Source organism: Gopherus evgoodei, chromosome 1 (assembly GCF_007399415.2).
Source record: "Gopherus evgoodei ecotype Sinaloan lineage chromosome 1, rGopEvg1_v1.p, whole genome shotgun sequence".
NCBI classification, from domain to species: domain Eukaryota; kingdom Metazoa; phylum Chordata; order Testudines; family Testudinidae; genus Gopherus; species Gopherus evgoodei.
Genome location: NC_044322.1, coordinates 79830217 through 79902305, shown reverse-complemented (window position 1 = coordinate 79902305; position 72089 = coordinate 79830217). Strand labels below are relative to the sequence as shown.

Below are 72089 nucleotides of genomic sequence, written 5' to 3'. Positions count from 1 at the left end.
TTGCAAGGAAAAACCACTTACCTCTGGCCCTATTGGCATTCTGTGGTGGTTCTAAGGTCATCAGGATAATATATGGCATGACATGTCCTGGAGCAGGAACTGGCAATATGTGACTGGAGATTTGAAATGGAAAAAAATGTCACAATCAATTGTGATAGGTACCAAATACCTTTCCCCTTGCTATTTAGGATCTCGCTAACCTGTTAATTATCTTTAAAAAAATTTCTAATCACCTTAAGTTAATACTTTTGATAGGATTATTACAATTTCTTATCAAATACTTAAAATTCACTCCTATACTTCACAAGCTTCAAACAAAGTTATGCTTATTTAAAACAATGTTGTTATGAACTTGACAAGACAGTGATGTTTAAAACCCACGTTATTACAGAGTCATACTGTACTCGGGGGGTGTGCACTATTTGGCAGCTGGGTGCACTCTGCTTTGTCTATTGTATTCTCTCTTGCCCTCAGACTATGAAAGCACATGCTGAGAGCTTGCCTGCAGATTCCACTTTTGTTCAATTATAGAGTGCACTCCAAGGTACACAACAGAATGCAGCTGGAGGCAATCGCCTGGAACAAAGTGGAAGTAAAAACACTAATCCTTGCTGCACATATTGTGTCAGCTTAACTGCATCCAGGCAAAACAGTACTCTGAATGGTCAAATCCAGTCTTCTGCTATGTGGATGCACTAGTGGAGAAGAATATGTAAAGAATTGTTTCTTGTCCTTGCTCCTGCCCATCCTAGGCAACAGAATGATAGATTGCAACTTAGGGTTTGTCTACACTGTAATTAGACACCCACAGCTGGCCCGTGTCAGCTGACTTGGGCTTGCAGGGCTCAGGCTGCCTGCTGTTTAACTGCAGTGTAGACTTACGGGTTCGAACTGCATCTTACAAGATCCTAGACCCTGGGCTCCAGTCCAAGTCCAGAAGTCTACACTGCAGTTAAACAGCTCCTTAGCCCAAGTTCTGCAAGCCTGAGTCAGCTGGCACAGACCATGGATGTCTAACTGCAGTGTAAACATATCCTTAGGGTTCCTAGATAGCTAGGCAAGGGAACCAGGTGTTGCACTCTGCTGGGAGTATTTTCCAGGCAGGCTGCATGGATGCTTTGTGTCCACTTTGCACCAACATAGCTGGCATAAAGTGACCCAGTACTCATGGCAGTAATGAACTGGCCACTTAAGTACCACATTGGGCCTGATTCACTGCTGCTTTGCATCTTTGCTAGTCATTCACACCTGTGTAAAGTCATACACAGCTGTGTGTAAATAGTCACCAAATCAGTATGTAATTGACCTTTTGCACAGCTGTGGAGAATCAGGCCCATTGCATCATCTATAGTGTCAAATGTAATAGTTTCAAGGGAGTGCCCTCTCTGATTGCAAGACAACTGCAGGTGGACTGAGACTAGCTAAGCAAGATAAAAGACATGGACTCACTAGTGCTACACGTAGAAATACATGTTCAGGATGATGAGAGGATAATGATTTCTGAGTGACATGCCAAGTCTGTGTACTTACAACCGGACTTCAAAGTTTTGGGAGTGGGATTACAACACAAACACGTCAGTTGGATGAAATCTCTGGGAAAAGGAGCAGAGAGAAGGTCACATTAAGAAGTTCAACAAAAAAAGCTCTCTTTTGCTCCATCTTTAGAAGTGAGTGGATATTTGGTGAACTTTGCTGCTGCTTGCACTGTTAATCCACCTTCACTCAGTATGGTAATGAGCAATATGTGCACTAGGCTAAATCATGAAAATCTTATCACAGTTTTTCCTCAATTCTCATGCAGGAAAATTCCATCAACTCTTCCTAGGAGCTTTGTTTGAGCCAGAATTGTGTAAAAACTGAACAAAGGCCTCGTGATTTGGACTATTCTTAATCTAAATGGACTAAGAAAGAATACGCTGTATCTGTGTCCTTAATTGTCTTTTGTCAGTTAAATAGCCCATGCCAGAAATCAAAGTCCTTCTTGACTGCTTGGAAACCAGGACAGTATCTACATAGAAAGAAAGCAATAATCTAGCCCGTTACAGGGAATAACGCTTGAAACAAAGAAATCAAACTGAAATACAATAAGTATAATAATATATCAGTTACACCATTGCTTGCCTAACACAATACAACTGGCTCAAGCTGAGTTATGTAATCTAACAGAGTTTTGCTTTATTTCCTGTCCTAGTTCTTGAGTTTTGAAGTGCTCTTAATTCCCATTAAAGCCAATCGGAGTTGAGGGTGCTCAGGACATGATCAGACCATTAGTTGGTGAATAGTTCTTTTGTTTGTCTGTCCACCTATTGGCTGAGACAGGATAACATAACTATGTGTCCACGGCAAGCATCAGCACAAGGCTTAATCAAGGGTTCGAACCTGCAAGGTGTTGAACACTCTGACCCCAACCCAACAAAACACTCAGGTGCTCCAACTGAAGTACATACTTAAAAATGGGATAAAGGCCAAAGCGCTCAGCAAAGGCAGGATAAGCCCTAAAAATGCAGTACATTTCCAGAGGGAAAACTTTATGTGGCACCCGTAAACCTACTCCAGGCTTACTGAAGTATTTGGGATACATCTTGCTTTCAGGATTCTCAGACGTGCTGTCGGCAAAACAAAAATTGAGAGAAAAGTAACATAAAAATGAAAGCTCAATAAAATAAAATACTTTTAAACATTCCCAGAAACAGAAGGTGTCATGGCCAAACAAGGTTAGGCATAATTACTTTTTTTGCCTGTGTTGTTGTATAAATAATCTGGAAGGTGAGCATTAGCTGAAAAAAAAATAATTAAAAAAATTCCTTTAGATAAAAGTAAGTATCCTATATCTATCTGTCTAGGCAGTTATACTGTATTCTTTGGCATGATATCATAGCACTGTATCTAATGGCTACTAAAATTATTGGTAGAACTGTGCTGTTAGCAGAAAGGGGTGCATGATCCATTGGCTAAAATGGAAGTCTCAGCAGATATGGAAAAAACCTAGTAGGTCATCTAAGTTACTCCCCTGCCGTTGTAAGATTTTCCCCCTACATCACATTTATTAGTACTACATACTTTTTTGTGGATTGGTCAACATCCCTTTGGTGCATTATTTGTGAACTATGAAGTAAACTGAGAACTATTAAACTGATTTTAATGTAGATGTGTGGCTTTCTCACCTGCACTCTGCCCACACATCTAAACTTGCTGAGAGGCTAATTCTAACTCCAGTCCTGGCAGCAGATTACATATCACCATCATCACAAAAAATAACCTTTCAGAGTTGTTTTCCATCTCCTTTCTCTGTCGCAGCCTGGATTCAAGAAGATCCATTTATAGCCAAGACCCAGGAGAATTGTGAAGCCAAGGAGGATATGGGTTGCTTCAGCCCAACCTACGCCTCTCTCGAGCTTCCTTCAAACTAGTTGGAGAGATAGCTAAACTCATGCTATTCCCCAAATCTCTTAAACCAAGAGATGAAACAGGGCCTGTTGAGATAATGCACTTGGAAAGAAAGGTAATGAGGAACTCGGGGAGAGAGGAGATAAAAAGGTTGGGATGAACAGTAAGTGATTTTAGTGGGCTCCTCATCTCATACTTTAAAGAACAGACACAACATTTTATAGAACATTTTAAGTAGTCCAATTTACTCTCTGTTATGCCAAAAGACTCCAAAAAAAATGAGTTACTAGCCTTTCTCCCTGTTCCTGACCATTTTGAATATAGAAGAAGAGAGAAGACAACCCAACTGGTCTTTCTTTAGGTCAGAAAAGAAAAATCTCGTGCGTATACAGCACACGTAGGCGAGGGAAAGAGAATGACTTCCTGCCTCAGTTCATTGTGGGGAGGCTGAAGAGATGGACCCAAAGGAGGGGAAAAGAATCCAGACCATTAGCACTCACATAGATCCGAATTAAAAACCAAATGCAACCCAAACTCAAGTGTGAAAGAGTGATCACACTTATAAAATATCTGCCTGCCAAAGATGTCACTTGTATTGCCTGTTGGATGTACTGGAAATCTCCCTCAAATCAGTGATAACTTTCAAACCAAAAGATTTCAGGTGTGACCACTTTAGGTCCCTTTAGTGGTGTGATTGACCTCTCACTGTCAAGTACAGCTGCTGCCTCAGTTTCTCTCTTCTTGCTAGGGTAGCTTAGGATTCCGCCCAAATCAAAGTTACTCCCTCCCCTTCCCAGGTAAATAAAGTTTAAAAACAGAGTTCAACAAAAATATGAAGCCTTCCTCTCAGTGAAGGGCTCACTCTTTTGGTCCAGGATCAACAAGAAGTTTTTATTTCTGCGCTTCTTTCATGGTGCTTTGGAGGAGAATGATGAGCAGTTCCTGTTCCCCCCAGGTTCCTCCCCCAAGCCAAGTCTCTGTCTTTCTTGCCCAAAATACCATTCTTGTGGTACTTTCTTGAGCCCTTTGGCTAGTCTTCTAGGCCTCTTCCCAGGCTTTTCTAAACCCCTTCCTGTGGAGAGGAAGAGCGATGCAACAACACATCAGAATTCTCACTGTTCTGAGGCAAGGCTGCCTTTTATAGCCCCTTGGCAACCTTCCCACAATACCTTGCTGCATCTACAGTGCCCAGGGTCCCTCTGGAGTACAACCCCTAGAATCCCTCTAATCTGGGCACAGTCCAGTAACAGGAATGTGCTGATGGACCTGGGACAGGCCTTAAGGCACCAGCAGACTCTGATAGAGTCCCAAATCCAAATTTATTTGACCAAATGCCAACTGTTGCAATACAGACACATTGCTGGTTTGTTGTTAGTTGGTTAGATATTTAAAATTTCACGTTATGATGATCTGTAATAGACTTGCCAGTCACATTAAACCCTCTAACCTCAAACATGGGTCAACGCTGTTGCATATTTTGAGAAGTGTTTTCATAGCAAGTGCTTGGCAAACCTCAAAAAGTTCAGACAAACTACCAGAAGTTTGAATGATTATCCAAGGCTGAACTTGTCCAAAGCTCTTTGTGCTTGACAACTTTGTGACATTAGTCTCTTTCACGAACTTCCTAGGTTTGGCCAGCCGAAAAACATTGTGAGAATCACAATTTCTTGCAATATTTTGCTATACCCATTTTTAGTCCCAGGTGAAAGCAATGGCCTGCAACAAATTTTTAAAGCAAATAAACAGATTTGTTTGCTTAACCTTAAAAAAGGTTTGAACTCACTTCCATCTGAGTTTTGAGCAAAGATTCTGGTTGGTTCTTATGTGATCCCATCTCTTAGTTATATAATAAAGATGACTATAAGGAGATGAATCTAAAAAGCAGTTGGGAGCCAAGAATACACGTGCTTCATACAAGGGTATGTGTTCTAAGGAATTTATACTATTGCTACATTGAACATGCGTCTTTCTGCATTCCATAGCTAAACAAATCAAGAAAAAAAGAAGAAGAAGGGGGATGAACAGAAAGGAATGAGAAGAGAAAAGACAAAGACACACAAAGAGGGCATAAAAGAGAGGTCTGAGCACTAGGGTTCGGTAGTTTGAGCTGTAATCTCCACTCTTAAGTTATTAACATCTCTGTCTCAGTATCCATGCTTACAAAGAGGAAGAGAAAATAATACCAACTTTCAACACAGGGGGCGATGTTAGCATTAAGTAGCAATTTGTAAGATGGAAAGTAATATTGAGCATTTTATATCTTTGAAAGGCTATGCAAATATTAACTAGTTTGTGTAATTAAACTAATTTCAAAGTACTATGTAGTACGATGATTATTTTAATAGACCACAAGCTGCCAATAAAAACGTTTCCCCCCACATGTAGAACATGTCATTTGTATAAAACAGAAACTGCCTGCTGTGCTCTTTATGAAAACAAGAGCAGACAATACAGCTGAGGGTGGGACTATCAACAGTTATAAATACAACGTTAACAATGTCACTGTATTTCCCTTGACTTCCACACTAGTATCTCTGGGGAAATAAAGGCCCTGTTACTTACTAACTTGAATTCCTGTCATTGTACTTTGGGAATCAATTGCTCTAGACTAAAACCTATTACATATGCCTGAGGTTATCATCTTTGGGGTCATTCACAAGCACTGATGTTTAGCTGAAATAAGTGGATTTTTTCCTCAAGAGTTTTGTAATAAATCAGGGTGAACAACAAACTGAGTGGTGGCAGAAATCATAGTGGGAATGGGAGAGAATTCCCACAGGAATTTGTATTAAATATAAAAATTTCACTGTACTTTGATCATTGTAATTGTTTTCTTAAATTTCTCAACTAATCCAAAGTGATGACATGTCAAGCTTTACAAAAGTTCCAGCTCTATCATTTCCTTCCCCCTTCCCCACCCACCTATTTAAAAAAAAAAAAAGCTGATGAGAGCAAAACCAACAAACTTATACACTAAACCTCCAGTCTGGCTAATACCCGTTGGTGTTTAAGTCTTAGCATTTACTAAAAAGTTACTCTTTATAGACATAGGTATATTATTGGTATAATTCTGATCTTTTTTCTTCTAGCCTGCCCCTTATTTTGCAAATACCTATTTTTGTTAAGAGAAGATTTAACTAAATGTTGAATCACGTTACTTTTTTTTGGTTGGGTGGATTTTTGTTGCCCATGAAAATCTATGATTGAAAGCACTACCAACACCCAGACATTCTGTGAGTAAACAAGAGATGGGCAAATCAGTTCAGACAAAATAACTTCACAATACAGCCAAACAATCTTTGAGAATCCTTTCTGGAATTTCAAAGTTGTCTCAAGCAGGGACTGTTTCTTCCTCATGATTGTCATTCAAAACATTCTAGCAAACATGCACAAACAGGCTGTGATGCTGGCAGACCAGGTGCCAGCTCATGCCAAGGGCCCTAATCCTCATTAAACACTTACAAACGCGCAGCTGGAAACCAGTCTTGCTTACCTGCATGGTAGTATTATCGAAATAGATATTAGAGTTATAACAATTATGGTATGCTTGTAGGATGTACATGTATTAGTCCTACTTATAATATCTGTATCCCATGGCATAAAGCAATGTTCAAATGTTTGCTCCGTAAGTATAAAAATCTTTAAGACTAAATTCCCCCCCAGTCAGGGGATAAGCATTACCAAGAGTGAAATATTAGTTCACTCCATCACTACTCATCAGGAAGGACTATTGAATCCAAATGGGCCAAGCAAACACTTTGTCACTAGCTCCCCCATCCGAGGAAGAGGTCCAATCAGCTGGGAATTTGGGATGAGGGGGATAAAAATCCCTGACAAGGAGAAACTGTATCTTTTATGCTGTTAGGCCTTTGACGGGCAAAGATACCTAAACATAAACAGGAGAACCCCATCTAGGTTGGCATGAGTCAGCCCTAAACATATAGAGCTGCTTATTATAGAAGCCCCAGAAAGTGGAGAAAAGGCTGCCCAATTTATAGAGACTGGTCATGTAGAAGAGTTCCTGTCCACCTTTCAGAGGTTCTGTGGGATCCATAAAATCCCAGAGGATAAGTAGGATGCCTGTCCTCTTGACCAATTTAACTGAGAAGATAAGACAAGCTGTAAATGATATGGAGGAGGGTGATGCGATGGTATATACCAAATGTAAAGAAAGTGTACTGAAAAGGTTTAAAATCACCCCTGAGTCCTATCAACTGAAGTATAGAAATCTTAAAATGATTGATAGTATCACTCATTTTGAATATGTGCCTAACGTGTAATTTTATGAGAAGATGGATAATGGAGACAGGGACTGAAGAGGATTATGAAAAACTGTTAATCTGATGGACAAGAAGAAATTGTCATGAGTAGTTACAGATGAGGTGATGGCGGTCATCTATGACAAAAAAATACCTTCCAAAGTTTTTGAGGCTGAAATTGCTGATGAATATGTTGAGTCAAGGGCTCGTGGTGGGTGTAAATCCCAGGAAAAGGGAAATCCTTCTGGCCCCCAGGGTAAGTGGGAGGAGGAGTCTGACAATAAACCTACCCCCAACTTTGATAAAAACACCCAAGGGAGCCCAGGTGAGGCGGGCCAAGAGAGTGCGAATGGTTACACGTAGCCAAACCAGGCAAGCTTTCAGACCCATTCCTGTTCCTGAGCCGTCCACAGACGCCCCGTCTGTGTTACCAGAGACCCAGACAGAGGTAGTGGACCCGGATTCCATGCCTATCACTGAAACAGCCACAGCATCTCCAGTCCCAGGCCCGGAACTGGAACAGCAACCAGCACCAGCAAGTGCAACCACATCTTCAAACTCAACGCCAGAGGGCGACAGCGAGCCAAAACTGGCAGAAGCAACAGACAGCCATACCCAAAAGGCTCAGCCAGAGCCTGAAATAACCTCAGGTGCACCAGCGGAGAGCGGTTCACCAGCAACGGAAACAACCCCATCACCTACATCGCTTCCAGAGGGACCAAGCCCAAGTCCACAGTCTGAGGAATTTCTATTGGCCTCTTGTCTGAGACAGTAAAAAATCACTATCAGAGTTTTGTCTTGTCAGAAGGGTAAGAGATTAAAGGGACCCTGCAAGGCACCTTTGCAGTCCTTGTACATCATCAAAGAGGTGTTTGCAAAATTGTCTATAGATATCGTAAAACCTCTCACTGGACCTTCCAGGAATGAAAGGAAATATATACAGTACTTGTGGTGGATTCTGCTAGCTGGTACCCTGAAGCACAGCTCTATCTCATATAGAAGCTGAGATTGTGGCTACTGCCTTATTCACCATTTTTAGCAGAGTAGATTTTCCCAGGGAAATCTTGTTGGACCACGGTGCAAAGTTCATGTCTGTAGTTTTCAAAAAGTTATGGGAGTTGTGTGGAGTGAGGCATGCAAAGGCTGCCCCTATCATCCAGAAACTAATGATCTGATGGAAAGATTAAATGGTACATTGAAAGCTATGCTGCAGAGGTATGTTATCAGGTGAGAGAATGAGTGGGATGTGTTGCTCCTTATTTGTTATTAACGTGTAGCAGTGTTCCCCAAGAATATACTGGCATTGACACCATTTGATTTTCTTTATGGGAGACATGTGAAGGGACCCCTACATTTGACTGGAGGCTCTTGGAAGGGTAATACAGAGGAGACAGGACAGCCTGTAGGCAAGTATGACACTAATTTTAAAGAGAATTTAAAGGCTATGATGTATTTAGGACAGCAAAACAATGAAAGGAGTGAAGTGATCCAAAAGGTTTGGTATGACAGGCATGCTGAAGAAAGATCTTTTGACATAGGTGATTTGACATTAGTGTTTATTCCAGTGCAGAAGAACAAAATGCAAGATTGTTGTGAGAAGGACCTTTAGAGATGATAGAAAGAGTGAATGACGTCACATATGATGTAAGGAAGCTCCACGGTGGGGGAGCTCTGCAAACAGTACCTGTCAACAGATTGAAAGCTTACCATGAAGGAGAGATGGGAGTGAATATGATTTGTTGTGCTTATGAGGGAACTCGAACTGTCTCCTTAATTGATTTGGTCAGCGAGAGTAAGGAAGAAATTTCTCTGGAGAGCATTGAGATATGAGAGGGTTTAAAGCCCATCCAAAAGCAGATGTTAGCCTTCATGCAGCACCACGGACATGAATTTTTCAGCCAGCAAGGTTTAACTGACAAGACTGTACATCCCATTGAAACCTCAGGGCCCCTCCCTACTCCTAGCAAAGCATATTGTACTATAGGAGAAATGCAGAAACAAATTCAGGAGAAAGTAGAAAGCATGCTGGACATGGGGTGATTACTAAATAAAAAATCCCCTGGGCATCTCCTATTTTATCCCTAAAAGGGACAAAACCATGAGGTTTTGTGTAGACTTTAGGAAGTTAAATGCTATCAACCAACCTGACCCATACTCCACACCCCAAATAGATGACTTGCTGAATATATTGGGGGTGCAAAATTCATAAGCACCTTGGATTTGACTCAAGGGTGTTGGCAAATTCCCTTATATACTCATGTACAGGAAAAATCAGCATTTGCAGTAGAATCTGGCTTATACGAATTTAAGAATATGCCTTTTTGGATTGATTAATTAATTCAGGGGCTACTTTTCAGAGGCCTGTCAATGAAGTGTTGCAGGGGTTACATACCTTTACCAGGGCTTATGTAGATGATTTGGCTATCTTTTTGGCCTCTGGTAAGACCACTTAAGCCATGTGGGAATTGTGTTACAGAGGCTTAGAGAATCCAACCTCACTGTCAGGTGTCCATGTGCAAGATGAGGGCCGGAGAGGCATCTTATCTAGGACATAGCATGGGCAGTGGATTTGTTCACCCTCACCCTTTAAAAGTAGAAGCTATTCAGGGTTGGGTTGCCCCGAGGATGAACAGACAGTAAATGTGAAAAATCGGGACAGGGTGTGGGGGATAATAGGAGCCTATAAAAGAAAAAGACCCCAAAATTGGGACTGTTCCTATAAAATTGGGACATCTGATCACCTTAGTTGCCCCACAAACCAGGAAGCAGGTCCAATCCTTTATTGGTCTAGCCAATTATTACTAAAGGCTTGCAAAGGGGTTTAGTGATATTGTGGCATTCCAGTCTATCTTACCACCAGACAAGCTGGGCTATTTCAGAGATGGTCACTTTACACCAAAAATCACAAGAATATTCAGGTTACTCCCAGTCTCAAAGGAGTCAGGCAAAGGACCAGTCACTTACCCGACATCAATTGTACTCAGATCTCAAACCAAAGACAATCCTGTAATAAATTAACTAAGGTTTTATTAACTAAGAAAAAATATATATTTATAAGGTTAAAACACAAATGAGTTACAGTTTTAGATTTTAAAAGGTAATATAATCTTCTATAATAAGCAGCTGTACATGCCCTTTTGGACTGACCCATGCAAAGTGTGACAAAGTTCTTCCTCTACCTTGGTGGGTCCTGCGCTTATAGGGGGATTTGATCACCTCAGTGATCTTCCCCTCTGGTGGAACCCACAGTCCAGGTCAACTCCTCCTGTGTCTGATGAGGAGTTAGGACATTTGGGGGGAACCCGGGCCTGCCCTCTACTCCGGGTTCCAGACCAGGGCCCTGTGGATTGCAGCTGTCTATAGTGCCTCCTATAACAGCTGCATGCCAGCTACAACTCCCTGGGCTACTTCCCCATGGCCTCCTCCAAACACCTTCTTTATCCTCATCACAGGACCTTCCTCCTGGTGTCTGATAATGCTTGTACTCCTCAGTCCTCCAGCAGCACACCCTCTCACTCTCAACTCCTTGCGCCTCTTGCTCCCAGCTCCTCACACACGCACCACAAACTGAAGTGAGCTCCTTTTTAAACCCAGGTGCCCTGATTAGCCTGCCTTGATTGATTCTAGCTGCTTTTTGGTTGGCTGCAGGTGTTCTAATCAGCCTGTCTGCCTTGTTTCCAGAAAGTTCCTGATTGTTCTGGAACCTTCCCTGTTACCTTACCCAGGGACAGGGGACCTACTTAACCTGGGGCTAATATATCTGCCTTCGATCACTCTCCTGTAGCCATCTGGCATGATTCTGTCACATGGGCCTGGGCTCCCTCTCCTGTGCCCCTCACCCTATGCCTAAAAAGAGAACAGGCTTCTCTACCACCACTCCTCAGGCCCAGCCAGACCACAGTAGCCCTCAACCTTCTTGGACTCATGGTCAAGAGGAAGTGGAAAGTATATAAGGGTGCCTGCATGGGTCATTATGCCAATAGTAACCCCACATGGTTTACTCTCTGGGTAGGCATATGGAGTGCACATCTGGTGGAGGAGGAATGTCTGACTGTAGAAGGGAAATAAACATACTGGGTAGGAGCAGCAACAAGCACAAAGCAATCAAAGGACTCCTCCCATGGAAGCCTGTTCCAGAACTCAGCTACCCTAATAGATAGAAAGATTTTCCTAATATCTAACCTAAATCTCCCTTGCTGCATATTAAGCTGATTACTTCTTGTCCTACTTTCAATGGACATGGAGAACAATTGATCACTATCCTCTTTATAACAGCCCTTAACATATTTGAAAACTGTTATCAGGTCCCCCTCAGTCTTTTTTTCTCAAGACTAAACATATCCAGGTTTTTTTTTTAAATCTTTCCTGACAGGTCAGGCTTTTAAAACTTTTTATCACTTGTGTTGTTGTCCATACTGTCTCCAATTTGTCCACATCTATCCTAAATTGGAGAGAGTCCAGAGGAAAGCAACAAAAAAATGGCCCTGCTGCACCATCTTATTCTGGACCCTGTAAACGTAGCTGGGGCCCTATATTTTCTTGCCCAGCCAGATCCAGGAAATGGAAATTTCACCACAGACTGTGTTCATATAAAAGATTTGTAACTTAAATTGTATCCCAAGAGAGGTACAGATGCATACCCAAACCAAATCCTTGACATTTGTTCATCAGTAGGATAGTAATTGGCTCTCACTTGTGTTTAGGCATCTCAATCCTGTCCGATAAACACCCCTATTATTTCACACTGAACTTCTAAACCAAGAATGCTCCATAAGTTAAATTCAGCCAAACTGTAATGTGGATTTGTTATCTTGACCAATGTCCAGTACACTCTAAATTGGTGCCAACAATGAATTTCACTTGGGATCTAATCCAGGTCACAGCTTAGCTTTCCAGAGTGTATCAGATGTACCCATTTCACTAGATAGGACTCAAACATTTATCCAGAAATCTTCTACCACAATTTTCCAACCTAGGTGTCTAAAAATAGGCACCTAAACCATATTTAGGCACCAGAATAAAAACAGGCTGAGTTTTACAGGTGTTGAGCACCCACAGCTCCTTGTACAGTCAAAGGGAATTCACAACATTAACTCTGAAAAATCAGAACATTTATTTAAGAAACAATGGCCTTGATTCTCTGATCTCTCTTGGGGTGAGAAGGTAGGAAGCTGGTTGCAGCTAAATAATTCAGGGCCACCTAGCCCTTATATAACGTAGGGCACATCTACACTTGCCATTTAAAGCGGAAAAAGTCCCTTTTTTGTGCAAAAACCATGGGAGCATCTACACTTGCCAAAGACTTTTTCCAGTGAAACAAAGAATTTTCACTGCAAAAAGAAAACCACCGCCACGAGAGGCATACAGCTCTTACTGGTGACACTTTTGCGGTGATGTGCAAGTGAAGACACGTCCTTCCTGTTTACACAGCTTTCAGCCTCCGGAGGATATCCCGCAGTGCCTAGGTGACCATTCTAGCCAGCAGCTCTGCTGCTCTGTTGCCAGGTAAACGGACACCCATCCTTCCCCCTATAAAGCCCCGGGAACTTTGAAACTCCCCTTCCTGTTTTCTTGGCAAGTGCTCACTTATCTGGCCAGGTGACAAGGCCTGTTCCAGAGAGCAAACGATCCTCTGCTTGGAGCAATGCTGAGCTACTGGAGCTGATCAGTGTTTGGGGAGAGGAGGCTGTGCAGGGACCCAGGATGCTCCGCGATCCCCCCTGGCCTTCCCACAAGACCTATCATCAAATGGAGAGAGCTGCACTGTGGGATAGCTGCCCTAGAGCACTGCTCTCATCCACTGCTAATGTAAACACTCTCTGACACCTGAGGAGATAAGTGAGTACACAAACCAGTGCTTTACTTTCACCGGTTCCCTATCACCAGAGAAACTTACAGCACAAAAACTCTGCATGTGTAGATATAGCCTTAGTAATGCACAGGAGTGAGGACTGAGAGTAATGGAACTCTGTTTCCCCACCCCAAAATATCTTCCTGGCCCTTAAAAAGAAGGGGAAGAGGACTGCTGATGCAGAAGGCAATGGAACCACCTTTGCCAGCTTTCTACCGGTGGAAAGTTTCTCTGTGCAGGGGGAATTCTCCACAAGCTCTCTCTGATTGCTTTATTCCCATTTAGTGGAGTTCAAAGTGGCCTTAGTGGAACCCTATGTATGAATTTAGATGCCTAATTTTAGGCACCCACATGTGAAGTGTTTGGCATATAGTTTTTACATTACTTGACCAAATCCATTCCTGAGTAACTGCAGTGAAGCCAACAGGGTTAAGCTAAGTAAGGCTTTGGCCCACTACATCTCATTTGTGGACAAGAGACAAACTCAGCCGCTGGTGTCAGTTGAAGCCAATAGGAATTGCATATCCGTACACAAGGGTGGAATTTTGGCAAGTATTACAATTAGCCTGGATAAGAGAAAAAGCAAATACAAACCAAACTGAAACAAGTTCCAACATTGACACTGAAATGAAGATCAATGAGAAGTTCATGAACTAGATCTGAAACTTCATTCAACACCGGCAATGGTATTGTTTGTATTTCCAATTCACTAAGTCAGCAGTTTTGAGTCAAAACTTGCATTCTTTGATCATAGGACCAGCAGAGACTATGGACAATTTCTCAGGGAGTAAAGTCAGTTCCCTGTGCTGGGATTACTCTTGCTGGCATACCAGAGTCACAACAGTGAACAAACCTATAAAGACTATTAAATATCTGCTTTAGAAAAGGAAAAAGAAAGAAAGAAGTTACTGAACAATTGCTCTCGGGAGGGAGATCAATGCAAATGAAGATAGATTTTATCGTGGAAGGGATGGGAGCTCAGCACATTTCCTCTATGAATCTGCTCTGCATAAAATAATAATGATCATTCAGAATGAGCTAGATTTCTCTCAGCAGCCTGATTGGTCCAATTTTTTCATTTTTTTACACAGGTGCAACCCCAGTGCTTTCAAAGGGATTTCACCAGTGCATCTGAGAGCAAAATTTGACCAATTGCCTCCAAAACTGATGTAGATTGTCATGTTTTATCTCATTAACTATGGACCAAACTGTGACTAGGCACCCTAAGGCAGCTGTGCAAAGGAATAGGAAGAAGTAAGGATTCCCCTCACCGCCTCGTGCAGCCATATTAGACCCACACTTTAGCTCTATGTATGGGATGCAGTGCTCCAAATGCTCCCTCTAGAGAGCATGTGGGTGGGGAGTGGTCAAAAGTAGGCTACACAATGGCTCCATCCCACTCCCCACAAGCTGACCAGCAGAACTAGTTGGCCATGCAGTGGGAGACCAAGCTACATACTGAAAACAGATGGCTGCAAAATACACTCTTCCAGTGCAACAAGGGAGCAGCTGACACTGTGTAGCAGGTTAGCTCTGAGTGACACTGTCTCCTTTTGATCCATCCAGGGTAGCATGCCTACGCACTGCCCCATACTCAGGGCTGAGCCTATAGGTTCAATTAGCATTAACTTTTTTGATCCATTCACATGAATGTAAAGTTCTTAGGTCAAATCCTGCCCTCGATGCCATTTGTGCATTCCCAATGAAGGCAGTTTAATAAAGGTCGGCAAATTCATTCAACTTCCCTTCAATGCCAGAGCCAGAACTTGTCTGGATTTAGTGATGTCGGTGGGTTAGCACAGGTGAAATGGTGGGTGGAACTTTCCCCCATGTGTATAGTATAAATATGTCATACATTTGTTACCAGACAAAAGCCTATACACCAAATGTTGGGCTCAAATGTTTCCAGCCTTTGGAGAAGTCCAAATCTGGATCCAAATTTATGGCTTAGGCCAGGGGTCAGCAACCTCTGGCAAACAACTCGCCAGGGTAAGCTCCCTGGTGGGACAGGCCAGTTTGTTTACCTGCCGTGTTGGCAGGTTTGGCCAACCGTGGCTCCCACTGGCTGAAGTTCACTGTCCCAGGCCAATGGGGGTGGCAGCAAGCAGCGCGGATGAGGGATGTGCTGGCCGCAGCTTCCGGCCACCCCCATTGGCCTGGGATGGTGAACCGTGGCCAGTGGGAGCCATGGTCCACCGAACTTGCTGACGCGGCAGGCAAACAAACTGGCCCGGCCCACCAGGGTGCCTACCCTGGCAAGCCGTGTGCCAGAGGTTGCCGACCCCTAGCTTAGGCCCATCTCTAATTATATATTTTCCCATAATTGTACCAAATAGCCAGAATTATATTTGGGATTTTTGACATATTATAAAGAAACACGGCTATTAGTACACAAGGGCAAGTGCTACTCATATGAAAACAAAAGAAGGGAAAAACTCCCCCAAAGTCCCATTCAAATCAATCAGGCTTCCTTTGGGTCAAAGTGCATTTTTAATTTTGTAACTGCTTTGCAAACAAACAAAAATATCAGATGTTTGACTTAGTTTCAATATTTTTACATTTCTCAATCTCTGAAGGTTTTTTATTATATGTTTTGGTGTTCAAAATAAAACTGATGTCATCAGCATTACTTAAACAACCAAGTCTAGCAAAAGATAACATTGCAATTTTTTTAAAGTATTAAAGTCTGGCAAAACATCAAAGTTTGTTTCCTTAATCTAGAGAATCCTTTACTCATGAGTTATTTATTATACCTGGCTTTTCTCCAGAAGTTATGTATCCTACACTGATTTATTTCTTTTAGCGTCTCTGTTTTTAACTGTAAGAGAACGGAACTCGGCAAAGCCATTTCATGATTAAGGACCCTATTCCGTTCCTCAGGAAGTCAATGTGATGTTCCCCTTGACTTCTGGGGGAGCAGAATTGGTCCCTAAATAACCTGAAATCAGAACCAAAAAAGAGTGGGTTGTTACCACACACTCACACATACAGACACACAAAATGGAGATCAGAGAAATGTTTCATCTTGGTCATGAAGTGGGAATATTAACCCACTTGAATAAAGATATCTGTTATATTCTGCATCTGATTGAGGAGATGGAACTCGAATTTGAATGTTTAAGGCAGACAAGCAGCCATGGTCTGCAGTCAGTGATCTGAATTCACTGGTGGCTTAAATAGTGGTGCAAGATACATATTGGGTGTTGATTAGAAGACAGATATAGGTGGATGAAAGTGATAAAATAATGTAACTTGGATGTATCTGGCATCCCATGGGGACAGAAGAAGGTGGTGAGTATCAGGAAAAACAGCTAACTAATGTAAAAAAAAACAGCTGGCTCCTTCTTTAAACTTATGCATGCACAATCCCAAACACTTTTAAGGGAAATTCAGTCACAGAGTCCCCTCCATGTATACATGTGTTGCTACTGCAGCCCTTGCCCTGCCCTCCAGCACCCCACAAATGTCCTTCAGCAGGTGTTCCATGACCAAAGAGCTCTGCAGAGTTCTAGCAGCAGAGCCAGGAACAAGGGACAGGAACCTGAGAATGGACATTGCCCCCTACTCAGAGCTATACTAATGTGTCCTGGGTCCCACTAGGTACATGGAAACCCAATCATTGGCAGCATGGGTACTGTCAAAGTTAGAATCAGGACTCACAATTTGTCAGACCACTCTGTTTTATTAGCACAGCGCTCCGCCAATAACACCCAGATAATGTGAGGGGCCATACAAGACCCAAACAGTCTTATTTATACAGATAAAAGAGCAGGAATTAGACAAAGGGACAAAGAAAGCAAAACAGTAAAATTCACCAGGGGCATAGCATGCATATCCTATTTCCTTACTAACTCTTATCGATCTAAGGCTAATACTTCACCAATTGCCCTTAAATGGTGCAATTGTTCTATGTGAATGTCTGTATTCCTGACACCTGGATTGCAGCATTCCAACATTTTTACTTAAAGGTACAGACAGCATTTCTTTAATCCTTTCTATTTTCACAATATAATTCATTCTACTTTCACAGTACTATAGGAGCTCCTATAGACTCATGCTGCCAGAGGGAGAAGGGCTATTGGAGCTGCAGTGAGACATCCACCCATGTGGACAGCTCCAACCCTTGTGAATCTGAAGGTCCCCAAGATCTAAAGGGTGGAGGTGCCTTGCTTCTTCCCCACTCCACAGTCCCTGAATCTCTCCTACTTAAGAAGGTAACATACAGGAAATTCCTCAAGTTTCTTGTCCATCTGGCCCTCTCCGGTGAGTTTCCTCTATATGAGGGGGTAAAAAATAGTACAAACTTGTTTTTATCACTAAGTCAAGCAGCTATGACTCAAAATACACACAGGGAGCAGATCTGCTGGCAAATATGTGCCAATGCTACACAGTCACTCTTCAGAGTAAAACCGCACTTTAAATGTGTCTGGCAAATGGACAGAGATACAGCAAGTGGTGTTCATTTTGGAGAAGCAACCAAAGAACAGGGTACTTTTCTGAGACACCTTGAACCACTGGAAATGTAGAAGTTCATGCCATGGCATAAGCAGATGCAACTCCTACTGAAGTTGATGAGAGCTGCAACCCAGGTTGAACTGATGCTCACAGTGGTAAACTACACTAATTTAGGGAAATTCAATCCTGTGCAGAGGACGAGCACAAGCCTATCCACCACTGAAACCCTATTCTCAAGGCTTAAGTGGAACTCAAGCGGTACATGGAAGTTGGTTTGGCCCTCTGAACAGAGGTGAATTTAACCAGTTTTGCACTGAATAAGGAACACACAGCAATCTTGCAAATATAATTTTGTTCTGCTTACAAAATCTTACATCTGCATAGCAGTATTATTTAGAGATGTAGGTGTGCATGATGCTTAGTTTCCTTCCATGCTACTGAAAATAACCACCTGTCATGGGGGAAGAGGGAATTAGGACATAAAAATTATGCTTAACCCTATCTACAGGAAATCTTCTTAAGAAAACATACTGTACTCAACAATATGTACGTGATGGAAACCAGACATTTATGCTCCTACTGAGCGAAGGAAAAAGAGAGGGAATTTGGTTTCCCAGCTGCATTGTTCCTATCTGTTCTAAAGGCAAAAAATGTGTGTATAGGTTTTACCTTTGGATAATTGCATTTGCAAGTCCAAAATCTGAGACAAGATGAAAGCATCATAATTCTTGGAATAGCCACTGGGTAAGTAATGACATTAAAGAACTAGAATATTTTTCTTAAGAGTAAAAGCAAGCACTGGAATAAAATGCTGAGATCAGAATTAGGCCCAGTTACACCGGCATACATTTAGGAATGACTTCACTGAAGTTAATGGGCCAGATTCATTGGTATGTTCTGGTGACACTGAGCAGCCATAAACCCACCTTAACTGCTTTGCACCACTGGAATACACTGATGCATCTGGCCCTACAAATTTATGACACTATTGGGCCCAATGTCTTTAGGCATACATCGACCCTGAGATATTTTGGCAAATTAGCTGTTATTATACAAACAATCACACAGGAGAGAAACTTAGAACTACGCCCTTAAATATTATGGGATCACCACTTATCTTCCTTGGCCTAATTCTCATGGTTTTTATGCCCTTTGGCATAATGCAAGTATGAAAGATATGCGCATCCCAGACTGCATTCAAGATATTCACAGGAAGGGTCGCATCAATCTGAAGGCACCAGGGATCATGTCAGAAAGGCTATAACTTGCAAACTCCTTCATCTTATTAATTTATTTAAAATGTTTACCCAGGAAATTCCCATTGAAAAAAGCATTTTGTTTCCATTCTGTAGCCAAGAAAGAGGAAACAGCAATACACGCTCACGTCATTACAGAAGTCAAACAAACTAATTCATAGGAAGAGAACATGGGTTAATGGGTTATCATTCTTTCTCTTTATTTTTAACATATTAGTGACCAGTTAGTTCATACAGGAGATTAATCAGTATGAATGGGGAAGTGTCTCAGATAAAATAAGATCCTCTCTGACTCTTCACCTCTATTTGAACTAAATCCACATGGAACCTTTTGATTTCAAACTAGTTACACTTAATAATAATAAATTATTATTATTATTATTTTTCTGTACTGTTTCCAACAGAAATGATCAAAGGCTACTATTGTGGCATTTCTATCCTGGCCAAAAGCAGAGTACTGGACATTTAACAAAACAGCAGCTAATTTTCATGAGCTTCTACATTTTCAATGGGTTCAAGGTGTTTCAGAAAAGTTTCCTAAGCTTTGGTTGCTTACCCAAAATGAACACAACTTATTAATGTGATTTTACTCTGAAAAGTGACTGTGTAATACTGGCACATATCCCCCAGCATATCTGCCCCCTGTGTGTATTCTGAATCATACCTGCTTGACTTGGGAACAAAAACAAGTTTGTACTGCTTTTTATTTATGTGAACTCTGCAGAGCCAATTTAGCTTACATAAAATGAGTTGGATTCTATTCCTTCCTGTTCCTGTTCATCTTTCCCAGAATTGTATGCAGTGTAGTTGTAGCCATGTCAATCTCAGGATATTAGAGAGAAAAGGTGGGTGGGGTAATATATTTGCAGCTTCTGTTGGTAAGAGAGACAGGTCTGAACAAGGTCTGTGGCGCTCGAAAGCTAGTCTCTGTCACCAACAGAAGTTTTCCAGTAAAAAATATTACCTCACCCACCTTGTTTCACCAGAACTGATTAATTAAGCTCCAATCAGCTACATTTGGTGCCAGCCTGAGTTCACATCAGGCTCTTGGCTCTGGGCACACTTTATTATTTAAACTACACTTCAGACATAGAAATGTGACTTTACAGCTTTCTCTGTTGCAAAGATTGCAGAAGAACTGGATGCTGGTAAATTGAGGCACACCCAGTTTTTTGGGACTTCAGGAAGATTGGGAAATTGGCAAATGGAAGCTGGATGCGCAGAACTGGACACAGACTTGGAGTGACAGCAGTGATGGAAGATGCGGAACCCTAAACTAAAGGTCTTTTCTACTTGCAGAGTTTCTGGATCCTGTAAGATGACCTGCTCCTTTAAGAACATGGGAAACTCTAGGTACCTTTACGTGGAAAGTCCTCGGGAACTGGGGAAATTAATTCACTGAGTGGAGACTCTGTGGCATGAGGAACTCAATTGGAAGGGACCCAGGGTTTAGGACTCTGAGATTTTCAGAGTCTTTTGGATGTTGGAAGTTCCATCTCTGGAATTAAAGACACAGGCCTTACGCAGGACAGTGCCCTTGGCTACAGAAGTACAGCCTATCCCGTACACAGTGACTGAATCCAAGCAAAGCTCTAGTGAGACCTCACATTTGGCAGGGGGCGCAAAAGGGGCCTGGCATAATGCAACAGGAAAGACAGGGGGAAGGAAGGGAAAGTTCCCAGGGTAGTAGGAGGTTGGGCTTGTTTGTTTTTTTGGGAGGGGGGGCGGAGACAGAACCCATTAAAAATCACTGCCCTAGGAAGAGCCTAGACTCTGGGAAAAAATGAACAAGGTGAAGTCTAGGGCCCCAGAAATAAGCAAATCAGGAAGCAGTCCCTATGGTCTAGAATTAAAAGTGAGAAAATAACAGCAAATTTTGAACTCCCATTTGTCTGGAGTAGACATCCCAAATCTGCTCTCATCCTAGGAACCTACGAACATGAGGGACTTGTATAGCCTGGTAACAGATTCCTGTCAGATCCAGAAGCCTGGTTAGGGAGCATATTTCTGAGCTGATAAATCAAGTGTATTTGGAGCAGCAGGTAGCAGAGATAAAAGGGAAATTGGAGGAAATTGAGGCCAGCAAGCTCCAGAGACTCATTGGAGAGACAGCAATGCCACACAATCTGGCAGTGAAAACTAATAGATGGCAACTAAAGGCATCTAAAGGCCCCAGTGCCAAGAATTCTGGCCCAGAACTGAGAAAAGGTATGTGATCAGAGCATGGAGCATTTGTGGAGCTGTGCAATATGGCTGTGAAATCAAGACACAAGCAATTCTGAGATTGGGGTCAGGAGAACCTAGAGACCAACAGGGTCACTGTGTAGGTATGAAAAGAACTGGAAGGCTACCAGTGGAGTGGTTATCAGAAAAACAAACACAGATGTTGTGTGCAGGATAAATGTGGGAGTGATGACAGTAGCCCCTACGGTCACCCAACTAATCTCTCCAGTTCTTCACTTGGTTGATCTACAAGAGAAGGTTCCCAAGGCCAATAGAAACTGGGCTGAAGTCCCTCATAACTTAAGAATTTACAGAGTCGGTTGACACAGTGCTTCCAAGAGCTGGAAGAAATACATTCCTCAAGGGATTAGGTTTTGGCACAAGCCATGCAGACAGAGTAAGAACTGTCCTGCTTCAGAGTAAAGAGAGAGAGACTTTATTCTGAAGTTGCTGCTGGCACATGAGCTGATTAAGCATCTTTCAGAGATCCTCTTGAGCTCTTTACAGAAAAAAATGTGAAGTTGGAGACCCTGGAGGATGAGGCAGCTATCTTAAGAAAAACAGCTAAGCACTGGGGTACTTCAGAAGACAGGGCCTGTGGTGATAGGTAGACTGACCAACCAAATAAAAGAACCATTGAGTGCCTAATAGAGATGCACGGGATGATGCACAGAAGAGTTGTGAAGGGAAGAAGCAAGGACCCCATCTGTAAGCAGGAGTGGGGAGGATGCAAAGTAAAGCCATCTAGGACACATTTAAGACAGAGATATACAGAAAGGAAAATGGGTCTGCCTGAGGAGTGGGGTTGGTTCAGAATGATTATTCAGGAAGTTGCATGGGTGGAAGAGGAACAGAAGTGGGGTTTGTTAAGGCTTCAGTGGAAATTGCAAGGACAGGGCTGTGAATCTTAGTGTTTGGGGAATCCAGGGAATGGAATCGACCTTATAAGGGATATTCTATACCTTAAATGCTGCAGATGCATCAGTATCTGAGCAAACTGTGCTCCTGAGGTGAAGGAGATAGCACTCCACTAATTTCATTCTGGTGAAAACCCAGTCTTGATGACTGTAGTGTAAATGAATTGGCCACCCCCATGCCTCGTGGCTGAGATCCTTCTGCACTGCCTTGCTCTTTAGTCTCCCTCTTCTGGACCCTTCTCAGACAGACTCCATACCACCGTTACTGGAGAGGGTTTTTTGACACTACACCCCATATTCTTCATAGTGATATTACTATGATATGGTTATAGCATAATTATGATGCATTTTATGCAAGATAAGTCATGTGAGGTGTCATTGGAAAAATTATTTGCTGAATATGATTGTCCTATTTGTATAATTTTTTTGTCTGAAGTTATGAATATTGACTATATTTCAAATGTAGTTTCACCTGGGTAACACTCACTAGACAAGGTGCTTTCAGTCTAGATAGCTGGTGACGAAGGGCCTATTCAGGGCAATGGGTCTTTAGAGAGAACAACAGGCCTTGAAGAAGCTCATCTCCCACCTAGTGAGCCTTCCTGAGAACATTACAGACAGCCTGTGAGTGATGGCTGCTATGACTCTACAAGGACATGTGACCAGGCCACATGATACTAGACTCCATCTTGGGATGTCAGTATTTTTCCACAAACTGATCTGGGAACCAAGCTTTGGAACAAAGGGTTCCTGCCATATCAAAAGCTATATAAGGGAGGGAGTGACATCATCTAGTGCTGTTCATTCCCCACACAAGAAGACTCCTGGAAACATCTGAGGAACAAAGACTGAATTGAGGGAAGTGCTGGATCCAGGCTACGGGGATTTCTAGCCTGTGAATGAAACACCTAGGGATTTCAAGCTATAAAGCAAGAGCATTTTGCCCCTTAAGAATCTGAAGCCTGCTTGTGTCATCTCTTAGGGTGAGAATCTGCTAATTGATATCCAGTCAATCTAGTATGCTAAGCTTAGTCTGTATTTTTTATTTATTTGCTAGGTAGTCTGCTTTGATCTTTTGCTATCACTTAATATCTATCTTTTGTAGTTAATAAACTAGTTTTTATTTTAATTAAACCAGTGAGCTTTGACTGGAGTGCTTGGGGAAAATCTCTGCTTGGTTATGCATTGTTCTCTTCACATTGAGGGAGAGGCAAACCACGTATTAAACCCATATACTGGCCAGATTTGACCAGGGCAGGATGGCACTGTTCTGAGGGTCCCAGGCTGGGAAGTTGGTGGTTAGAGAGCCTGTGTGTAACTGCAGCTGGGCGTGTCCCTACCTGTATGAATGCTGGTGAAAGTGCAGGCTGGAAGGCTTTGCAGTTTATCACAGCAGTACAGTATGAGAGGGAGCCCAAGCTGATAGGTCAGGGGGCTCAGTGGCACTTTGGGGGGGAACTCATCACAGGGCTGATTCAAACAAAATGAACTGAAAAGTAAAACAATGTCCCAGAAGTCTGTCCCGGGGCCTGGCTCTTACCTCAGAGCCCAGAGGAGCAAAAGGTTCCTTCACAGGGTCTTTTTATTAGTTCTTAGGAGGTGCCCAATTCTGGAGTTCTGCTTTCAGCTGCCCTGCTCAAAGCTGACTCCTTTGCAGACTTCCCAGAGTCAGATCCCTTCAAGAACTGCTTCAGCTCTCTTATAGAGAGCCAGCTGCTTGGCTCCTTTAGCAAGCCTGCTCCAGGCTTCAAGTCTCCTACAGGCAGATCCCTCCCTCCGCTTTCTCACAAGTAGACATTCCTGATGCAGAGCATGTCATTGAGGACTATTAAAGCCTAAATATGGCATGAGTCCAGGACTGAAGATTGGCACCTTCCCTTGGATTTTGATTACCCCAAAGGAGGTTTAGCCAGAGCACCAAATCACTTTATATCGTCCTATGGTTAAAATGGAGAGAATGCAGTTTATACGTGACTCCCAGATAGATGGCCAGAAGAGAGTTCATCCTTTAGAGAGATGCCAGGAAGGAGGGCTGAGAGCACTGAAGGGGAAAGGCAGATGTTTAAACAACATCATGTGTCCTGAGCTTAGGGCCTGAGAAGGACTTGAGAGATTCATTACCGAATCTTGCTGAGCCAGTGAGAAAACCAGTAGCTCACATTTGTACAAATTGCTTTGAAGGTAATGGTGTTGCACAGATGTACCTAAAGCCTACTTTTGCCTGCAGAATCATTTTTACTGATGCACATCAGCAAAAGTGCCCAGCTCGGCTGTAGGATCAGATCCTCAGGCATGCCAAAGCAATGCTGGGCACACATGGCAGAGAAAGTATCAGACAAGATGGCTTTGACCTATCTTTGTGCTCCCTGGATCCTGTTTGCAGCTCAGGGGCAGTTCTGGCCCCTAATAAAAGTTAGAGCATCCTCAGGGCTGCTCTAGCTTGTGCTAGCCCAGGGGTTCTCCAACTAGGGGTCGGGACCCTCAGGGAGTCGCAAGGTTATTACATGGGAGGAGTCACAAGCTGTCAACCTCCACCCCAAATCCCGCTTTATATCCAGCATTTATAATAGTGTTAAATAAATTAAAATTTTAATGTGTAAGGGGGGGTCGCACTTATAGGCTTGCTGTGTGAAAGGGGTCACCAGTACAAAAGTTTGAGAGCCACTGTGCTAGCCTATAATAGCCCCCTACTGCTGGACTTCGCTCACATCCCTCACTTGCCCTCAGCATGCCTCCCTGGGTTTAGAGACAACTACATTGGTTTTACACCACCCTGGGGATCCCCCACACAGAGGGGAACTCACAGCTGCCTTTAAAGGGTATCTAGTGGAGTAAGGAGCTGCTCCTCAGACTGTATGTTGATTGCAGGGCTAGCAATTAGAGAAAACATCTTTTCACTTGCCTGCTGAGAACATTTGCAGTGGAATCAGTGAGACCCAATAAACATCCCTCCGCCCCCGACCTAGTCTTAAAATCACATTTCAGAGAGGACCCACACTTCTATCATTACAAGGAAAACATTTATCATGTGCCTACTAAATAAATGACAATCATAATAGATTAGGGAACAAAGTAACACGTTTTAAAAAAAAAATGACAAAATCCTATCACTTCCTAACCAAGTGTAAACAATATTTAATCTATACAAAATATGTTCTGGTAGAAGTGTTATGTATTTGCAACACAAGCTAGTTTTAGAAAAATAATGGAATTCAATATTTTGAAGCCAGAATCATCTTAGTACTGTCAAAAACAAAGTCATGATTTTGAGCCTCTCTCCAGAGGCCATTGGCTATAAAAAGAGCATCTGGAGACAGAATTCCTGTTTCTTTTTGGCTGATAGTATGTATTCCTCTGGTACTAAATATAGATGTGTGTACAATTCATACATGGAGTTGGAGCCTTTACCATATAAGGGGAGAAGTAGGTGTTACTCTATGACCACTTTTTTTTTTTAACCGGTGGAGACTACGTTGTGTTATAAATCTGTCCAACACCAATAAACAGTACATAATATTGAAAGGGCCAAGTACTGGCCACTGTGTTCCCCCTGATGAGCTCCTTAGAAGATCTGCAGTGACAATAACTCCAGAATGTCTATGCAGAAGTACAAACGTTCAGAGTCTGATCTTTTAGCAGTATCTTAAGAGATGTTGGCTTTTTAGTTCAAGTAACACTCTCAACAAGGAGCTAAATAAATGCACCGAGTTTGACAAAGAACAAAAGTTAGAGCTCAGTGCTGATCTTATACCTCCACATACACAGCATCAAAAAAGTGGGATAGGTCGATGGCCCTGATTCAGCAGAAATATGGGGGGCTCCAGAGAGGCGCTGAGCAACCTCAACTCCCACTGAAATTGGAGCTCAGGAGGTGCTCAGCACTACATGGGAATGGGTCCTAAAGAGGTGACAGACTATCAGGAGTCCCGTTTCCCCCCTCCCACCCCCCAGAATACTGCCACCTTCCAATGAGTGCATTAGGATAGATACCAAATACATGTATATTGCTAGTATGCTCCAAGACAACTACTGACGTGGTTTCAGCATTATACACAGGTTATCTACATACTCCTGACTGAGACTAATATATCAGGAGTGCATTTTTTAGTGCAATTTATCTGCTGGAATATACATTGCAGAGGAGCCTTCTCAGATGTCTGATTAATAGGAAACTGACTGCCCACATGGAATTTTTACATATTTTAGAGCCCTAACAAAAAAAATTGAGCACACAGGGACAACATGCAGGTTTGGGACTCTTTCTGAGGTTTAGTGATTCTAATCATCCATGTGGGTAAAAACATGGTGAGTGAGGTTATTGGACCAACTTTTGTTGGTAGATGAGACAAGCTTTCCTGTTTCACACATAGCTCTTCTTCAAGTTTGGAAAAGGTAACCAGAGTGTCACAGCTAAATACAAAGTGGGACAGATTGTTATTTTGCTCTGACTGTCTGGTTACCTTTTCCAGACCTGAAGAAGAGCTCTGTGAAGCTGCAGAGCTTCTTTCTTCCTCCAACACAAATTGGTCCAATAAAAGATTACCTCACCCATTCTGTTTCTCTCATATCCTGGGACCAATACAGCTACAACAACACTGAAAACATCCATATAGGTAGCATTGTAAACCATTAAAGTACATAGTGGGCAATACCCATTAGAAAGTCCTGTGCAATCCTTTTAATTTAAGGTTAAATCCTGCTAATTTACTTGGGTAAGTAATCCCTCTAATTATGCAGATCATGGAGAGGAAAGGCACCTCTATGAATCTATAAGTATGATTGCAGCCCTGAGTCTTGAGAAGAGGAGGATATTCTCCATCCATCCCCAACAGACATCCCTAGCAAATAGTCTGGCTACTTGGGATTTGTGCTGCATTCCAGGTTTTGTGTGATTTCTGATTCCATGTGGTGCAATTTTTCAGGAGAATCATTTCAGCTTTATACACTCACATCTGTGCTTTCATCTATATGACAGTTCTATTCATGTTAGAGTAAGCTTTCTACAACACTTGAGAAAAACAAGAATAAGTGAATCATGATAGCTCAGACATAGAATGTCCACTAGATTTCCCCATTACTTGGTAGGCTCTCCTAAAGTGATTTGTAGGTAGCAAAATAAACAACAGATGGTTGGTGATCACATCCCTTGAGCCAGCTCATACTTTTCTCAGCCACAGATACATTCCCAGTGGTTCTTATGGTTCTTTATGACTGACCTTATCTAGCCTTCCAGGAAGAAGAAGATCCAATCTCATGCTGCATCTGGAATTCAAAAGTAAACATGGTCACCTTCATTTTTGAAACAAAAACAGATTGCATTTCAGGTTTTTCAATTACTTCCCATCAAAGATACAAGTGTGTACATCTTCATCCATGTTGTAAATGCAATATTTTAGACAAGTCAACTTAAAATTAAAATACATAAAAGCGTGCTGGCTGCATTGATTTTAAATATCAGGGAGAAAAGAAAAATAAACTTTGTATTGACATATTGAAGGAGGATTGTTCCTCCAGGACCCAGGCACAAGCTTGGCTGTCCATCTTCTAACATGGAAATGGGGTGGGGAGGATTAGTCTCTGCCGCAGCACCAGTCCCCAAACCCTCTTTCCCCAGAGTGCGAAATGCCATCTGCATGTTCAAGTGTTGCCATTCCCCACCCCAAGCCCATCAGCAAAGTCAAGTGTGCCTATCGTAGCCTGATTTGGGTGTGTTAGTAGGGTTGATTCTATTTATCCACTTAATTTAATTTTATTTAATTAACTTTAATTAATAATATTAATAATAGTTATTGGATATTAATTAGTATGGGTTTGGCTCACCAATTTGTTTGATCAGAAGATAAAGTTCGTCCTGAATCAGGCTTCACAGAGTTTACAAAAGGAACTTCCGGGATATGACAGGAGCTTACACTGAGACAGATACAGTCATTAACCTTTTATTAAAATCAATGAAATAGTAAGCAAATGGTAAAACAGTTAGGATTACAGAGTTACAAGCATCACAGTTCTTTAAGAGATATATCTATGGTAATACAATATTATGAGCTGCAAACGTGGTTAATACTCACACTCTGTTTTAATAACCTGGTGTTGGAAGATACAGGCCATGCCTGTGGCAATTTCCATTTTCATACCTCTGGCAGAGGAAGCTAATGCAGAGCTGCTTGCTATCTAATTTAACTCTGTATGCCTTACCTAAAATGAAATATAAAGGAAATTAAATCGCTTTACACTTACAGTTTGAAAGATAAAATAATACGGCCTATTAATGGTTAATAGCCATCGTAGATGGATAGCATCGATACGTAGTTGAAGGTGGAGGCAATGAAGAGTAGACAGGAGCAGATAGATGGGTAGATTGCCTGCCTAATGGCAAGCTGCCTCACCTTTTTATAGGGCATTAGTCTGAAACCCTTCCTCCTATGCCCAAATTTCATCCTTCCCCCATGGAAATGTTAGGGTACACTTGCCCCATAGGCTAGTACGTATGTGCGTATGAATGACAGGTATGTAGGCATTTGTGGCGTACTTGTTAGATTTGTGGGCAAAAATCTCCTTTTTCCACCCTTTACTGTTATCGGTTCAGGCAAAGGTCTCTAGACATCTGCATAGGTGTTTTGTCTATTATTACTTTTCTGAGTAAGGGTCCCAAATGTGCTAAAATTGCCTTAGCGTCACATACAGGATTTTGACCTGTAGATCTCATGCATTACAGCCAAACTTATTCTTAATATAAATCTGTAGGCCTATTACATCAAATACTCAAATATATATATTTATACAGACCAACAGATTAATCCTTAGGGCTACACCATCCTAAAGTTTGTGTAGTCTGTAGGCTTCACTTACCTTTGCACAGATCTTCCTCAGTGCCTGGGGACCACCCTGAGGGAGGGAGAGATTGCAGGAGATCAGCTGGTGAGAGATCCCTGCAAACATTGCTCCCTCTGAACCATGCTGCCAGGCAGCATAGGGAGCAGGTGCCCAAAGCTTAGGCAAAATCCACGTGCCTCCAGTAGATCCTCCAAGATACAAATGGGGTTTGTTGAACCCACTGCTTCTTTTGCAGCAGGGGCGTGGAGGCCTGTGGCAATCACTGGCCTACATTATTTGGACAAAATACTGAAAGGTTTTCCTTCACTCAAAGCCTCATTCTGTGTTTTCCTTTAAAAGAGGGCAATCTAGTCCACTGTCTTTTTGCTACAACAAATTAAATTAAATGTAGCTACTTTAATTTCATTTTAATTAATTTTAAGAATCTTAAATATTTAAATTGTGATTTTCTTGTTTCATACTGAGGAAATAATTTCTCTGTGTCAGATTTCTTTTAATCTTGGACTATATGAGAAAATAAAAGCTGTGAGCTCAGTGGTTTGAGCATTGGCCTTCTAAAGCCAGAGGTGTAAGTTCAATCCTTGAGGGGACCATTTAGGGATCAGGGGCAAAAATCTGTCTGGGGATTGGTCCTGTTTTGAGCAGGGGCTTGGACTAGATGACCTTCTGAGGTCCCTTCCAACCCTGATATTCTGTGTTTTAATAACAATTCTAGGATTACTAATAGCTTGATCGTGCAACTCTTTACTCACTCAAATAGTCCTTGAAACCAATAGGACTATCCACTGCAATAAGAGTTTGCTGAGTATTTCGCTTAAATGTTGATTCAGTCGGTTGTGCAAGATATGAGGGTAGTACTAATTTCTGCGGAGGTAGAATGATGTACACTACATAACCCTAGCATGTTACATGCAGAGACAAAGTATTATTTTTATGCCCACACCCAATTCATTTAGAATGTTTTTTTCTCTTTATCTATTCATTGGCTACCTAAGACTTTGGGGAAACATTATGTCTTTCATATTTTTCTTTTTATTTCCCAAGTTTTCTATCCCCTGTAAAAATAGCCAGGAAGAGGAGCAGGGCGGATTGTCCATTTAACAACTCTTGCTGTATCTATCCTAGGATGTTTTTCGCCTAAAATTTTCCAACATTGTTGATTCAGCTCCACTAGTGATAACAGTGGAAACCTACTGTAGATAAGGTGCTGGCGGCCATCAGCATTTTAAGCGCTATGCCATGTAATAATGTAAAGTGCCAGCAGCTGTTTGTAATCCTGGCTGCACTAGCAGATAGGTTGGTAACTTGTTGAACTCCACAAATTTGAGGCACAAATAATGAAGTTTGTTAACTCACACAATCCAGTTAACTTGCAGGGTACAGGACTGGCCAGTGAAAGTTGTGATGTAATTCCACTGATTTCAAAGCTTCTATTGAATTAATATAAATTTACACTGGAGTAAATGAGAGTGGAATTTGGCCTGTGGTGCTATAACCGCAAGATACAAAATTATTTGATCCTGAAAACCATTACTGGAGTGACTCCTGTTCAGCTGGGCCATATGCTGCTCTCATTTACACTGGTACAAATCAGAACTGATTCCTAAGACTTTATTTTACAACTGATATAAAACAAAACAAAAAAAGAAAGAGTGAGGGACAAATTAAGAGTTATAGTTAAGGGAGAAAAGTTGTATGTTCAGGCAAGGTTTGAAAACAGATGGTTGGGTGAGAAACAGGAAGGTTGATCTAGACAGCAGGAGCTAGCAGTGTAAAGGCTCTCTAACCCACAGTGGCAAATTTGTTGTGTGAAAGAGCAGAAATGAGACTAGTGCTAGATCAGCAGAAGAAGCGGGTGGGGGAGCAGGGGGTGGACAGGGGCGCAGAGCAATTAGTCTGAAGCCAGACTATGGAGAGACTTTAAAAACTCAGTTTATGCAGCATTTCCCTGACACGTCATAATTTATGTGAAGGCGATGAGCCACTTACGTAAATTACAGTGTTTACACACACATGCTGTGTAGATGACAACAGAATTTGGCCTTCAGCGTGATTTAACTGAGATCCTAGAGAAGTAAGCACTGATGTTAGAAAAGGATTTTTAAACTGAAGTCTCTTTAACCAAACACAACATTCCTTCCAACTTTCAGAGATTGTTTGTGACTTTTAGAAGAAAACATTGCATAAATCTCTGTGCCTCCTTAGCTCTATTAATGAGACCCGTGACTCCAAACCCTATTTGAGAATAGTTTCTAAAGCTGCCTAAACAGGCAAAGAGCTAATCAGATTAGCTGGCTGTAACTCAGTGTAAATCATAATAAAATTGGTTTTAATAAGAACAACATCACATATAACACCTGTCATCTCACCAAGTGCTTTAAAAAACTATGGCACTAGCCCTGCACTCCTCTCTCTCAGGCAAACCTCCCATCACTTCAGGCTCTGACTTTCACCAGTGGACACCGCTGGGGTAGCGCGGGTTGGATGTGGGGCACGTGACAGCTACCGTAGCACACAATACTACACAGCAATTTAGCACCAAAAGTAAAGGCTAAAATATTCAACTGAAAAGACAGAGTGACTATCAGCAGAAACTCAAACTGGAATTTGGGCAAAGCTCTAGTTGTAACGTGACCCCTTTTCACTAGTCAAAAGTCTGATATGGTTTTTAGTAATAAAGAAGCTCACAAAAGAAAATTATTATTGGGCTGACTACATGCTCAAGTCATTCCAAGACACAGATAGGAAGACAGACCAAGAAAGATACATTCAAAGACCCAGAAAAAGGAGTCGTGTGATTATTTTGTCCCATAATCCGGTAGACTAGTTTTTACTGTATTTAATCCTTTAATATTAAATATGAATATTTAAGATGGGTTGTCAATGTGGTTATGTTAGAACCCAGTTGCAAAAACACAACCTGCTTGGTTTCATGGTGGGGGCAGGAGGAGCAGTGCCCCTCCCCCAGGGCCACCAGCAGGGTTCGCCCCCCGGAGAAACCCACAAGCTGGAGGAACAGGTAGCCAGTGAGTTCCTCACCTTCCCAGGGGCAGTGGGGTTGGGCTTCAGCCCTGGGGCAGTGAGTGGCAGGCTCCATCCCCAGGGCTTCAGGCTCCATCCCCAGGCCCTGTCCCTTGAGCTTTGGGCTCCATTCCCTGGCTGTGCGTTCCAGGCCCTGGCCTCAAGCTCCCCCCATCACCCTTGCCTACTGCTGCCTCCCCCAGCACCCCATTGCCCGTGCCCCCCGCTGCCTCTGTACCCATCTCCCCATCCAGGGCTTAATTTGTCTCTGGGCTTGCCAGGGCTGAGTAAGTCTGCTGTGAAAAAATGATATTTGTTTGTTTGTTAATATCACTTTTCACAGCAGTCTCAGTAGCTAGCAAGTCTTAAAGAAATAAGCAACCAAAAAAGGCAAAAGAAAAAACAAGGAAACAATACAAGAACCTGCAAAGCACCTTCTTTGTGTTTCTAATCTATTTAAGGCAGGGTTTCTCAAACAGGGGTTGCTGCTTGTGTAGGGGAAGCCCCTGGCGGTTGGCCCAGTGTGTTTACCCGCCCCTTCTGCAGGTCCAGTGGATCATGGCTCCCACCGGCCACAGATCGCTGCTCCAGGCCAATGGGGGCTGCTGGAAGAGGAGGCAGGGATCTGCAGCCACTGGGAGCCGCTATCGGCCGGACCTGGGGATGTGGCAGTTAAACGCACTGGCCTGGCCTTCCAGGGGCTTTCCTTTCACAAGCAGAAACCCTGATTTAGGGTCAGTAAAGAATAGAGACAACTATACATTCTTTTTATTATTGAGTTTGCAAAAATAATAATAATAATAATCCTACATAAATAAATTACAATGATTTGGACATGTATATGTGCATATTTATTTGTTTTTTCCTAAAGTTAAGTATTTTAGGAAAACTTATCAGACTGGCCACCAGCAAGAGTTGGTGGCTGCAGTCCAAGCCACCAAAAAAATTGTTGTGAGAACGTCTACTCTAGGACCCTAGAAGCACTGAATTATCTCGTTGTTTTTGTTTTGTTTGTTTTAATTTTATTTTATTTGTCTGTGGCCAGATCATTTTAAAACTCCCAAAACCGGTACGAAATCAACAACTTAACCAGCCCATTTAGCGGGCAGATTCGGCCACAGTGACCTTTACGTGCCTTCGCCCTTTGCTAGCAGGAAACTTTCTGTTGATGCTCTCCAGGCATCTGGGGGAGCCAGAATCTGGCAAAGGGACAGGACGAAAGGTTGTTGCTCTGTAGGAGGGAGCGGGTGGAGTTTGGCAGTGATTGATGGGAAAGATGTGACTGATTTAAAAAAAAAACCGATTTGCCTAATTTACTGGATTTAGGCGCATACCGAAAGCAAGGAAAGGCTGACACCCACTTAGTCGTTTCCCGAGAGCCAGTCCTTCCTGCGGCTGCAGAGCGAAGCTACTGCTAACCAGGCAGCGTCCTGCAGAGCGCGGGTGCTGAATCGCCGGCAAGCTCTGGGAAGCAGGAACCAGCTCTTGGCAGCTGGTTTGTGCTGGGAGGATTTGAAAGGTAAATAGATTTTTATAGCAAGCTGAGGACGAGCCACTGAACACGCATTTTCTTCTCACGGGGGTGGGAGGGGGACCCAAAACCTTGGGGCTTTTCTTTGAAAGGATAAAGATTTGGTGGTGCTGAGAGGAAACTCTCCCTAGGAATGGAGGTAAGGGCTGCAAGCCGGGGCAGCTAAGGCAGGGGGGCGACGCGGTAGAAATCTCTGCTCCCATTGTTTCTAAGGTTTCCCTCTCGCTAGTTGCAATTGACGTTTCCACTAAGGTCGGTGCTTAAAAAGCAACTCTTTATTTCACTGCATGTCTTTCGCTCTTCCCACACATCTAGCGCGCCTGCCTCGGACTCAGGAAGGGAGAGCACAGCTTGCTCCCTCTCTGAACGGGACATTGGACGGGACAGGAAAGGAAGGAGGGTTTCTGCGGGGCTCGGTGCGTTTTGTAAGGGGGGAGGACCCCGCTCCTTTTAAAGCCTTCGCCCGATTTGGCGGGGGGGACCCCTTTCTGAGCAGCGTTAAATGTTCTTCTCCCGGCTCTTGCTCAGTGCGGGGAGAAGGGCTCCCCCCTTGTGATCCGGCGCGGGTCCTACCGGAACGTCTACACTGCAGTGCCCCAGCCCCTTCCCCCCGAGCCGGAGTCAGCCCGGGCCCGCCGCGGGTGTCCCGCTTGCAGTGTAGCCAGCCGGGGACGCCGCTAGCCCGATCTGGTGGGTGGCGGCGGGGCTGGCGCCGCACCTGGAGCCCCGCTGCCGGGCTGATCCCGTCTCCTTTCTCTCCTTTGCAGCGGGACCCGGCGCCGCTCGGCTCTGCCCCGCTCCCGGCAGCGGCATGCACCGACCCAGCCTTTGGAGCCTCCTAGCTCCCGCTCTGCTGCTCAGCTGCTGCGCCGCCTGGGAGGAGAAGGGGTCCCTGCGCCCGAGGGGCGTCTCGCAGCGCAGCCCGCTTTCCCCGGGGGCCGCGGTGACCCACACCGCCCGCACGCCCTGGCTCAGGGGCTCGGCCTCGGCCTCCAACGTGTCCAGCTCGGCTGTGCCCGGGAACGACCCCGGCCGAGCCCGCTCGCTGTCTCCGCCCATGTGCACCGGGCAGACGGAGGTGAAGGAGACGTTCAAGTACATCAACACGCTGGTGTCCTGCCTGGTGTTCGTGCTGGGCATCATCGGCAACTCCACGCTGCTGCGCATCATCTACAAGAACAAGTGCATGAGGAACGGCCCCAACATCCTGATCGCCAGCCTGGCCCTGGGGGACCTGCTCCACATCACCATCGCCATCCCCGTCAACGTGTACAAGGTAAGGGAGCCTGCGCCGGCCTCGTGCCATCCGCCCACGCTGGCCTGGCAGGTACATCTCCCCCACCCAGACAGCTCAGGCTGGCAGAAGTTGTTCCACGAAGGGGCATGTAGCGTTACCCCCTCTGGACCACACTGTGTCCTAAAGCCTTTTAAAAAAAATAATAAAGGTGCAAGTGCATTAACACCTGCTGTCTTAAAGGGACAGATATCACCCTAGATCTAATATTAATCCGTCAAAAAAGGGGCAGCTGATTTTGGTCATACATCCCCTGTAGAGAAGTAGTAAAAAGAGCACCCATTCCTTAAATGTGCCTGTTGGTCCTATGCATCAGGGTAAATTTCAGCAGGCAATGAAATAGGGGCAGATTCAGGTGCTTAATTTTAAGCAGATAAATAATCTAATTGGCCTACCTTGCTGATTGTGGGTGGGTTTACTCACCTGCTTAAAATTAAGCAACCTGTTAAGTGCTTTGCTGAAACTAGGCTTCCTTCCCGAGAGAAGAAGTAAAGAAAAACTGACTTGGGTACAGATCAGTGGTAGTTTCCCCTAAATACCTGCCTGTGGATCTAGGCCTTGATTCTCAAATTGCAGCTGCATTCTAGGAGGGGGAATGGTGCATTCTTAGCACGGTAAAGAGGTAAAGAACTCGCCCTGTGCCAAAGCCCAGTGGCCTGGCATGAGATCTCTTCTACAGCTTTCTCTTTCCCACCTTTGCCCCAGAGCAGCAAGTGAAAGGCTTGTAGTTCTGAGTGAGACTATGCTACCTGCACTTCAAGTGCTGCTGTCATCCTTAGGACTTATACATGAAGCTGCAATAAAAATAGTAGAGAGTGTAAAAAATATTTCTATTTTACCCCAGTCACTGTAGTGTATGACTATTAATTTATATTACTAGTCCATCTAGAGTCTCCAGTCAAGATCAGGGCACATTGTGCTGGACAGTGAATATACAAAAGATAGTTGCTGTAGTCTAAATATCTGAACATCTTACAGAGAAGTAAACTCAAAGTAACTTACTCAAAGTAACTTACTCAAAGTAAACAAGCAGATCTTTTCTCCACTCCTTTCCCCACCAGCAGGTTAGAAGTTTTGGACTTGGATCTTATTTTAATTTGGGAATGCTATGTTGAAAAGATTAGTTTTTAAGTTAGTCTGCATGATTTGTGCTCACTCTGAGAGGTTGTTGAAGGGAATCCCATAATCTTTACTCTTCTAAACATAGAATCATAGGGCTGGAAGGGACCTCGAGAGGTCATCTGATCCAGTCCCCTGCACTCATGGCAGGACTAAGTATTATCTAGACCATCCCTGGTGGGTGTTTGTCTAACCTGCTCTTAAAAATCTCCAATCATGGAGATTCCACAACCTCCCTGGGCAATTTATTCCGGTGCTTAACTACCCTGACAGTTAGTTTTCCTGATGTCCACCCTAAACCCACCCTTGCTACAATTTAAGCCCATTGTTTCTTGTCCCTTCCTCAGAGGTTAACAAGACCAATTTTTCTCCCTGCTCCTTGTAACAATCTTTTATGTACTTGAAAACTGTTATTACCTTCCCTCCTCAGTCTTCTCTTCTCCAGACTAAACAAACCCAAGTTTTTCAATCTTCCCTCATACCTCGTGCTTTCTAAACATACTGGAGTATTCTACAGTAACTCTCCCCCGTCTTTCAGCAGCTGTTGTAAACTTCGAAGTCAAATTCATTAGAATTATACCAGGGATGAATTTGACTCAGCGTTTTAGACCATCACCGCACTATATATTTATCTGAGTTTCTATATAAGGGGGTGTTAGTTTCTGGCTGCAGTTGGTATGTGTTAAACAACAGGTGTTAAATTTTTAAAAAACTGCTTTGAAAAGTAAAAACTGAACTGACAAAATGGCAACTACAGTGTATAAATCCAGGAAAGACTGTCAGTAACATGACTTTTTGGTACAGGAATTTGATATTCTAGTCACACTGACATTTTCAAAAATGAAATAACACCTGGCAAGGGCTGTCACAGATTACCCCATCACCTGACCTATAATATATTATTCTTATCTTGATTGATTTTTCATGAAATATATTATCAAGTGTGGAGGACAGAAGGGTCAGAGAACATACTAAGCGATACCAAGCACATTGCACATTCAGGACTTGTCATTTCAAAAAAGTCCTGCTATTGCCAAGAGCTGCTCACCCATCATAACCAAGCTCCCAAACTGAAGTGACACTGTATATTTAAAGTTATATTATAAACACATTTGCCTATATTACTAATGACTTTAGAGCTTTAACCCCTATGGTGAATTTTTAAAAATCCAATTTATTCTTCACTATTGTGTGTGTTTGAATGCTTTTTACAGTCCTTTTTCATCTTGGGCACTAAAGTCAGTTTCCCTTTAAGATTCTTGTGGCCACAGTATTTGCAAACACCTCAGTGTAATGTTTGTTTGTTTAAAAACAACTGATTCCAATGGAATTTTACAATGAATGCTAATGGAAACATACATTTCTGTTGGTCTGAGATTTGGTAAAAGCTTATTTTACATAATGTAAATTATGTGCCAAATCTGAGTTGACAGTGTCTGTTTACCAACTTCACAATCCAATTAATTCAGTTGCAGAGATGAGCCCAAAAAGCCTTGTAACATTTGAGGCAGATTATAGTGAAATGACCTCTAATCAAAATCTCCTAGTGGGATGAGAAAAGTAGAGGCTAATAAAGTATTTCATTTTTGTACAGGAAGCAAACTCATCAGTTGTAACTCATTATTTGGAGCATTATAATACCACTGACCGAGACCTTTAGAGTGACACTCAAAAAGGGCACCTATTTGGAAAATAATGCGAAGGAAATTACTGTGTTCAAAAACCTACCATTGCTAGTAGCTTTCTTAACAACGCTTACAGAAGCCAATGTGAAAGTGAAATATCACCCTAACGTATGAAAAAAAGTATCTGGCAGAACTAGACAGTTCCACAATAGATACTTCAGAGTTTGCACAAAGCACAGATTTTGTGTGAGCTATTCAGCAGGATGAATTCAAGATACTGTTTGCAGTGTTGCTGTAGCTATGTTGGTCCCAGGATATTAGAGAGACAAGGTGAGTGATTCTATGATTCAATTCTATATCTTTTATTGGACCAACTTCTGTTGGTGAAAGAGCCGAGCTTTGGAGCTACACAGAGCTCTTCTTCAGGTCTGGGAAAGGTACTCACTAAATACAAATTAGAATAGATTAATGTAAGTAGTTAAAAGAACCAGAGTTCAAACCAGACAGTCTCTATGCAAAAGAATAAATGGACACAAATCTGATATCAGGAATCAGAACATTCAAAAACCAGTAGATGAACACTTCAACCTCTCTGGCCACTCAGTAACAGACTTAACGGTAGCAATTTTGCAACAGAAAAGCTTCAAAAATAGACTCCAATGAGAAATTGCTGAGCTTAAATTAATATGTAAACTAGATACCATTAACTTGGGTTTGAATAGAGATGGGGAGTGGCTGGGTCATTACACATATTGAATCTATTTCCCCATGTTAAGTATCCTCACACCTTCTTGTCAACTGTCTAAAATGGGCCATCTTGCTTATCACTACAAATGTTTTTTTCTCCTGCTGATAATACCTCATCTTAATTAATTAGCCTCTTACAGTTGGTATGGCTACTTCCACTTTTTCATGTTCTCTGTATGTATATATATTTCTTACTATATGTTCCATTCTATGGATCTGATGAAGTGGGCTATAGCCCACGAAAGCTTATACTCAGATAAATTTTTTAGTCTCTAAAGTGCCACAAATACTCCTGTTCTTTTTGTGGATACAGACTAACGCAGCTACTACTCTGAAATAAGTAGTTAACACACTGTAAGAACCATTCAAGGTAAAGTGACCTGTTAACACCTCAGAAGTCATAGGACAGTAAAGGGTGGTTAGTGGATTACAGATTGTTGTAATATGCCATAAATCCAGTGTCTTTATTAAGAGCATTTTAGTGTCTAGTAAAGTTATAAATTTAATCGCCCAGGTTCATCTTTTGAAGGTGTTGCACAGGTTTCCTTTGAGGATGAGGATTGGGAGGTCAGAAATGGAGTGATCATTTTGTGAAAAGTGTTTTGCCCAGAGGTGATATTTTGTGTTTTAGCATTTCTCTGTGTGAATTCATTCAAGAGTGAGTGATTGTTTGGTTTCACCCACAAAGATATTATTGAGGTATTAGTGCACTGGATGAGGTACACCATATATTGTGATAGGCAGGCATGGGACCAATGGATCTTAAAAGGTTTGTTGTGAGGAATGTTGATCATCATAGCAGTGGAGATATGTCTGCAAGTTTTGCATCAGTTTTTATGGTAGGGTCTGGTGCCGCTTTGAATTAGTGTGTCCTGGTTTCTGGGGAGCTTACTTTTGATGATGAGCTTGGTGAGGTTAGGCTGAGATATTCTTGTCTAGTAAATTCCTAAAAAGCCATACAGTTCAGAGACACCTCAATCTTGAAAATTCAAATCACTTATCCTGAAGCTATCTAAAGATAATCAAATATCATCTAAGCTATGAGACAAAGTAACATGTAAGGGGTCCTTTAAAATAGAAGCATTATGAAAAAATGGAAAACATTGCACAGCTCAAGCAAATAAGAAAATATGCACAAAAAATTCAGATGAGGGATTTGCAGGACCCAGGAAACCGTGAGGCTGTGGTTGCAGACCTACAACTGCAGAGTACGGGGAGGCTACCACTGCCCTATGCAACAGCTTGGCTTTTTGGAACTATGGTGTGCCAACCATAGCTCTTTTCCATTTTCCAAAGTGCCAGGTGGAGCCATCTGGAAATGCCCTTCTGCCTGGTCCACGAGCATGACAGAACACAGAATTTTGGGGGAATTATATGACTGCAAAAGGTCGTTTAAAATGTGGGCCAATGGGAGCGGTTGAGTGTAAGTATAACCCACTGCCAATGTGTCCCCCTCTGTGCTCAATCCACAGAGGATGAGTCTGATAGCTATCAGCCTAAGATTGTAGCTCATTAGTTCAAGCTACAGAGACTCATGCTTTTAGCCTGAGAGTTCCTGGGCCAGGCCCCAGCATTGGCTATGATGGCAGCTATCAGATAAGCACCCATAGATACATTTTTTTAAAAGATGCTAAGAGACCATTAAGGTTGAAAAGTTGAACACCCAAAAGTCTACAGATTCCAGACTTACAATTGGATATACAACATTAAGTCTACCTCTTGTGCATATTCATTGTGATGCTTAATTAAATAGATACCATTTCACAAATGCCATAATATAATCTCATACAATTTCTTCTACAACTTTCAATACACATGTGTAGTAGTTTGTAATATTCATTCTCTTATTCTTACATAATAATATTATTACGTTTCATTTGATTTTATTGATGTAGTCTTCCATGGCCACACAGGGGCCTCTTGTGCAGCTTCCTGGATCTTCACTCTTTACCACTGCTACTTTCTCAGATCACAAGTGAGTGGGGTGGGATGGAGCCTTGACTCTGCTCTTCCCAACCATGCACTGGCAAACTGAGCCAACATGGGGCAGGGGAGAAATCTGTACCTGGCAAGGAAATGTCACAGATTACTTCCCCCCAGAATGAGTGTGGGGGAAGAGTAGAAAAGCAATTGCCACTCTTGAGTCACAAGTACATCCTGGGGCTCTTCCTGGGCCGTGAAGCTAAGGAGCCACAAGGGTTACTACACAAGCCAGTGAGCCAAAGCTCAGTCTGACCTGGTATATGATAATCCTCTTTTCTGTAATATATTTTAACACTCAAAAGCTACGAAACACCATGTTTATGGTTGCAGTACAACTTTAATTTGGCCCTGTGTTCATCCAGTCTGTGCATGGAAAGACACAGGAGTCATATGGAAAATCTGGTATGTGATCATGTAGTTAAATGCATGTACACAAAGAGCCTAAATTAAGGTTGCCTGGGCAATAATCAATTTGGTATTTCTCAACTTCCCCAAGGCAAGATACTTCCCCTTAGTGAGGACCATTACCATTCCAAATTTCAGCTACTAGCCCCTAGTTATTTCAGCTGTAGAAAAAGTTGTAATTTTTTTTCTATAATGGGAAATGTAAAGTATTTTCACTCTTTTCAATGTCTGCACCAATTCTGTTGAGATTTTGCAAACCTCAGTTCTAGACAGAGCCCAGGCATGGAAAACTTATGCCCTCAAAGATTAGATTTTTATGCTGCTTTGTCTGTAATATAGATATTTTCATAAGAGCAAATTAAGGGCTTGAAGTGTAGCTGTTCAGCCCATGGGCTTCTTTATGAGCTCATTGGAGGTTTTACCTGTGGCCTGTCTAGGCGGGTAAACTGACCAGAACAGCTATGGTGGAATAAATTATTTTGAAACAGCTATTCTGGAATATCCCCCATATGCACACTCTGTCCCAGAGTACGGGCTTGTTTACATTACCACTTAAGTCGATATAAATTATGTCACTCAGGAGTGTGAAAAAGCCACCCTTGTGTGACATAAATTACTCTCTCCTACTGACATAGCTTCTACCTCTCACTGAAGCTGTTGGGAGAGTGCTCTCCTGTCAGCAAAGCATGTCTTCGCCAGATGTGCTACAGCAGCACAGCTGCACCGATGTAGAGCAGTAGTGTAGATTAGCCCTAAGAATGACTTTATTTTGGAATAGTGTAGCCACATGGGGAGCTGTTCTTGAATAGCTATTCCAGAATAATTTATTTCACAGTAATCATTCTGGTCAATTTTGCCATGTAGCAAAGGCCCAATTGTGAATGCAAAATCGGGTCCTATGTCTCTAACATATAAGATATGGGAAATTTCTACATGCAGTGTATATGTCATTTTCCAAGGATCTTAATCTGGGTCATTTATATTTGTAAAATATCATTAAATTTTGTAAATTCAGTGTAAAGTTTTTGTCAGTTTATCTGTACACTTATTCACTCATTACATATATGCCTGTGACCACCACCACCATCAATTCTCATCTCCTGCTTAGGCCATGGCTACACTGGCGCTTTACAGCGCTGCAACTTTCGCGCTCAGGGGTGTGAAAAAAACACCCCCCTGAGCGCTGCAAGATACAGCGCTGCAAAGCCTCAATGTAAACAGTGCCGCAGCACTGGGAGCACGGCTCCCAGCGCTGCAAGCTACACCCGTAGAGGATGTGGAGTACGTGCAGCGCTGCAACCACACTCAAAACTTCAAAGCGCTGCCAGCGTAGTGCTTTGAAGTGCAAGTGTAGCCATACCCTGTGTCTTTTGGCTTCTCCTCTAGTGTTTGTGCCTAATGGCAATACAGCTCATTGAGTGCCAACACATCTGTCCGTGCTTCTTGTCCAATCCTGCAAGGGCAGTGTAGGTTCCACAACTATTTACCTTTCAACACCTCTCCTTAGAGTTTATGGGGTTCTTTTCTCTTTTGGGAGTGTCTGTATTAATTACCCTTAGAGTAATAATCTTAACACAAACAAGAATTAAAAACTGAGTGAAAATTAAATTAAAACAAAAGAAATGATTTGCTGAACAGAACTAGATTTACATCTCTCATCAGATAGACTAAATAAGACATTCTCATCTTGGTTAGAGAGAAAGAAACCCATATATGTCTAAAAAGCAATTCCTGGCTCCCAACAACTAAATAAATCTTAATAACCTTAAAATATTAAACAAGTGCTTCAATTAAATATTGTGTAATTCATCTCAGTCATTAAGAATAGTTTATTGGCAAAACGATAATTTGAAACACTTGTTCCTATGAAAGAATGAAAAATCCTTTGCCTTCATTGTCTATCTTGGTATTCAGTACATCAGATGGAAATATATTAGCCTTTTCAGATTTATGTATGTACATGGATTGTGAGGTGCAATTTTGTTCATGAATTCAGCACAGCGGTGCATGCATATTTTTGCACATAGCTCTGCTTTTGAAGTTTTGAAAACCATGTGCTAAATTACTGTTACCCTTGGGTACTGTTACTGTACCCTTGGAGATGGTGTGTGAGATGTGGTATATACAATCTCATTGGAGAAATGTTCAACAAAAGACCACCTATATCTGGTGAGATGATAGAACTTTCTGAGTTATGATTTATCTCAGATTACTTCCTGCATTTCTACCAAACGGATATTGGTCCTGAGCATTTGCAAGAGGGAAAGCAATGAGCACTCAAGCCAAATAAGGAACAACATCCCAAGGTCCTTCTCCACCAGCAGCATGATTACTATTAAAAATAAAAGTGTAGACGTTAAAACAGTAGGATAATTAGTTGGATCCTTGATGCTCCAGTAAATCAGGGCTGAGCCCTCAATGCACATCCCAGTCAGCAGTGCCAACATTCTAATTTGCCAGGGAAGGAGGGAGCCCTCCCATGAGTGCATCCCACCCTTCATTCCTCCCCGTCCACCGCCCCCAGCATCTCCTGGATGCCATGGAACAGCTGTTCCACGGCGGGTGGGAGGTGCTGGGAGGGCAGGTGAGGTGCTGATCGGCGGGGCCACTGGTGGACTGAAGACACTGGGGGGAAGGGTGCCGGGGGGGAGCTGGCTGCCAGTGGGTGCTCAGCACCTACCATTTTTTTCCCATGGGAGCACCCACGGAGTCGGCACCTATAATCCCAGTTCTCCAATGATGGTTCATGCTAATTCGAACAGAAGAAGGAGATGCTCAGTTGAGACCAGCTAAGCACAGCTCCTATCAAGACTGCCAAGGGGATGTACCCTTTGGATTGCCTGGTAGAACTGTTGCATAATGATCATACAAGTCTTGTTGATATATTGTAAGGCAGTGATTCCCAAATATATAAAAGCAACAAAAAGTCCTGTGGAACCTTATAGACTAACAGACGTTTTGGAGCATGAGCTTTCATGGGTGAATACCCACTTCGTCGGATGCATAGTGTATAAGGTGCCACAGGACTCTTTGCTGCTTTTACAGATCCAGACTAACACGGCTACACCTCTGATACTTGACACCAAATATATAAGTTCCCTTTCCTGGAGGGACTCATTGAACCTTAAATCCTCTAAGAGAAATGTTCATGTTACATGAATGTAATTATAAAAAATGAAATTGCGAATCATACCTGGTATTTTCTTTTCACAGCTCCTTGTAACGGACTGGCCCTTTGGAGTTGAAATGTGTAAACTGGTACCCTTCATTCAAAAGGCATCTGTGGGCATCACTGTGTTAAGTTTGTGTGCCCTCAGTATTGATAGGTGAGACCTGTTTCATTGTTACCAAACGCTGTATTTTTTCAAGTCATTTTAATCATATAAAATGCACCCATAAGCCAACTTTTGCTCTTCATTCAACTGATATGACAACATTGATATGTGTTTATATCAGTTTAACAGGGGGCAAAATTTAGCCCTTAATCTAATAAGTGTCCACTGTTGATATTTAGGTATCGAGCAGTTGCTTCATGGAGCCGAATCAAAGGAATTGGAGTGCCAAAGTGGACTGCCATTGAAATTGTATTGATCTGGGTTATGTCAGTAGTCTTAGCTGTTCCTGAAGCTATAGGTTTTGATATGATTGTTATGGAATATAAAGGAAAGCATCTTAGAATCTGTATGCTTCATCCCACACAAAAAACATCCTTTATGCAGGTAAGATATTTTCTCTTTTAAACAAGTCCTTTCTCTTAAACAATACCTGTATCTAGTTTGCTCAACAGTCTAAAAGGACAAAACTTAGCAAGTTTTACTTCCATTAGCTATTAAATTCATTCTTTAGTAGAAGGGTGTACAGAAACTCTGTCACTGACTTACTGTGTGGCTTTGGGCAAATTCCTTAATCTCTTTGTTTCCTCATCTGTAAAAAGGGACAATAATACTTATATCTCATTAGTGCTGTTAGAAGAATTGACAGATAGTTAATTCAGGCTTACAAAATGCTGCACATTGTTCATGTATAAATGTTCTCTTTACTACACCCCAAACTGAACTCCTAACATGTCTGATTGTTTCCCCCTAGTTTTACAAAACAGCTAAAGATTGGTGGCTGTTTAGCTTTTATTTCTGTTTGCCGTTGGCCATCACAGCACTTTTTTATACTCTGATGACCTGCAAGATGTTAAGAAAGAAAAGTGGAATGCAGATTGCTTTAAATGACCACTTAAAACAGGTAAAAATATGCACATGAAAACACTGCTGAGTTTTATATGTGATTACAGGAGAACCTGCATTAATCCAAGCACCACATAATTAATGCACACTGAAAGTGCAGCCTCCATCTTGCTTCTTAGATGTTTATAAGTAGTATTGCCAACCCCAACTGTTCAAAAACCATAAGGCCCCAAAAAGATTGTCTTAAAAATCCTGAGACTTTATTCAATTATGAGTTGTTTTCATTTTCTGCAGTTAGGGTTCACATTTTTAAGCTTTTTTTCCTGCCACTGTGAGGGCTAGAAACATTTTTATATGAAAGCTGAGATTCACGACTCCAGAAATTGGGATTTAAGAAAGACACCAAGTATTGTGAGACTCATGATAAAACTGACAGTTCGCAACTTTGCAGTGCTGTAGTCAGGTATCATATTATCAAAAACCTTCACTGCAAAACACATTGCAGAATATTTACTAGCATACCATGAAGAATTATCATAAGTAACTAAACCTAAACTACACTTTTAAAATAAAATATATTTGGAATCCTTGCCTTCTTGTTTGTTAGCTTGTTCACTAATTTGCAATGTCATTAGTGTAAATAAGAAATGTTCACCTATATTAATATATTTGTAATTTATGCCTCTTGAGCTCTTTAAAACCAGACTAGAGAAAAAAGCACCAAGTAATATACAAATGAAAACAATCTGTACTTTGAAGGGGGATGGACTGGATAACTAATCTCTTTTCCACCTGTAACTTAAGTGATTGTATGTATTGACCCCTTGAATTTGCACAGTTGATCCATAATCAGAAGGGTTATAGGTATGATTAAAATTTGTGAATAGTAGCTACAATAGTTAAAGATCTCAAAATCAATTAAAAATGTTAAAAAAATAAGATGTTCTAAACGTCACCTAAGTTCCCTCTAAGCTGCATGGCCATGCAGCTGCTTATTAAACTCCATGCAGGGGCTCAGGGCCACGGTGGGGAGGAGTGTCTCTCCCCCAGTACAGACCTCCCGCGGTTGGGAGGGGTGTCTCTTCCCCAGTGCAGACCTGAGGCAGCGGGGAGAGATGCCACACGCCACCAGCTCCAGCACGGACCTGCCACAGACTTGCCAGGGGAGAGGAGTCCCTCGCCCGGCCCAGGCATGCCAGAGCTGCCAGGGAGAAGAGCCCCTCTCCAGGCTCACTGGAGCTGTCAGGGAGAGGAGCCCCTCCCTTGACCCAGCCCAGCCCCACTGGAGCTTCTGCGGTCCAGGAGAGGCGCCTCTCCCCCAGCCCCGAGCTGCTGCAGCAAAAGAGGGCTGGGGAGAGTCTTCTCTCCCCACCACAGCCCCAAGGCAACCTCCACCTCAAACCCCTCATCCCTGGCCCCATCCCAGAGCCCGCACCCCCCTGCACTCTAACCCTCTGCCCTAGCCCTTAGCCCCCTCCTGAACCCTGAACTTCTCTTCCCTAGCCCTACCCCAGAGCCTGCACCCCCAGCCTGAGCCCTCACCCCAACCCTTTGCCCCAGCTCTGAGCTGCCTCCCACATTCTGAACCCCTTGGCACCACCCCCACCACATGAATTTTGTTATATGCACCAATATGGAGGTGATGTGTCACACATCACCTCCATATTGGTGCACATAACAAAATTCATTCCGCACAGCAATGTAAAAAATTATAGGGAAAACTGAACTTCACCTATGTACCACATTAATATTTATTTTTGCACTTCTACAGTATCATATGTTTTGGTTTTAGAAGCGAATAATAAAAGATCAAGAGAGAAACTTTAACCCAGTTCCTTTCAATTTTGTTTCTAGAGACGCGAGGTGGCCAAAACTGTGTTCTGTCTGGTGCTTGTCTTTGCCCTGTGTTGGCTCCCCCTTCACCTAAGTAGGATTTTGAAGCTCACTGTATATGATCAAAGAGACCCCAATAGATGTGAACTTTTGAGGTAAGACTGTTATAGCTGAATAAGAGGAAAATACCCCCAACCCTCTGACCCAGCCCTGAGCCCCTCAACCCAGGCCCCACCGCAGAGTCCGCACCTCTAGCTGGAGACCTCACCCTTCTACACTCCAAACCCGTCAGCCCCACCCCTGCCACATGAATTTTGTTAACGTGCTCCAATATGGAGGTGATGTGTAACATATTGGTGTATATAACATATAACCATATTGGTGCACATAACAAAATTCATTCTGCACAGGAGCAAGAAAAATTAGAGGGGACACTGTCCATGACTGTGCAGTGCACTGTTACTAAGCAGCCAGGCCAGCACCATTAGATGGGCAGGCTCTGGGGGAGGGAGGAGAAAAAATGCTCCAGTGATCTGATGATAATACAACCCTTTACTTAACTCAAAGTTCAAGACTGACCCTGTCATTCTCAGGATCTATATATGAAGAGGTCTGTCTGCCTCAGTGGCAACATTCCCCCACCTACTTCCCCAGGAACCTGAAAAGGGCATTCTACCAGTCTAGAGATTCATGCAGAGAGATAGGGTAGGCTGGGCTTGGGGTCAGGGAGATGCATATCATCCTCTCATTGCTGCCCTGAGCTACTGGAGGGTGAACTAGTGCAGTCCAAGGCAGAAAGCAGTGCAATTCTCCCTTCAAGGGGAGTCCTCAAAGAGGAGTGTACTTTTTGCTGAAGTTCTCACAGGACAGCTTCATTGCAGTTGTGTATTAAGGTCTTGGTGAGGTATGCCAAGGACACAGGACCTCTACACAGATGGCCCTAACCAGTGGAATTTATACTGTAGGACAGGGGTCGGCAACCTCTGGCACGCAGCTCACCAAGGTAAGCATCCTGGCGGGCCAGGCCAGTTTGTTTAGCTGCCGCATCCACAGGTTCAGTCGAGCGCGGCTCCCACTGGCTGCAATTTGCCACTCCAGGCCAATGGGGGCGGTGGGAAGCAGCGACCAGCACGTGCCTCGGCCCACACTGCTTCCCACAGCCCCCATTGGCCTGAGATGACGAACCATGGCCAGTGGGAGCCGCGATCAGCTGAACCTACAGACGCAGCAGGTAAACAAAATGGCCCAGCTGTGTGCCAAAGGTAGCCAACCCCTGCTGTAGGCTTTATGGGCCTTATTACTGATTCTGCAAGACGAAAACCCTCTTCTCTTCCCATTAGAACAATTGGGAATAAATCTCCATGAATAAAACCTCATGAAGATGTTCTCCTCTACATCTCCCTCTGAGTGGTAGGGGTGATCAGGCCCTTTGTAATCACCATAATAAAGAATGAGTCTTACTATCCAAAAATGTGCCATGAGGCACAATGTTTTCCTCACATGGTTTGCCAGCATTACTCTTACCATACTTGGTAGTTAATCATGCCAGGGTTGAGTCTGATGTTTACAACTGTGACTCTTCGATAAGCATTATCAGTAAATAGTTTGTGAATCATATTTATTTTAATTTTCATACAGCTTTTTTCTTGTATTGGACTACATTGGTATTAACATGGCTTCGCTGAATTCCTGCATTAACCCAATAGCCCTGTATTTGGTGAGCAAAAGATTCAAGAACTGCTTTAAGGTAAGAGGCAATCTAAGGCTGCTTTTTACCGCATTAGAAAAACATGTTCTCTCTGGATGAAATTCATTCCAGGCAGAGGGACATGTGCCACTTAAGAAAGGACTTACCCTTTCAGATTCAAATGGAACTTTAAAAAATGCATAGGCCTATTACAGGCGTTCTGCACAGAGCCTGATCCTGCAAGATGCACCTTGTTCATATGGTGCATTTCACTCTTTGTGCACTATAAATTATTGTCTATTTGCCTTTTTTTGAGCTGAGTCAAGAACTCACTCAATAGTTTGATGTGGGTTGATAAATCATTTTCTAGGGCAGTTCAGGAGTGTACTTTTTGGTCTTTAGTCCTCTCATACAGAGCCTTAAAACTTCATGAGTCCAAAGACAAATTATTAGGGCTGGCCAGAAAACAATTCTGTTTCATGAAAAGTTTCAAGGTTTCAAAAAATGTCAAGATTTTTAGTCATATGTGGAACAAAACAGAGACCTTCAAAAACTTTGTGTGAAAGAAAGCAAACCACCTCAGAATAGCCATGTGGTAAGGACATCTCACCTGGAATGTGGATGACCTAGGTTCAATCCCTGTTCTGTGAGTGCCCTAATTAGAAAGCTACTGGGTTTCCCACATCCCATGTGAGTGCCCTCCTCACTTGGCTATTCTTACATGGGTCTCTAGTTCTTTTCATTGAATATCAGGGTTGGAAGGGACCTCAGGAGATCATCTAGTCCAACCCCCTGCTCAAAGCAGGACCCCTCCCCAACTTTTTTTTTCTTTTTTTGCCCCAGATTTCTAAATAGCCCTTTCAAGGATTGAATTCACAACCCTGGGTTTAGCAGGCCAATGCTCAAACCACTTTCTTCCCCTTGCCCCTCTCAGACCAAAAAAACCTTGTTCATAACATCTTGGTTTGATGAAATTTCATTTGGTCAAACAAATTACAGCCCACTTTTATCTCATTTCCCTCCTCTGGTTCTAGAGACTATAATGTCAAATATTGACTGTCTTTACGTCTTAATGAGATTTTAGTGTCAGACTCCAACTTTCTTGTGGTCCTTTCTATAATGATGGCCCAGTTCTGAAAGTTTTCCCCACTAATGGACCACCCATTGAAATTAAGAGCATGCAGCAACAGAACAGACTTGTAGGATCAGGCCCTAAGTTTGGAAACTGCTGGGCAGTGGGAGAGAAAAATTACATGAGGCAGGGAACTCTTCACAGTTTACAAGTTGTCCCCAACTCCCACAGACCAATCCTGCATTGGGAGAGGGTTTGAATGGAATAATTTCACTTTCCTACCTTTAGATTGAAATAGAAAGGGGGAAATCACACAATTTTTTGTAAAAATCACAATTAAATGTGAGAGGTGCACTCAGGTCTTATAACACCCGTAGGTATAAAATTAAAAGAAGGATTACAGAAGAATGAAAATACAAAATCTTTCATTCCATTTCCAGATACATTAAAAATCGCAGGCCACATTCGATCCAGACTTATAGGGGGCTGCATATTGTTCTTCCTATCGCACAAGAGTTATAATGGCCCCTAAATTCTCAGTCAAGCCTGGGTAATAGCAATATTTCAATGCATTGTGCAAAAATGTGCATAATAGAAAGATGTAAAATGATGATTCTTTTTATTTAAAACAGTCATGTTTGTGTTGCTGTTGCCAATCCAAAGACATGCTGTCCCTGGAGGAAAAACAGTCCTGCTTAAAGTTCAAAGCTGAGGATCATGGATATGATAATTTCCGCTCCAGTAACAAGTACAGTTCATCATAAAAAAAGTATCCTCTGAAATTAATTTCAGTGCCTTTATTTGAGTCTGACTGACAATTGCTGTTATAAATTAAGATAGTAGAACTTTTGAAAAATCTAGTTTTCTGTTTGCACAAAAAGTAAATAAAAAATTGATTGCCCTCAGTTACATGACATTCATAATTATGCATGGTATCATGAAGAACAACAGCAGAAACAACTAATTGTTAAAGCACTTACATTCTTTGGATCAGCAATTCCAGACCATCCTCACTTCCGATATATCAGTCATTGGTATTCATTATAAGCGTCTTAGGAACTAGAGTCACAATTCTTACCAAATAGCAAACCATATCTTTTGTTGGATCGAAGCCAATATTGTATATAACTCAATGTATTATATTTGTTAAGCAGATTGAGTGTCTAAATTGTTTTTAAAAAATCAAATCCAAATACTTCATAGCACAGTTTAAACAAACACACAAAAAAAGTACTTTTATCAGGAATGTTACACTACTAGGTGAGAACAATACTAACAGGATACAGTCAAGTTAAAAATCACACTTCTGTCTAAATATTTTTACCTACTACTATTACAAGTAACATTTAAGGTCACTACAAATATTGTTCTCTTTTATCAGTTTGTTTATTTCATGCATTTGTGGCAGCACTTTTAGTAGTCCATTTCACTGTTTCTCCAGTTATTTGACATAGTGTTTCACATGATAGAGGAGAAAAACATTTTTAAATGGAGGAAAATATGATTGCAGAACCACAACAATTCTGCACAGTCGCTGAAATGAATGATTTTTTAAACTGATTAGATCTCAAGTTTACAGCATCCCTTTTAAACAATGGGCCTTCACGTAATTGACTGTAGTTTAACCAACTTTATTTTTCTAGAGCTTTCAAATGAAACTGATTTCTCATGGGAAAAATCAGAAGCAATCTAAATAATGGTTGGGGAAAAGAACCCTTAATATAGCAGATAGTACAAAATGGTAGACAGAGCCTTTTGGGTTCTAATTGTATTTAGTTCTCCTAGGTTTTAAAGAAAATATTCACAAACTGTACTTAAAAGGCTAGTACTATGTCATGGAATTCTTGACATTGTTATAAAATGTTTTTTCTTTCCGTGTGGTAATAGCATTTGTGATTAGTTTCTACTTCTGTAAATATTTTAGTGAAGTATAATTAACTGTAAAATATTAAAATATGGGCAGGACCCTATAAGAATATAGAGAGATAAAGATGCCTGCAGTAAACATGATGTGTATTGCCAGGAGCAGTTCACATTTTGTGTATGCGTGGCAGACTAATGCTTGTCTATTTTAAATAGCTTGATCCAAGCAACTCATGCGTGAGATCTTTTGCTAGTACTAGTTACCAATACTAGGATTAGTAAAAGCACGACTCTTTGGCTTTGCATCTCCAATTGATTTGTCGCAGATTCTCCAAAAAAAATTAACACTTTTCAAGCAGTAAATCATGAGCTTTTCCTACAAATATCAACAGAAAACATTTTGAAAGTGAGAAATGTTTTCAGCACATACCATACTTTATTATAATACAGTACTTGTCAAACTCAGGAATTTTCCTACCTTCCAAATGTCAAGTGTAAGAATCCCTCGTACACCTTGTCCACAAAGTGCCTTAGATATTCTCAGAATTAAAACAGTTTGAATTAGATCTTCAACTTGTGTAAATTGGTGTTACTCCATTGGAAACTACTGGAGTTATGCCTGTTTACACCAGCTAAGGAGCGTGGGGGTGGATGGTGGGTGTATTTTCCATTGTTAGTTTGCTGTTTTCATCACCCTTTGCCCATAAATCCAACTACAATACACTTAACAGAATGAAATACATGGGGAGTTGTTCCTTTAATAAGAAACACAAAGTAAGAAGTCATTCAAGATGTGTTCTGCCAATTCCTAAAGTAGAAAAATAGTTTTTTAAAGTAAAAATAATTCCTTTTCTTGTGCATGAGAAGTCAATAATTTGGCTAGTATACCATGTAAATATTATGAATGTTCAACACGCTGTATATTTTATCAATTTTCACATCAAGACATGAATTAAAGCAAATAAAAAATATTCTGTGAAATGCATTTCATATATTAAAAATGGGTAACCAACTAAATCCTAAATTTGATACTGGTCAGTGTTATTTTCATAAAGTTGTATCATTACAATATTGTACATGTATATTATTTTTATTTCTGTTGAAATGTAGCTGCTGTATTCTACAACTGTGTAACATGATTTTTGTTTTTCCTGGTCTAGTTCCTTGTTAAGTTGAACCCTCGTAGGCCCAGACATTTAGGTATTGCAGACAACGGCATGTGCACTGCCTAATTTTCAAAAACCTAATATATACTTAATGGAAAACTTTCTTTTTAATTTCCAGTATTTACAAAGCAGTATTTTCCCAGCAACTGTATTTTTCCTGTAATAACAAAACTTGCTACTTAAATGGGTTAAAAAAAAATACAAGGGAAAACACAAGAGAATCTATGTTCTAGCTAGAAACCAAGATATGAAGGATGGGATTTTCAACAGTGCTCAGTGTTGGCAGGTCAATGGAAATTTAACTATTGGCTTCCATAAGAGCAGTTAGGCCACCACTTGGAGCTTTTAAAATACCTATCTGAAATTTGCTACCTGTCTTATCATCCTTGAATAAATAGTAAATGAAAAATGTGTTTTCGAGGATGAGGAGTTATCTAGATTAGTGATCAGGTGAAAGGAAGTGAAATTACTTCTGGTGTAAAGATCTAGGCTGGCAGACATCTCGTGTATCCTCTATCAGCCATATGTGGCACCTGTACACCATTAGGTACCATGAAAAAGGTCTGTGCACTATCCCAGAAGAGCCTGGCATAGCAGGCTAACATGACAGGGAGCCAGAGAAAGGATCCTAGATTCCTCAGCCCTGGTACCCTGTGCAATGGCCACAGAGCAACTTAAAACTCTATTTTGATCCCCAGGCTAGATTAACAGCCTCAGAAGGGGCTACCCTGGGCAGTGGGTGAACCCGTATCCGGGGAGGCTAACCCACCAGCCCTGCCCCTTCTGCCCACAGCACCCCCTCCCCAAAGCTAGAGCCCCAAAGACCTCCCACCCCCAGTGGCTGGAGGAGCCCTAGCCTAGCCACTCCAAGCCGGTGACCAGGCCAAGCCCTAGGCCACCAGCCAGCCCCAGCGCTGGGCTGAGCCATTGGCCTGAGCACCGGCCACTGGCAAGCCCAAGCTCCAGGCCACCAGCTAGAGCTGAGCTGCCGCCAACTTCAGGGGAGAGAGGCGGGGCCTCAGGGCGGAACATGGATAGGGCCATGCCGTGGGGTAGGGGAAGCCCTGGCCTTTGATATCAACCACCCATAGGGGCTACGCAGGAGCTTTGTGCTTTGGCCGTGAGTTAGCGGTTTCATGGAGCTTTCACCTCCTCATCGTCTCTACACTCCACCCACATAGTGCGTTATGTGAGTGAAATAGGTTTCATGCTGGGTAAATTGCACTGATACACTGGTACTGCATTTAGAAAAAATCAAATGCAAATACAGTGTTAGTACATAGTGTCCATTGTATGTTGCAGGTATTTAACTATCCCAAACAGCTTTTCATAGACATGTACTGGCTATACCAAGACACAAATGGTTAGCAGTGGAATGTTGTGTGTACCTACATGAAAATGTAAAATCATTTTTTTCTTTATTGTTGTGTATAACCATGTAAAATAATTATATATTTTGCTTTTTATGGTCACTAAAATAACAACTTTTGTGGTTGCTACAGTGTAAACAAACTGAATTACCAATAAAAATATTTTAGTTGCTTCATTGATGTTCTTTGAGCTTTCTTTCTCTACAAACACTCATTTATCAAGCTGTTTTACAATGAAATTGATGTCAAAAGAATCAAGCATTTCAGTGTTATAAATCAGTGATTTATAAGGAGGAGTTAGGTTATTCCACTAAATGAAAGATGGAAATGGTTCAGGCTTGAGTATGTTTTGCAAAGTTTTTTAATGTTTGTCTGAAAATCAATCATGCCTGTCTTTGCTGGAGCGGCTCTGCAGCCAGGCGCTCGGGCAGCCCTGCAGCCACTGCTGGGGCAGCCCCAGAGCAAGCCGCACCAGCCACTGCAGGGGCTGCCCCAGGCTGGTGACCCTAGGGATGGCCCGGACAGTGGTCCCTGGGGGCAGCCAGAGCAGCCACTGCTCAGCGGCCCCCTGCAGCCGGTGCCACTGGCCCTGGGCCATCCCCAGCAGCAGGTTTTTGCTGTAACTTAAGCCCCTAGGGCTGCCTAAGTTATGTCAGGGGCCTAGCTAACTCTCAGAGCAGTGCAGGAGCTGGTGGCTGCAAAGCTGGGTTAAAGCTATCATAGACTACTCAGCCTGAGAGTTCTGTGCTGCACCTCTTAGGGTCACAGCGCAGAATCTCATCTTTATTCAGATCCTTTTCAGCAGCATTTGTGTATTGCCAACGGTGGGCCGGGATCAAGCCTGGGACTTCTGGAGCTTAATGCATGGGAGCTAAAAGACACACGTGACTTAGCCCAGTGGTATCAGACTCATCACTCTCTAGCTGATCTAGGTGTCACTACCACCAGCCACACCAAGCAGGCCTGGGTTCCATTTGCTCAGCCATTTTCGACACTGCCCCTGATCGTTTCTTTATTTTCTTCTTTTCAGTATGTGCTCGGTGGATTTGTAGCCCATTGCAGGCCATTGCCCCAACGTTTTTTCTCAATAGGAGCTGTCACATGAAGACATGGAGGCAGGGGTGTCAAGTGTTGTAAATCAATGAAGCACCGCTGCCATTAATGATCTTCACAAACTGAGAATTTGGCCAGGCATTAATTCGAGGATGTAAAGCTTCAATCTCATTTTTTGTTGATGACTGACTTCAAGAGAGCTGGCAATCCTAAAATACGGCTGAGATGCTCAACACTCAACTCTTACTGACATCAGAAATACTGATCCTGTTCATCACTGCATAGGAAATGCTCAGCATTTCGCAGGATCACTCCTTTGACCTGGTAATGTCCTGTAATTGGTAGAACTGGTCAAAAAAAAAAAAATTGGCTGCGTAGTTTTCTGTCAGAAAATGCAATTTTGTCAAAGTCTAAATGTTTCCTGGGAAAGTGTCAATTTTGACAAAATTTTAGACAGGAAAAGTTTAAACGATTCTTTTTTTACTTTCTTGTTTAATTTCATTCATGTTGAAATGTTTTGTTTTGATAACATTGAAGCTGTCATTCTGATTTTATCATTGATTTTGTTTTAACTGATAGTATTTTCAAATATTGATTTTAGCTTTATTTCATATTTAAGGGTAAATATAATATTTAATATTTTAATGTAAAAGTCAAAACAAAATTAATTGCAATTATCAAAACAAAATGTCAATGGTTCTGAATCAAAAAATGTCCAGAATTTGTGGAGAATTTTGGTTTATTTGCTCCAATTCAGAACAATTTTTTTTTTCAAAATATTGGAATTTCCTATGGAAAGAAATTCTGGTTTCCAACCAATTCGAGTATGGAGTTAAGGACTCCGATGAGATGGGCTTGTATATCAGCTTTGGTTGCTTGACAGAGTCTGGACGGGTAGGTATGTGTAACATGATTTTAAGATACTCAATTATTTTATTTATATTTAAACTATTTTTAACTTTCTAAACTGTCTATATCAGTGTGAGCATATGATGCCTGCATCCAGATATCTGCATTGGCTGCATGTTGTTTCCAAGTGGAGTTTGTGGTGTTGGGTTAGACACTTTGAAAGCCCTAAATGCTGAGCATCTACAACTCCCAACAGAAGTCAGTAGGAAATTAAAATTAGAGCTAAAGTGTATGAAGTTGGTACCCCAAAATTGAGACAACCAAAATCAGTGCCCATGTTGGAAAATTTGGCTCCATGTCACTTAGGATCTTTCAAGACTAACTTGCTCCTGTGTGACCTTAGTACAGCTGGAATCAGTGGAGAGGCTTGAAGAGTCTCGGTGTGCAGGAGATGGAGTCATTGACAAAGTTTTTTTTCTGTAATGATCCTTCACATTTGTACTTTTGTGCAGGTCACTAGGGAAGTTGAGCTGCAGGGGCCTTGAGGATTTGTGAGAGTTGAGGTGGAACTGAGGAAATTTAGTTATATTTTTGCTGACTGTCTTTTGTATGCCTGTTGGATATTGTGCTGCTAATGGTTTTTGCTACAGATACTGCTTTTAATGATATCTCAAAACCTGGAGCAGACTTTTTAAAATGTTTAAAATAAATAAATAGACAAAGCCATCATCTTCTGTTCCTGGGAGCTTTATCTGTTGCTTCTGATGTATCCTACCACCAGTCAGAAAATCCCACTGGATTTATGCTTATTACCCACTGATCATGATAGTACACAGATAAGTATAGAAAGATAATTTAATAAGATTTCATTTATCAAAGGATTTTTTTCTGTAATTTCACTTAAATAAGATGAACAGAGAAGATATATACCAATAGCACGGAAAACTAGCAAAATAATACATTTGGAAGCAATGTAAGAGATGCATGCATTTACAGGGAACTTCAAATAGTAATTCTAGTGTTTGTAATCCTTTGATTTTACAGTACTTCATGAAAAGCAGGAAGGCAGCTCTGAGACACATGGTTATACCTGCAGATGTCAAATACAATTAATAGAGATAAGGAAACACATTCTTTACCATCAATTATACAGGTGGAGGGAACAAGTTATCCATTTTAATTAAGGACTTCCACCTGAAAGTCTCCCTACCTGACAAGTGATATCAATTCCTTCCCCTTCAATGTAGCAGAACTTTTTAACCCTGTCCCTACACATAAGCCACATAGGAAACAATACCAGAACTCTGTGTGATATGGGACTGTAGATTGGCAGTTCCAATGGCAGTTCAAGATCCTTTAAAAGAATAAAAGAATTATTCTGTGGTGATAGACACTCTGTATAGACAGACAGATGAGAAGCCGTTGCTACATTATTTGAACACAGTGTAACCCAGGAATTCTCAAAGCTGAGTAATACCCAGACAATGATTATCCGTAATTTTAATTAGGAATTTTCATTTTATTTTTATATACTGACTTTTTATGTGGTCCATGTGACTATAACATCTGGAAACCCTGGTTGAGGCAGGCAGAATAAAGTAATATGAAACCAGAGCATTAGAGCTGGAAAATTCCCAGGAAACCAAAGATACTTACCAGGATGAGACCCCCATCCTGTAAACAATTCCTTTTATGTTATCCAAGTGTGAAGTGGACGCAATCAGCTGCTGAAAGGGAATGAGAGAAATATCCTGGTGCACTCTCTTACCTACAGAGTGCACCAATGTGCAAAGGATTTTGTTTTTGTAAACTGTTACTCACAAAAGAGTGGGCCACTTACATGACAGTTATTTCCTCTACAGTAGAAGTGATGTAGCCCCATCAGCTGCAGTCTCTCCAAGTATTTCTCCTAAACTAATACATCCTGGAAGCAAGAATATTACATCTATCAGAGCCCAAGTGCAATATTCAGCTAAGAAAACTGGAGATAATATATGAAAATGTAGCTGATATACAAAGGGAACAATATATACTCTACTGTTTCAGCCTTCACAAAGCATCAGCTACATAAATCACTTCAAAATGCTAAAAGGCAAAATACCACAAGGAAAATACAGCATCTCAGCAAGGAAGAGATTCTCCTTTCCTTAGAAGAATCAAGCACTTTGTGGAGTGTCCAATTTATTTTAGAACAAACAAAAGGCACCTGCACATGATCGACAATGAATTGTACATTTGACAATCAATGATAAACCGCAGTGTTTGCACCCAAATAAAACAGAGAAAGCCATGCTACATTTCAAGGGTCATGACTCCCAGATGCATCAGACATTCTGCCACTTTCATGATTCTGAAGATGAATGTGCTCTTGCTCAGCCCAATGGGGGCTGAGAAACTGAAAATAGCCTTTCCACTGTTACTCTGCAATGAAAAGAAACGTCATTGTCACTAAGCAACATATTTCACATGCTCTAAACCAGGGGTTCTCATAATACATTTTTTGGTGGCCTCAGAAGGCGGCCTCCAATTCTTCCTGCTGGCCGCTCTAACAGTTTTTCCAAGCTGGAGCCTCGCCACCCTGGGCATGGAACCCCATAGCTGTAGCCAAGGTGGGAGGAAGCTGAAGCCCAGAGCCTAGGGGCTGAAATTAGGGAGGAAAGGGCTCTGAAGCCAGAAGCCCAACTCCAAAGCTCCTCTGCTCCCTGGAAAGTGAGTCAGGAATTCATCGGCTGCATGCAGAGTTGAAGGTTCCTCCCCCACTGAGCACACACTCTGGCCTCATGTGTCTGCAGATCACTACCTGGAGCCCCCAGGAGGCTACATGGTGCATGACGCTGATTCCCTGCTAATGGTGCCAGCAAACACTAAGGCAGTGCATCCAGGAGATACAGCTTGATTATCAGTAGGTAAGCATGCCCAGTGGTCTGTGATGGGATGTTAGATGGGTTGGGATCTGAGTTACTACAGAGAATTCTTTCTTGGGTGCTGGCTGGTGAGTCTTGCCAACATGCTCAGGGTTTAACCGATCGCCTTATTTGGGGTCGGGAAGGAATTTTCCTCCAGGGCAGACTGGCTGAGGTCCTGGAGGTTTTTCACCTTCCTCTGCAGCATGGGGCATGGGTCACTTGCTGGTGGATTCTCTGCAGCTTGAGGTCTTCAAACCACAATTTGAGGCCTTCAATAACTCAGACATAGGTGAGGAGTTTGTTATATAAGTGGATGGGTGAGATTCTGTGGCCTGCATTGTGCGGGAGGTTAGACTAGATGATCATAATGGTCCCTTCTAACCTTAAATTCTATGAGTCTATGAGTCACGGTGGCCGCATTTGAGAAACACTGCTCTAAACAGCCAAAAACGTATGTGAATTCAGTGCTAACAATGAGAAACGAAGCCCACAAAACCCTGGCATTCAAGAGTTAAATTTCTGTATCACCATTAACTAAACCATGTAACTCGTATATAGATTAATTTTGTGCCTTAATATATTGTTCAGTAATATATCATTTGTGCAGCATGAATGTGTAATCATTGCTGTAAGAAACTTTGGCTTGGGGTGCTTAGTTTCTCAGATCTGGTGTTTGATTTAAAAAAATGTTAACTAGTTTTCTTGTTAACTAACATTTTCCTAACTAGTTATGAGGGAATTTGTAAGAAAAGGAAAACAAAATAGGAAACTCTTTTGCACTGGAGGAGTTTTAACTATACTGTGGTGGCCATAAAATGTTGCAGCCTAAAAGAAATGAATAATAAACCTTCTGTTGTGAATGCACTGACACATAGGGCTAGAATCTGACATCAGTAATGTCACCATCAAGCTAGAATAACCTCATTTATTTAAACAGCTTTACTACTTATACACACTGGTGTAAATGTGATCTGACGCTGACCCATGATTTCATAATGGTAAAATACAAAATTAATTTTCTTAAATTGTGGCTGGATTTTCATCTGTCAGTGAGGACTACTTTGTTCAAAAGTTACAGCTTCAGCAGCGGCAATTTATTCTAAGCCTATAAGTTTTATTTTTGAGAAAGAGATGAGCACATATATATATATACACTTTTCAAGTCTTAGAATATAGTACCTTTGGTAATAAATGCTACTCTTAAGGTCATTGGGCAATTAGCTGATGAAAAAGTGGGGTAAGAATCAAATTAACATAAAAGCTTGCTTGCCTCCAAACAGTTCAGTTGCAGGAAGCTCAGGAAACCTGGAAATGAGAGAAGGGGTCTCAGGCCAGTGCCTTCACCATAAGATTATCCTCTCCCTGCAACTGAAACCACCACGGATCTCAGCAGGAGCAGTCATGGTGTTAATTTAAAGCAGTGGCAGCCTTGGGTTTCTGTCCGGAGATCCAGTCTGGGTCCCTCCTCTAAATGTCTCATGTATCCCACTGACCGATGACTGCATTGTGTCCTGGCTAATAGCCATTGCAATGGGGCACTTCTGTAGCACCTCCCTTCTGTTGTCAGAGGCCTTCAGAGCTTGTCATGAACATTCATTATTAAGCCTGTGAGGACAATTAATATCATGGTATTATTGCTGGCATACTACTTTTATATATCTTTTTAAATGTTGCACAGCTTTTACAAGACATCCATTATTTCCACTTTTTCTGTCTTCCTTGTGTCTCTACGAACAGACTACATAAATTTGCACTTTTATCCCCCTACAATGAGTCTTTGTTGTACTAAGGGTGGTGTTTGTCTGCTGAATTGGGAGCTCATTGAACCTGACAACACGCACACCTGCCTATTTTCAGACTGACTTGGCAGGGTATTGTGACAATTGTATTCAGTACAGAAGGATTTCAATGTAAAACATGTGGCTGAGAGACTGTAGAGAATGGAATCAGTCAGTGCTGGAATCTCTTATTGTGGACTTGATAAGGAAACGGATTGTGTGTTATGTGAAATATTTCTGTACTCCTTCCCCTCTTTCAAAAGGGATGAATGTTATTGATACAGGTGACTGGCATATTTTTAATAAGAAAGGAATGCATTGCCTGCTATTTTTAAATTTTGCCTTGAAGAGAAAATTCACCTTCATAAGTTTGACCCTTTAAGATGCCCCAAGGTAGAGCTGAAACATACAAATAGTATTTTATATGGGAGCAAGATGTCTATAGAAAAACTTCCTTCAGCCTCCATCAGTTTTTTCTCTCAGTCCTACTAACTGCTCTTGTTTATCTACAGTACATTTAACTTATACTCAGAGATCTCGAACATACATCTATAATACGTTGTGAACTATGATTGTAACACTCCCCACAAACATCACTTCCCACTCTATAATTTCTGTCACTGATTTCTTCTTATCACACACCGAATTTCAGTTCCTAGTTACCACACTAAAAACTCTACACAACTCTTGCCCCGCTTACATCTCTGATTTAATTGTTCCCTACGACCCTGCTAAGCTTCCATTCCAGTGTTCTTCACCCAATCTTGTCATCAGGCATGCTTCATACTTAGAACTATCTTCCACTACTTGTGTGCCAGGCAGACTTACTTTCCTTCTTCAGATCCCTTCTTAATTCTGTTCTTCCCAGGTTCTTGTAATGCACTAATCACCACTGTATCCAAGTATACTTCTTTTACAATGTCTTCCTATGCTTACCGCTTCAATAACATTTGCATGTCATTGTCTGAGTAGATATCTGTTGTACAGTATACCGTAAGAGTTAGGTTGCAAATTCCTTAGGGCCAGGAACTTGTTACTTATGTTTGTAAAGCCTGTAGTCTGTCTATTGATAGCATGAAGTCCCAACCTTGTTTCACTCGTGGTCTTGAAGCTGATAAAATTTTTCTCCCATCATTCCACATCCCAGAATCCTTTGCAACTTATTTTAAAAAGATAAAAAATGCAGCTCTTTTGCTGATCTTTACCTATAAGACCATATCACTGCCTGCTGCTCCCAACTCAGTCCCTTTGTGACTACAACCAGTCACAGTAGATTAGAGTCACTGTTAGGCAATGCCAGGACCAGAGACAATGTAGAACCAGCCCCCTCAAAATCAGGAGCTGCTTCAAGCTCCTTTGCACCGATACCTTCTTCTCTTCTCCCTCATCACCTGCAGCCAGTGGATTCTCCAGTTCTTTATATATTATCATGGCGAGGAATTTGGTGATCAGCTTGTTTTCTTTTAAGATAAAGAAGTCCTGCAGTATTTTAGGCTATATTTGCCACCTAAAAAGACGGTTACTCACCTTTGTAACTGTTGTTCTTCGAGATGTGTTGCTCATATCCATTCCAGTTAGGTGTGTGCGCCGCGCGTGCACATTCGTCGGAAAACTTTTACCCTAGCAACTCAGTGGGCCGGCAGGTCGCCCCCTAGAGTGGCGCCATCATGGCGCTTGATATATACCCCTGCCAGCCCACCCGCTCCTCAGTTCCTTCTTGCCGGCTACTCCAACAGTGGGGAAGGAGGGCGGGTGTGGAATGGATATGAGCAACACATCTCGAAGAACAACAGTTACAAAGGTGAGTAACCGTCTTTTCTTCTTAGAGTGATTGCTCATATCCATTCCAGTTAGGTGAATCCCAAGCCTTACATAGGCAGTGGGATCGGAGTGAAATGTGGCAGAATGAAAACTGCTGAGTCAGAGGCTACAGCATCTCTTGACTGTTGAACCAGGGCATACTGCGAAGCAAAGGTATGGACCGAGGACCAATGGAGCTGCGCGACAGATCTCGTGGGTAGGAACATGAGCCAGCAAGGCGGCAGATGAAGCCTGAGCCCTGGTAGAATGCACGATGATGTGGCTTGGGGAAATATGAGCCAAATCATAACAAGTGCAGATGTACGCCATCACCCAAGATGAGATCCTCTGAGAGGAAAACAAGCAAGCCCTCCCTTTGGTCTGCTACCGTGACAGAGCTGGGGCACCTTATGAAATGGTTCTGTCAGCGCAATATAAATGCGAGCACTCCACAGATGTCCAGGGAGTGCAATGGTTGCGCCCATTGTGTTGAGCTGTGGGTAACATGAAAGGCCGAAACCACCTGAGGGAGGAAAGCCGGGTGCGGTCATAACTGCACCTTGTCTTTGTGAAACCTAGTGTACGGCGGAACCACCGTAAAAGCTCTGAGCTCGGAGACCCATCTGGCTGATGTAACAGCTACGAGGAAAGTTGTCGTCCAAGACAGGTATAGCAGAGGGCCGGTCGTGAACTGCTCGAATGGGGGAGACATAAGTCTGGTTAAAACTAGGTTGAGGTCCCAGGTTGGGGCTGGGCGGCGCACCCGAGGGTGCAAGCGCTCCAAGCCCTTGAGGGACCTCGAACCCATAGAGTGTGAGAACACAGAACGTCCACCTTAGCCTGGCTGGAAGGTAGAGATGGCTGCCGAGTGTATCCTCAGCGATGATACCGCCAGGTCCTGCCGCTGAAGGCCAGAGGCAGGCCAAATAGAGGGGATCGAGACCTCAGTAGGAGCAAGATCGAGCGTATTGCAGCTGTAGAAGAAACGCTTCCACTCGGCCCGGTACGTTGACCAGGTGGAAGGCTTCCTGTCACCCCGGCTCAGTTACGCAGCAGCCACACCGTGAGGCGAAGAGGCTGCAGAAGCCTGTCGTTGCCCTGAGTGATGAGGTCTGGGTGGGGTGGCAGGGTAATTGGGTTGCTTATTGACAGGCCGAGCAACGTGGTATATCAGTGCTGCCTGGACCACTCTGGAGTGATCATGATGATGCGCGCTCTGCCCCTGCGGAGTTTGAGCAGGACCCAATGAACCAGTGGGAACAGTGGGAAGGCATAAAGGAGTTGGCCTTTCCACGGCATCAGGAATGCGTCCAAGATCGATGCCGAGGAGAGACCTTGGAAGGAGCAGAACATCTGGCATTTTCTGCTCTCGCGGTGAGCGAACAGGTCTATGTGAGGAAACATCTCCACTTCTGGAAAGCAGAACACCTCACATGGGGCAGAGTGATCACTCGTAAGACAGGAAAGACCTGCTGAGTCAAAGCGCCAAGACGTTCCGAACGCCTGGGAGAAAGGACGTCACCAGCTCCACCGAGTGGGCCATGCAAAAGTCCCGGAAATGGATGGCCTCCTGACAAAAAGGAGGGGAGGACCATGTCCCTCCCTGGTTATTTATGAAGCACATGGCCGTTGTGTTGGCTGTAAACACCGAGATACCACGGCCTCGCAGCTGCTGCTGGAACCCCTGGCACACCAGGCGGACTACTCTCATTTTTGGGGCATTGATGTGGAATGCCAGCTCCCGAGAAGACCAAAGGCCTTAAGCTCGGAGGTGACCATGAGCACTCGAGCAGAGAGATGACGCGTCCGTCGTCAGGGGCAGTGAGGGCTGGGGCGGATGGAACCACATCCCTGCCCACACCAGGGAGGGAGTTAGCCACCACTCTAGGGAGCCTAAGGTGCTCGAGGGAATGGTGACTACCATGACCATTGGCTCCCTGTCCGGGTGGTACGCCGAGGTGAGCCAGACTTGGAGAGGACGGAGGCGGAGCTTGGCGTGTTTGGTTACAAACTTGCGGGCAGCCATGGACCCAGGAGACTGAGACAAGTACGAGCCGAGGTCATTGGGAAAGCCTGCAGACCTCGGATGATTGTTGCCATCGCCTAAAACCGCAGTTGTGATAAGCAGGCTCCGGCTAGGTAGGAGACCAGGATAGCCCCTAAGAAGTCCAACCTCTGCGTGGGAACCAGAGTGGATTGCTCTATAGTAATCATCAGGCCTAGACCTGTGAATAAGACCGTGATGATGCCCATGTGCTGAGTGGTTTGTGTCTTGGAGTCTCCTCGGATAAGCGAATCGTCCAGATTCAGAAAAACGCATATCCGACATCAGCGAAGGTAGGCGGCGACTATGGCCGTAAACCAGAAGTACTGATGGTTGGCTAGTAAATGGAGGTATCTCCTGTGCGGAGGGAAGATGGCGTTGCGAAAGTACGTGTCCTTCATATCGAGGGCGGCATAGTAGCCCCCAGGAGGCAAGGATGGAATAATGGTTCCCAGGAATATCATGCGGAACTTCAACCTTATCCTAAACTGGTTGAGTCTGTGCAGGACTAGGAAGGTCTGAGACCTCCGTTCGAGTGGGGGACTAGGGCATAACGAGAGTAAACCCCCTTGTCCCTTTCGTCAGTCGGCATCTGCACCTCCTGTACGAGGAATTGCTCGTGAGAGGGGTCCCTGAAGGGGGACAGGGCTGGAACAAATTAGAGGTGGTACCTATGCTCCACCGTGAGCAGGACCCAGCGATCTGAAATTAACTGGGGCCACGCCAGGAGAAAGCGGGATTGGGATCCTGGCCTGTGACTGGCACACCGCCCTCAGGCGCACCTTGGAAGGTCCGTCTTTGGTCACAGTGGTAATTGCGAGGGACCTTGACCTTGGCTCTTTAGGGGTCCTGACGTTCATCTGCGACCACCTTGGCCTCGCCGTTTGCCAAAGTCCTGTCTCTGGCTAGGCATAGAGTATGGCGGCTGGGGACAGAAAGGCCTGCGTTTATGCATGCTGAGAGAGCGCATTAGGACCCTATTGTCCATCAGGCTTCGCAGCCTGGGGCTGTCTTTGCAGTGAAGAGGCCTTTACCAACAAAGGGTAAATCCTGAATGGCATACTGCCGCTCCGGCCGGAGGTTTGAAACCTGAAGCCATGAGATGCACCTCATGGCGACACCAAAGGCCAGAGTCCTGGCTGCTGAGTCTGCTGCATCCAACGAGGCCTGGAGGGACGCTCTGGGTACATTTTTCCCCCATCCTCCAAGACGGCAGCGAACTCTTGGCGGGAGTTTTGAGGGAGAAACTCCATAAACTAAACTACCTTCACCCAGGTGCTATAATTATAGCAGCTAAGCAAGGCTTGTTGCTTTGCTACCCAGAGCTGCAGGGCCTCTGCAGAGTACACCTGGCGGCCAAGCAGGTTCATTCGCCAAGCCTCTTTCGGTTTCGGGGCTGGCGCCTGCTGGCCATCATGTCAGAATCATGGTCCTGAGCATAAGATCTGCGCATGTGAGATGACACGGATGCGTGTCTGGATGGCCATGGAGGTACTAAAAGAAGGGACGGGCAGAGTCTCTGACTCTATCGGACCTTACCCAACTCGGCACCGGGGACCGGCACCGGGAGGCGTACCGGTACCTGGAACGAGATCCAGACCCGCAACCAGAACGGTGCCGGCAGGTCGACCGAGATCTCAAGGCTCGGGGAGAGGCTACAGGAGTCAAGGTACCTGTCGCGGTGCCGGGAGTCGGAACGGTGCCGATAGCGGGTCGGCGAACGGGATACCGACCGGTGCGGCGAGTGCGACCAGTACCGATGAGGAAAACAGCACCGGGACTGCAAGTGGTGTCGGGCGTGCCGACAGGACCTGGAGTGTCTGCGGGACCGTGATCATGAACGGTGCTGCTCTGCTGTGCTGACAGAGGATGGTCCCATGAAGAGACTGTATTACCCGCACCGGCGGTGCCGGGGTCAGGCAGCATCGACTCTGTCATGGCAATGGGATCCCTCGCCGTTGGTAATGTCTCCGGCATGGAGGGAACAGCAGGCTCAACCACAGTGCATACTGGGGAGCTGTCAGGCACCGGATTTGACGGCCCTCGTGGGACCGACAACGTCGGCACCGAGGTCGTCAGAGCTTCGGTAGGTGTCGGTGCCGGGCGATCCGACTTAGATGAGCTGTCTGGCTGCGGTGCCGTCGGCACGGAAGCAGCAGGAGCAATAAGCTCAACCACGGCGCGTGCCGGGGAGCCGACAGGCACCGGATTCGACGGCCCTTGTGGGACTGGAATCGACGGTGCCGACGTTGTCGGTGCCTCAGAGGTGTCGGTGTCGGGCGATCCGACTTAGACGAGCTCTCTGTCTGCGGTGCCGTTGGCACAGAAGCAGCAGGAGCCATAGCTCAACCACGGTGCGTGCCGGGGAGCAGTCAGGCACCGGATTCTATGGTCCTTGTGGGACCGGGATCGACGGTGCCGACGTCGTCGGTGCCTCAGCAGGTGTCGGTGCCGGGCGATCTGACTTAGACGAGCTCTCTGGCTGCGGTACCGTTGGCACGGAAGCAGCAGGAGCAGTAGCTCAACCACGGCGCGTGACGGGGAGCCATCAGGCACCGGATTCTACGGCCCTTGTGGGACCGGGATCGACGGTGCCGACGTCGTCGGTGCCTCAGCAGGTGTCGGTGCCGGGCGATCTGACTTAGACGAGCTCTCTGGCTGCGGTGCAGTTGGCACGGAAGCAGCAGGAGCAGGAAGCTCTACCACGGCGCGTGCCGGGGAGCTGTCAGGCACCGGATTCAATGGCCCTGGGAGACTGGAATCGACGGTGCCGATGTCATCGGTGCCTCTGCAGGTGTCGGTGCCGGGCAATCCGACTTAGACGAGCTCTCTGGCTCGATGCAGGTGGCACGGAAGCAGCAGGAGCAGGGGGCTCAACCACGGCGTGTGCCGGGGAGCCGTCAGGCACCAGCAGGAATCGTAGGCTCTCTCGACCTCGGAGGAAGGGAGCGGTGCCGAGTCGCCTTCGGTGCCAGGGACGGCCGGTGCCGAAAGGCCTTGGCAGTACCGGTGGGGTCCGGTGCCGAGGAGGCGCTTCTGCCAGCCGCTTGATCATCGCTCGGCGCCAAAGGTGGAGGGGTAAGTGAAAGACCCGCTCCTTTTTGTTCTTGGCTTAAAAGCCTTGCAAATGGGGCACTTAGCTGTCAAGTGTGATTCCCTGAGGCACTTCAAACAGGAGTCGTGTGGATCTCCCTTCAGCATCTGCTTCTGGCAGGCCGAGCCCATTTTGAAACCCGGTGAGCCGTGCATGGGCTCCGGCACCGGGTTCATGGAAGGGGCTACTTCCTGAACCCCGCTAACTATTACTAAACTAACTATGTTAGCAAAGAAAAAACGTATAACTATACAAATATATATATAAAAGGGTTATAACTGCATAACTATATACAAGAACTACGAGTAGCTAGGGAAATGGAGGTCAGCTAAGCCGCGCTCCACTGTTCCAACGACCGACACGGGCGGTAAGAAGGAACTGAGGAGCGGGTGGGCCGGCAGGGGTATATATCAAGCGCCATGATGGCGCCACTCTAGGGAGCGACCTGCCCGCCCACTGAGTTGCTAGGGTAAAAGTTTTCCGACGAATGTGCACGCGCGGCGCACACACCTAACTGGAATGGATATGAGCAATCACTCGAAGAAGAACAAAGCCTTTTTTGTTTCTTAATTTGGAGTCATATTGTATCATCTTTTTTTAAGTCATAGTTCCATCAGGTGCAATTATTATTTTTATTTTTATTTTTTGTTGCTTAACAAAAATATTACTTCTGCCTTAAAATAAATAAAATCAATGGCATGGTATGCTCCCTTGTTGTTTTTAAAAAAGTCTCAGAATCTCTGCATTCCCAACATTCTCTCACCCCCACCACTTTCACCACTAGAATAAAACAAATACAAAAAACCCCTGCTTTACGTACAAAGACATGTAAACGCACACCATTCCAGTTCAATGTAGAGATTTAAATCATTCAAACATCAAGTTTCATGCCTGTTTAACTGGATACTATCATCTCCTGCATCAAATGCAAACAGTGAGCTCAGGAGAAGTATTTCTCTGTGGGAAGCATTTCTACTGTACAGGCACTTCTAAATGATTAGAATCCCTTTATTACCTTTCTGCAGTCTGTAGATCAGGTCTGGACTTTATAAAGTGCTAGCAGGACTATTTAATGGCTGATAGGTATTCAGGGGTCATACACCAAAGATAACATGGGAGCCACTATTTCATATAGGAACTAATAATTTCCTAATACAGACTGTGGTTAACCATCACTTGGCTCTAACTTTAAAATATGATGCATCTGTATTTCTTTAACTTTTTCCATATTCTTCCCCCTTGGAGAAAACACAGATGAAAAAATGTTACTCTGGGAAAGTGACAGGCTCAGTACTCTGTCATCCTTTATAAGATCAAAATTTCTGATGATTATCTCACATGTTCTCTGTGTATTCCTTTCAAATACGCTACAGAGTATACAAAACTATGGCTGCAATAATTAGGGCAATATTCTTCCATTGAGAAAGTATATTTATAATTAATTCATATGTATAGTGCAGTAACATAGAGGTCCCAATCTGGGCCCCAGTGTGTTATGCACTGTAAAAACATGCAGGAGGATATAGTCTCTGCCCCAAAGATTTTATAATCTAAAAGCCTGACCCTGAAAATACTTATGCATGTGAGTAGTCCCACTGAGTTCAGTGGGACTACCTACATCTTGAAAGGTACTAACATATGTAAGTGTTTGCAGATTATGACCTAAGATAAATGACAGGTGAAGGGAGAGGGATATATATAGTTTTATTTGCACATATACTTTGTTTTTATTGCTGTTATTACAAATACTTAAAGCAAGTGTCACTCAATAGGTGCACACAAAACCTTTCTTCCTCAAACTGATTTTGATCCAGAGTTTTATCCATTCCATCACTTCTAATTTCTTTACAGTCTACTTCATCATTAATATACTATGCTACTCTACTACCTTTAACCTTTATTTTGGTCTTTCCTGAACAGCACATACTTTTCAATATTTTAGACTAACAGACGTTTTGGAGCATGAGCTTTCGTGGGTGAATACCCACTTCCTCAGGTGCATGCATGTATTCACCCACGAAAGCTCATGCTCCAAAACGTCTGTTAGTCTATAAGGTGCCACAGGATTCTTTGCTGCTTTTACAGATCCAGACTAACACGGCTACCCCTCTGATACTTCAATATTTTAATCCACTCATGACTATTATTCCACCATGTTTCTGTCATCCCTATAACATCTAGTTTCACTTATTGCACCAGTAGTTCTAGTTCCTCCATTTTGTTTCCCAGCTCCTTGCATTGATATACAGCCATCTTAGTTGTTTCTGCTTGGCTTTACCCAGATTCCTTGCCTGATTAGTTACAGTCATTTTACTGCCTGTATTGCCTACCTGATTGTTACTGTCAGTGGCATTAGCACTATTTTTCCTCTTGTTTTCCATTCTCCTACTTTCTGTTGAACCTTTCTCCACTGTTGTAACCTTTTTACTTGATTTTCCTCCTGCTCAGTATTAGAATAAAGCATGAAGATTACATGAGATCTCCCAACCATCTCCTCTAAATTCCAAGTTTAAAGCTCTTTTAAAGAATTGTGTCAACTTGGGGGAAGGATAGCTCAGTGGTTTGAGCATTAGCCTGCTAAACCCAGGGTTGTGAGGTCAATCCTTGGAGGGGCCATTTGGGGATTGTTCCTGCTTTGAGCTGGGGATTGGACTAGATGAGGTCCCTTCTAACTCTAATAATCTATGATTCTACATCCCAGAAGTCTATTTCCTTGTCTACCCCATGAGAACATCCCAAAAAGCTTAAAGTATCATTGGAGATCACCTGAGCCTCCATTTATTGAAGCATCTCCCCTAGACTAGTGTAATATTCTTTGATGCATCCTAGCAAGAATCTATCAGTATCATTTGTTCCCACATGAAGAGCAAACAGTGAATTCTTTTATGATTCTCTTCAGTCTCAGGTCCACAACCCATATCTCATCTCCCAGCAGATAGCACAGCCTTCTGTTTTTCAGATTAGCTCTGGTTAAAGGCCTGTCTGTTCTTCTTAATAGGAAGTCCCCAGACATGTAGACCTGCCCTTTCCTCATACTGGAGCAATTCTCTGGCCTTCCCCCTTCTATTCCTTCTGATGGCAAGTCTTCGTGTCTTCTGTTCTTACTTGCAATTTTCTGCAATTCATCCTCTATCCTTAGGGCTCCAAACTCTGGGTATTTCCATTGTCTTTTCCCCTCTTCTTGCAGGACTAGCTGCTCTTCTCTTCTTCCTTCATCTCCCATTGTCCATTACAGTCTGCTTCTCCCCTTCAGTTTTGAGCTCAGTGAAGCTGTTCCTCAGCTCTATTTCTTCTTCACTAGCTCATCTTTTCCTCTGCCTTGTTCACATGCTCACATATTTCTACTGGCCACTTTCCTCATCCAAGCAGTTTACCTTCACAGTTCTCTGGTCCAGCATGCATCTACAAGTCTTGAGGTTTCTCTTCAGGCTACTCTCTCCTTCCCTCCATCATTCGCTCAAATCCTCTTCAAACATCAACAGTAGTTTCTAGATGCATCTCCAAATCTCCTCTTCCATCAAATCTTACAGGCAGCACCGCATATACATGAAACACCTTTCAGGTACCCTCTTTGGAATCATGTAAATCCTACAACTTCTACCTCCAATCATCTTCATTCTCTCCCCCATTCTTTGGTCCACTGTCACTGTAGCTGTCATAACCATCCCTCCCAAGGTCTTGTCAGGAATAAAAAGAAAAAAACTAAACACACACACATACACACACACACATGCACACACACACACACCAAACTCTTCTTACAAACCTTCACTCAAATGCCCATGTTTTCAATTATATTTGCTGCCTCCTGTGCTGTTGGATGGCAGGTGGCTGCCTTACAGGCCTGCTGATTAGGGAAGTCCCACCCCCTAATCAAGGTTCAGCTGTGATCAAATGCGCTGCCTCTCTCACAGCACACTGCCTACACACGCACGCACACACACACAAATTCATTGTCTGGAAGGAACAGAGCTTTGCTTCCTTCTCCAGCTGATTGCCACTCAAACACCCCTGTTTTTCAGCTCCATTTGCTGGTTCCTGTACCACAGTATTCATTCAAGGGAGTGTTGCCTGAGTAAGGACTGCCGAATGTGACCTGTTAACAACAGCTAAGCATATTTGCATTATATTTATTATAGAGATGTCCATGTAACTAAACCATAAGTAAATTATAACCAGCAATGCTTTGAAAAACAGTTACATTTCTCTCTCAATTCTCAATATACATGCTTCCTTTTTTACATCATAGCCTGGTTAAAAATGTTAATGGCCCCTCCATTGTTTGTTTTCGCATAATGACTTTCGCATAATGACTTTTCGCATAATGACTTTAACATTGTTATTTCTCTTCCCTGTTACTGGAAACTACCTTTTATTGTACCCTCTCTTCAAACATCCTCATGTGCAGACCAGCAGGATACAGAAAGAGACACACCTATTTGCTTAATCTAAACATACCAGAGTTATCATCCCATCTTGAAAGTGCTCC

General features: G+C 43.1%; 1 protein-coding gene across 1 annotated transcript; it reads left to right on the top strand.

Annotated features, from left to right (window-relative positions):
- The first annotated feature begins 33453 nt into the window (after positions 1–33453).
- Positions 33454–52890, top strand: EDNRB (endothelin receptor type B). The gene is made up of 8 exons (XM_030567064.1): positions 33454–33722; positions 34502–35010; positions 44121–44233; positions 44422–44626; positions 44994–45143; positions 46940–47073; positions 48557–48665; positions 50310–52890. Exons 2-8 carry the CDS (start codon positions 34546–34548, stop codon positions 50439–50441), a joined length of 1308 nt encoding a protein of 435 aa, XP_030422924.1. The 5' UTR covers positions 33454–33722; positions 34502–34545; the 3' UTR covers positions 50442–52890.
- Positions 52891–72089: the final 19199 nt, after the last annotated feature.

Excerpts from the sequence above, each read along its gene's own strand:
- EDNRB (XM_030567064.1), top strand. The coding sequence starts at position 34,546 with ATGCACCGACCCAGCCTTTGGAGCCTCCTAGCTCCCGCTCTGCTGCTC. Across the intron at positions 35,011-44,120 it reads TCCCCGTCAACGTGTACAAG|CTCCTTGTAACGGACTGGCC; the intron begins GTAAGGGAGCCT and ends TTCTTTTCACAG. Across the intron at positions 44,627-44,993 it reads AAAAAACATCCTTTATGCAG|TTTTACAAAACAGCTAAAGA; the intron begins GTAAGATATTTT and ends GTTTCCCCCTAG.